We start from the raw sequence: 72,089 nt of genomic DNA on the forward strand, positions 1-72,089 counted from the left end.
GTGTCAGTGCACATTCCAAATTACATTCCCCAATTATTTTTAATATCAAAGTATTTGGGTTCCATTGTTCTCATCCAGTTTTTATCCAAGTAAGGTCTATTGATCAACTGTAACATAATCATAAAAATCATTTGGGGAACTTGCTAAAAATACAAATATTCTTTCCTCTTGTCTTCCTTTCCCTTAACATATGATTCCGCTAAAATGATTACGTGGAACAGAGCCAGATAGGTATCTGCATCAGTGGCTGAGAGTACAAGGAGGGCAAGCCTAGGTAGCATAGTAGCCCAGAGCAGGTGACAGGGCCCAAGCAAGGAAAGGAGGATGTCCACACACTCCACACAGAAATGCTGCCATGACATGGGGTCAGGGCTTCAGCAGCATAAGCAAGATGTCCATGCAAGGGTTCGACCTACAATAAGCTGACAGGTGAAGAGGTGCTCCTTCAGAGAAGCAGCATGACATGGGGTTTTAAAGCCCAAGCAGAGTGAGGTTGGCCTCTATGTTGGGGGAATGTGGCCCAGAATGTGGATTCAGAGCTCAAGCAAGGTGAGAAAGTATCCCCGTAGAAGGTTGTCCTGGTGTCCTGGAACAGGGTATCAGAGTCCAAGGGTGGTAGAAGAGGGCATCTGTATCAGAAAGCGGGTGGTGGTATAGAAAAATCATATGATCATCTCAACAAATGCAGAAGAAGCACTTGGCGATAATCTAGTACCTATTACTAATAAAAACTCCTAGAAAACTAAGCATAGGAAGGAATTTCCTCAAAATGATGAAGGGCGTCTATTAAAAAACCTATATCTGGGCACCTGGGTGGTGTAGTCAGTTAAGCAACAAACTGTTGGTCTGATCTCAGGGTCATGAGATAGAGCCCCACATTGGGCTCTGCACACAGCAGGGAGTCTGCTTGAGTTTCTTTCTCTCTCTCCCTCTGCCCCTACCCCCAGCTCTCTCTCAAATAAATAAATTAAAAAAAAAAAAAACACAAATCCTATACCTGACATCATACTTAATGGTAAAGACTAAATGCTTTCTCCCTATGATCAGGAACAAAATAAGTATTGTATTGTACTTAGCATTGCTTTGAGGTCCTAGAGCAGGCAATCAGACAAGAAAAATAAATTAAAGTCATTCAATGTAAAAAAGAAGTAAAACTACCTTTATACGTAGCTGACATAATCATTTATGTAGAAAACCCAATGGAATCCACAAAAGGTTAGGAGGAGGAGGAGGAGTCAAGATGGCAGAGAAGTAGCAGGCTGAGACTACTTCAGCTAGCAGGTGATCAGCTAGATAGCTTATCTAGATTGCAAATCCATCGGCAGATCTAAGAGAAGAACAGCAATTCTGGAAACAGAAAAACAAACACTTTCTGAAAGGTAGGACTGGGAGAGACGTGAATCCAAAGCGACGGGAAGATAGACCCCCGGGGGGAGGGGCCAGCTCCTGGCAAGCGGCGGAGCAACAGCGCACAAAATCAGGACTTTTAAAACTCTGTTCCACTGAGAGACATCGCTCCAGAGGCTAAACTGGGGTGAAGCCCACGCGGGGTCAGCGTGGCCTCAGGTCCCGCAGGGTCACAGAAGGATCAGGGGTGTCTGAGTGTCGCAGAGCATGCGGGTATTGGAACGGGAAAGCCAGCTACAGAGACAGAGCCAACAGTAAGCTCACAGTTCGGGGTTACCTTGAACCGGTCGCAGGCTCGGTGAGCTCGGAGCGCGGCCGGAGGTCAGGCAGACGGGAGTAACTGGGCGCTGTTCTCTGAGGGCGCACTGAGGAGTGGGGCCCCCGGCTCTCGGCTCCTAGAGGCCAGAGACCAGGAGGCCGCCATTTGTATTCCCGTCCTCCAGAATTCTACGGAAAGCACTCAGGGAACAAAAGCTCCTGAAAGCAAACCTGAGTGGATTACTCAGCCCCGCCCCTGGTAAGGGCGGTGCAATTCCGCCTGGGGTAAAGACACTTAAGAATCACTACACCAGGCCCCTCCCCCAGAGGATCAACAAGAAATCCAGCCAAGACCAAGTTCACCTACCAAGGAGTGCGGTTTCAATACCAAGGAGAGCAGCAGAATTCCAGAGGAGGAGAAAGCAAAGCACGGAACTCATGGCTTTCTCCCTGTGATGTTTTTTAGTTTTGCAATTAATTTTTTTTTCATTTTTTTTCTCTTCTTCTGCTAAATTTTTTTTAACTTTTACCCATTTCTTTTTTAACGTTTTTTAACTAGTTTATCTAATATATATATATTTTCCTTTTTATATTTTTCTTTATTTGTTTTCTTTTTAAAATTCTTTCCTTTTATTATTTTTTCTTTCTTTCTTTTTGAACCTCTTTTTATCCACTTTCTCCCCCTTCACGATTTGGGATTTCTTCTGATTTGGTTAAAGCATATTTTCCTGGGGTTGTTGCCACCCTTTTAGTATTTTACTTGCTCCTTCATATACTCTTATCTGAACAAAATGACAAGGCGGAAAAATTCACCACAAAATAAAGAACAAGAGGCAGTACCGAAGGCTAGGGACCTAATCAATACAGATATTGGTAATATGTCAGATCTAGAGTTCAGAATGACAATTCTCAAGGTTCTAGCCGGGCTCAAAAAAAGCATGGAAGATACTAGAGAAACCCTCTCGGGAGATATAAAAGTCCTTTCTGGAGAAATAAAAGAACTAAAATCTAACCAAGTTGAAATAAAAAAAGCTATTAATGAGGTGCAATCAAAAATGGAGGCTCTCACTGCTAGGATAAATGAGGCAGAAGAAAGAATTAGTGATATAGAAGACCAAATGACAGAGAATAAAGAAGCTGAGCAAAAGAGGGACAAACAGCTACTGGACCACGAGGGGAGAATTCAAGAGATAAGTGACACCATAAGACGAAACAACATTAGAATAATTGGGATTCCAGAAGAAGAAGAAAGAGAGAGGGGAGCAGAAGGTATACTGGAGAGAATTATTGGGGAGAATTTTCCCAATATGGCAAAGGGAACGAGCATCAAAATTCAGGAGGTTCAGAGAACGCCCCTCAAAATCAATAAGAATAGGCCCACACCCCGTCACCTAAGAGTAAAATTTACAAGTCTTAGTGACAAAGAGAAAATCCTGAAAGCAGCCCGGGAAAAGAAATCTGTAACATACAATGGTAAAAATATTAGATTGGCAGCTGACTTATGCACAGAGACCTGGCAGGCCAGAAAGAGCTGGCATGATATTTTCAGAGCACTAAACGAGAAAAACATGCGGCCAAAAATACTATATCCAGCTAGGCTATCATTGAAAATAGGAGAGATTAAAAGCTTCCAGGACAAACAAAAACTGAAAGAATTTGCAAACACCAAACCAGCTCTACAGGAAATATTGAAAGGGGTCCTCTAAGCAAAGAGAGAGCCTACAAGTGGTAGATCAGTAAGGAACAGAGACAATATACAGTAACAGTCACCTTACAGGCAATACAATGGCACTAAATTCATATCTCTCAATAGTTACCCTGAATGTTAATGGGCTAAATGCCCCAATCAAAAGACACAGGGTATCAGAATGGATAAAAAACAAAACCCATCTATATGTTGCCTCCAAGAAACTCATTTTAAGCCCGAAGACACCTCCAGATTTAAAGTGAGGGGGTGGAAAAGAATTTACCATGCTAATGGACATCAGAAGAAAGCAGGAGTGGCAATCCTTATATCAGATCAATTAGATTTTAAGCCAAAGACTATAATAAGAGATGAGGAAGGACACTATATCATACTCAAAGGGTCTGTCCAACAAGAAGATCTAACAATTTTAAATATCTATGCCCCCAACGTGGGAGCAGCCAACTATATAAACCAATTAATAACAAAATCAAAGAAACACATCAACAATAATACAATAATAGTAGGGGACTTTAACACTCCCCTCACTGAAATGGACAGATCATTCAAGCAAAAGATCAGCAAGGAAATAAAGGCCTTAAATGACACACTGGACAAGATGGACATCACAGATATATTCAAAACATTTCATCCCAAAGCAACAGAATACACATTCTTCTCTAGTGCACATGGAACATTCTCCAGAATAGATCACATCCTCGGTCCTAAATCAGGACTCAACCGGTATCAAAAGATTGGGATCATTCCCTTCATATTTTCAGACCACAATGCTCTGAAGCTAGAACTCAACCACAAGAGGAAGTTTGGAAAGAACCCAAATACATAGAGACTAAACAGCATCCTTCTAAAGAATGAATGGGTCAACCAGGAAATTAAAGAAGAATTGAAAAAAATCATGAAAACAAATGATAATGAAAATACAACGGTTCAAAATCTGTGGGACACAACAAAGGCAGTCCTGAGAGGAAAATATATAGCAGTAGGTCTCAGGTACACAACCTAACCCTACACCTAAAGGAGCTGGAGAAAGAACAAGAAAGAAACCCTAAGCCCAGCAGGAGAAGAGAAATCATAAAGATCAGAGCAGAAATCAATGAAATAGAAACCAAAAACACAATAGAGCAAATCAACAAAACTAGGAGCTGGTTCTTTGAAAGAATTAATAAAATTGATAAACCCCTGGCCAGACTTATCAAAAAGAAAAGAGAAAGGACCCAAATAAATAAAATCATGAGTGAAAGAGGAGAGATCACAACTAACACCAAAGAAATACAAACTATTATAAGAACATACTATGAGCAACTCTACGCCAACAAATTTGACAATCTGGAAGAAATGGATGCATTCCTAGAAAAATATAAACTACCACAACTGAGCCAGGAAGAAATAGAAAGCCTGAACAGACCCATAACCAGTAAGGAGATTGAAATAGTCATCAAAAATCTCCAAACAAACAAAAGCCCAGGGCCAGACGGCTTCCTGGGGGAATTCTACCAAACATTTAAAGAAGAACTAATTCCTATTCTCCTGAAACTGTTCCAAAAAGTAGAAATGGAAGGAAAACTTCCAAACTCATTTTATGAGGCCAGCATCACCTTGATCCCAAAACCAGACAAGGATCCCATCAAAAAAGAGAGCTATAGACCAATATCCTTGATGAACACAGATGCGAAAATTATCACCAAAATACTAGCCAATAGGATTCAACAGTACATTAAAAGGATTATTATGACCAAGTGGGATTTATTCCAGGGCTGCAAGGTTGGTTCAACATCCGCAAATCAGTCAATGTGATACAACACATCAATAAAAGAAAGAACAAGAACCATATGATACTCTCAATAGATGCTGAAAAAGCATTTGACAAAGTACAGCATCCCTTCCTGATCAAAACTCTTCAAAGTGTAGGGATAGAGGGCACATACCTCAATATCATCAAAGCCATCTATGAAAAACCCACCGCAAATATCATTCTCAATGGAGAAAAACTGAAAGCTTTTCTGCTAAGGCCAGGAACATGGCAGGGATGTCCATTATCACCACTGCTATTCAACATAGTACTAGAGATCCTAGCCTCAGCAATCAGACAACAAAAGGAAATTAAAGGCATCCAAATTGGCAAAGAAGAAGTCTAATTATCACTCTTCGCAGATGATATGATACTATATGTGGAAAACCCAAAAGACTCCACTCCAAAACTGCTAGAACTTGTACAGGAATTCAGTAAAGTGTCAGGATATAAAATCAATGCACAGAAATCAGTTGCATTTCTCTACACCAACAGCAAGACAGAAGAAAGAGAAATTAAGGAGTCAATCCCATTTACAATTGCACCCAAAACCATAAGATACCTAGGAATAAACCTAACCAAAGAGGCACAGAATCTATACTCAGAAAACTATAAAGTACTCATGAAAGAAATTGAGGAAGACACAAAGAAATGGAAAAATGTTCCATGCTCCTGGATTGGAAGAATAAATATTGTGAAAATGTCTATGCTACATAAAGCAATCTACACATTTAATGCAATTCCTATCAAAGTATCATCCATCTTTTTCAAAGAAATGGAACAAATAATGCTAAAATTTATATGGAACCAGAAAAGACCTCGAATAGCCAAAGGGATATTGAAAAAGAAAGCCAAAGTTGGTGGCATCACAATTCCGGACTTCAAGCTCCATTACAAAGCTGTCATCATCAAGACAGCATGGTACTGGCACAAAAACAGACACATAGATCAATGGAACAGAATAGAGAGCTCAGAAATAGACCCTCAACTCTATGGTCAACTAATCTTTGACAAAGCAGGAAAGAATGTCCAATGGAAAAAAAGACGGCCTCTTCAATAAATGGTGTTGGGAAAAGTGGACAGCCACATGCAGAAAAGTGAAATTGGACCATTTCCTTACACCACACACGAAAATAGACTCAAAATGGATGAAGGACCTCAATGTGCGAAAGGAATCCATCAAAATCCTTGAGGAGAACACAGGCAGCAACCTCTTCGACCTCAGCCGCAGCAACATCTTCCTAGGAACAACGCCAAAGGCAAGGGAAGCAAGGGCAAAAATGAACTATTGGGATTTCATCAAGATCAAAACTTTTGCACAGCAAAGGAAACAGTTAACAAAATCAAAAGACAACTGACAGAATGGGAGAAGATATTTGCAAACGACATATCAGATATCCAAAATCTATAAAGAACTTAGCAAACTCAACACCCAAAGAACAAATAATCCAATCAAGAAATGGGCAGAGGACATGAACAGACATTTCTGCAAAGAAGACATCCAGATGGCCAACAGACACATGAAAAAGTGTTCCATATCACTCGGCATCAGGGAAATACAAATCAAAACCACAATGAGATATCACCTCACACCAGTCAGAATGGCTAAAATCAACAAGTCAGGAAATGACAGATGCTGGCAAGGATGCAGAGAAAGGGGAACCCTCCTACACTGTTGGTGGGAATGCAAGCTGGTGCAACCACTCTGGAAAACAGCATGGAGGTTCCTCAAAATGTTGAAAATAGAACTGCCCTATGACCCAGCAATTGCACTATTGGGTATTTACCCAAAAGATACAAACGTAGTGATCCAAAGGGGCACGTGCACCCGAATGTTTATAGCAGCAATGTCCACAATAGCCAAACTATGGAAAGAACCTAGATGTCCATCAACAGATGAATGGATAAAGAAGATGTGGTATATAGACACAATGGAATACTATGCAGCCATCAAAAGAAATGAAATCTTGCCATTTGCGACAACATGGATGGAACTAGAGCATATCATGCTTAGTGAAATAAGTGAAGCAGAGAAAGACAACTATCATATGATCTCCCTGATATGAGGAAGTGGTGATGCAACATGGGGGCTTAAGTGGGTAGGAGAAGAATCAATGAAACAAGATGGGATTGGGAGGGAGACAAACCATAAGTGACTCTTAATCTCACAAAACAAACTGAGGGTTGCTGGGGGGAGGGGGTTTGGGAGAAGGGGTGTGGGGTTATGGACATTGGGGAGGGTATGTGCTTTGATGAGTGCTGTGAAGTGTGTAAACCTGGCGATTCACAGTCCTGTACCCCTGGGGATAAAAAGATATGTTTATAAAAAATAAAAAATTTTTAAAAAAGGTTAGGAGAAAAATTTATTTTAGCTAAGGTTGTAGGATAAAAGATCAACATAAATATCAAGTGTCTTTCAGTAAGCAAATAATCAGTAAACAATCAGAATTTCAATTTTAAAAACAGCATTTAAAATAGCATCAAAAATATGAAATAGGGCTAAATCTGACAAAACATGTGAAAAATCTGTACACTATAAACTATAAGATATTGCTGAGAAAAATTAAAGACCTAAATAATAGGAGAGAGAGATCTCATTTATAAAGACTCAATATTGTTAAGATGTTAATTATCTCCAAATTATTTATAGATTCAAGGCAATCTCAATCAAAATCTCAGCAGAAATTTTTCTAGAAATCAACAATCTTATTCTAAGATTAATATGTAAATTCAAAGAACCTACCCTAGACAAAACAATTTGGGAAAAGAACTAAGAGGGTTAACACTACCTCATTTTAAGACCTACTACAAAGCTGTGGTATTGACATCAAGTATTGACAAAGAAGATCAACCAAAAAGAACAGACAGTCCAGAAAGAGTCCTACATTAGGGACATTAATTTTTTTTTTCTCAAGGTGCAAATACAATTAATGGAGAAGGGATGGTGTTTTCAACAAATGGTGCTAGAATAACTAGATACTTATACATAATAACAACAATAACAACAACAATAAAAAAATACTTCATGCCATTTAAAGAAATGAAGTGAAAATGGGTCATGAACCTAAATGTAAAATCTGAAACTATAAAAATTCTAGGAGAAAACAAGAGAAAATCTTTATGGATTTAGGTTAGGCAATTCTTCTAAGATATAACACCAAACACATGATTCATAAAAGGACAAATTAATAAGTTGGATTTCATTGAAATTTAGAACTTCTGCTCTTTAGATGACACTATTAAGAAAATGAGAAAACAAGCTAGAGACTAGGAGAAGAGATTTGCATAGAATGTATCTGATAAGAGACTTGCATCCTGAATAAAGAACTCCCAAAATTCAAGGACAAAAAAAGGAAAAAATCCATAAAAAAATGGGCAAAACATTTAAACAGAACTTCCACAAAGAAAATATATAAATGGCAATAAACACATGAAAAGATGTTCAAAATCAGTCATTAGGGAAATGCAAATTAAAATCACTACACACGTATTTATAAAGCTAAATTAAAAAGACTAACCACGGGGAGCCTGGGTGGCTCAGTGGATTAAGCCGCTGCCTTCGGCTCAGGTCATGATCTCAGTGTCCTGGATCGAGCCCCGCATCGGGCTCTTTGCTCAGCGGGAGCCTGCTTCCTCCTCTCTCTCTGCCTGACTCTCCGCCTACTTGTGATCTTTCTCTCTGTCAAATAAATTAATAAAATCTTTAAAAAAAAAAAAAAAAGACTAACCATACCAAGTGTCAGCAAGAATGTTGTGGAATTGAAACTCTCCTACTAGCTGGTGGGAATGCAAATGAAAAATAGTTTAGCAGTTACTTAAAGAGTCAAACATACATCTACCATACGATTCAGAACTATCCCAAAGAACATGTATTTGTTTATAAAAGCCTCAAACTTGAAACAACCCAAATGTCCAGGTAAGCAGATAAAGGAATATATTCACACAATGAAACACTACTCAACAATAAAAGGGAACATACAAAAATATGGATGAATGCCATTGCAATTATGTGGAATGAAAGAAGCCAGGGAAAAAAAGAGTACATACTGTATTATTCCATTAATATGAACCTCTAGAAAATGTAAACTAGTCCATATGACAGGGAACAGATCAACAGTTCCCTGGGGAGATAGTGGAGAGGAAAGGATATGAGGGAGGGATTACTTAGGCACAAAAGGAAATTTGGGGGGTGATGGATATGTTCACTATGTTGATTATGAGAATGGTTTCATAGGTAAATGCATACATCAAACTTTACCAAACTGTACACTAAATATGTATTTATTTTATGTCAATTATCCCTCAAAATACTATTAAAAAAAGAAATAAGTTCAAATTAATTCAATAATGGTCTGATAGGGCACCTGGGTGGCTCAGTAGGTTAAGCCTCTGCCTTCGGCTCAGGACATGATCCCAGGATGCTGGGATCGAGGCCCACATCGGACTCTCTGCTCAGCAGGGAGCCTGCTTCCTCCTCTCTCTCTCTCTGCCTGCCTCTCTGCCTACATGTGATCTCTGTCTATCAAATAAATAAATAAATCTTAAAAAAAAATAATCGTCTGATAGAAGGAAACGTCTGTTAAGATTTTGCCTGTAGTTGGAAAATAAAGTCAAATGGGCAAAATTTGCTTATTCAACCCAATTAAATGTCAATGGGGACCAATTAAAATGTTTGCTAATTTGTGCAATGGTTTTGTACAGTATAAATCTACAAATTAGAATAATACGTGGATATTTCACTTTTTTTAAAGATTGTATTTATTTGAGAATGAGAGAAGCAGAGAGAGAAGGACAAACAGACTTGAGACAAGATGTGAGGCTTGATCTCATGATCCTGAGATCATGACCTGAGCTGAAGACAAGAGTCAGATGCTTAACTGACTGAGCCACCCAAGCACCTCGACTATACAGCTATTTAAAAAATTATTGTGAAAATGTTTACTGTTTAATGCTAAGTAAGAAGACTGAGAAATTGTGCCTCACCCTTTGATTATGCATGCATTTTGGTCAAGAACTGGAAAAATACTTTGGAAAACAAAAAGTTTATGTGATAGGGTGACAGGACACTGGGTGATGACTTCCTTGTTATGTTAAAACTTATGTAAATACTCCTGAAGCTGTTTCAAAAAACAGAAACAGAAGGAAAACTTCCAGACTCATTCTATGAGGCCTGCATTATCCTGATCCCAAAACCAGACAAAGATTCCATTAAAAAGGAGATTTTTAGACCAATATCCTGATGGATATGGACACCAAAATGCTCAACAAGATCCTAACTAATAGGATCCCACAGCACATTAAAAGAATTATCCATCACAGCCACATGGGATTTATCCCTCAGATGCAAGGGTGGTTCAACTTTCACAAATCAATGTGATAGAGCACATTAATAAGAGGAGAGAGAAGAAACACATGGTCCTCTCAATTGATGCAGACAGTGCATTTGACAAAATACAGCATCCTTTCCTGATTAAAACTCTTCAGGTATAGGGAAAGAAGGAACATTTCTCAGTTTCATAAAATCCATCTATAAAAAATCCACAGCAAATACCATTCTCAATGGGGAAAAGCTAAGACCCTTTCTCCTAAGATCAGGAACACAGTGATGCCCAATCTTGCCACTATTGTTCAACATAGTAGTAGAAGTCATAGCAACGGCAATCAGACAATAAAAAGAAAAAAAAGGTATTCAAATTGGCAAAGAAGAAGTCAAACTCTCTCTTTTCGCAGATGACATGATTCTTTATGTGGGAAACCCAAAAGGCTCCACCCCTAAATTACTAGAACTCATACAGCCAATTCAGTAATGTGACAGAATATAAAATCAATGCACAGAAATCAGTTGCTTTCTTCTGCACTAACTGTAGAAAGAGAAATTAGAGAATTGATTCCATTTACAATAGCACCAAAAACCATAAGCTACCTTGGAACAAACCTAACCAAAGAATTAAAGGATTTATACTCTAGGGAACCACAGAACACTTATGAAAGAAATTGAAGACGACACAAAAAGGTGGAAAAACATCCCATGCTCATGGATTGGAAGAATAAATATTGTTAAAATGTCTGTGCTGCCCAGAACAATCTATACTTTCAAAGCCATCCCAATCAAAATACCAAAGGTATTTTTCAAAGCGCTGGAACAATCCTAAAATTTGTATGGAACCAGAAAAGACCCTGAATCGCCAAGGAAATGCTGAAAAAGAAAAACAAAGCTAGGGCATCATGTTACCTGATTTCAAGTTATATTACAAAACTGTGATCAGCAAGACAGCATGGTACTGCCACAAAAACAGACACATAGATCAATGGAACAGACTAGAGAGCCCAGATATGGACCCTCAACTCTCAAATACTCTTCAACAAAGCAGGAAAAATATCCAGTGGAAAAAAAGACAATGTCTTCAATAAATGGTGCTGGAAAAATTGGACAGTTACATACAGAAGAATGAAACTCAACCATTCTCTTACACCATACAAAAAGATAAACTCAAGGGGTGCCTGGGTGGCTCAGTGGGTTAAAGCCTCTGTCTTTGGCTCAGGTCATGATCCTGGGGTTCTGGGATCGAGCCCAGCCTCGAGCTCTCTGCTCTGTGGGGAGCCCACTCCCCTCTCTCTCTCTGCCTGCCTCTCTGCCTGCTTGTGATCTCTCTCTCTGTCAAATAAATAGATAAAATTAAAAAAAAAAAAAGATAAACTCAAAATGGATGAAAGACCTCAATGTGAGACACGATCCACGAAAGTCCTAGAGAATAACATAGGCAGTAACCTCTTCAACATTGGCCACAGCAACTTCTATGAAGAGACGTCTCCAAAGGTAAGGGAAACAAAAGCAAAAATGAACTTTTGGGACTTCATCAAGATAAAAAGCTTCTGCACAGCAAAGGAAACAGTTAACAAAACAAATAGACAATCCACAGAGTAGAAGATATTTACAAATGACACACAGATAAAGGGCTGACATCAAAGATCTATAAAGAACTTCTCAAACTCAACACCCAAAAAACAAATAATCAAGTCAAAAAGTGGGCAGAAGACATGAACAGACACTTCTCAAAAGAGAACATACAAATGGTTAACAAACACATGAAAAAATGTTCATCATCATTAGCCATCAGGGGAATTCAAATCCAAACCACATTGAGATACCACTTCACACCAGTTAGAATGGCAACAATCAACAAGGCAAAAACAAGTGTTGGAGAGGTTAGACAGAAAGGGGAACCCTCTTACACTGTTGGTGGGAATGCAAATTGGTGCATCCACTTAAGGAAACAGCGTGGAGGTCCCTCAAACAATTAAAAATAGAGCTGCCCGATGACGCAGCAATTGCACTACTGGGTATTTGCCCCAAAGATACAGATGTAGTGAAAAGAAGAGCCATATGCACCCCAAAGTTCATAGCAGCAATATCCACAATAGCCAAACTGTGGAAAGAGCCAAGATGCCTTTCAATAGACAAATGGATAAAGAAGATGTCATCCATATACACAATGGAATATGACTCAGCCATCAGAAAGGATGAATACCCAATATTTGCATCAACCTGGATGGAACTGGAGGAGATTATGCTGAGTAAAATAAGTCAAGCAGAGAAAGTCAATTATCATATGGTTTCACTTATTCATGGAACATAAGGAATAGCATGGAGGACATTAGGAGAAGGAAGGGAAAAATGAAGGGTGGAAATCAGAGAAGGAGATGAACCATGAGAGACTACGGACTCTGGGAAACAAACTGAGGGTTTTAGAGGGGAGGGGTTGGGTTAGCCCAGTGATGGGTACTGACAAGGACATGTATTGAATGGAGCACAGAGTGTTATACACAAATAATGAATCATGGAACATTACATCAAAAACTAATGATGTACTGTATGGTGAATAACATAACATAATTTTTTTCTAAATTATTCAAACAATAAGTAATGTAAGTAGTAAAAAACAGGAATCAAATATTTTTAAAGCTACTAATTTTAAACAAATAGCCTAACATCATTCACTCCTAATTATCTTTACACAATGATTAAAAACCAAACAGATGATTCAGGAAGCAAAACCCAGTACTTTTTGAGGGGTTCGGATAATCAGGCAATTGACTGTCAGCAAATGAACCCTGAGCTATTGATTGTAAAGGAAAGCTTTCCTGGGAATGACATAACTCAATAGTAATGACAACTGTCATTAAAACCCAAAGACTAGATTGAAATATTATCAGAGTAAAGGCTGACACCACCATTGATTCTTTATTAAGCCTCTTCCACTGAAAAGCCCAATTTTTGTAGAGTGCTAAGGTAGGACTTGGGACCAAGCATCACAAATCTGTAAATTTACCATTTGAGCTTTTTAAAACTTTTGTACAAGGATTCCTGGTCTCCTGAGTACCATGGCAACACCAATCAGGAGAGAGATAAAACTCCCCTCAGCTCAAACCTTTGTTCATGTCATTCCTGGGACCCCCTAAGTGTCTATTGAAGATCATAAAAACTACAGTTCACAAAGGCAATTTGCATTCATTCCACAAGCCCTACTGAACACCTATTTGTGCCAAGCTTTGCATGCTGGGCCTATAACAACGAATAAAACACAGTTCCTGCCCTAGAAGAATTTACAAAGAAATAGGGCAACTACAGGTGGTGTGAAACTGCAAAGTGCATATAAATGTTAGCTTAATGTTACCTTTTTCACATCACTTTGTATTTTATTTCTTCTGTTCTTGTCCTCTTATTGTAGGAAATTCAAACAATCCAGAAAAGAAGAAAGAAGAAAATGTTAAGCTCTCTGAAATCCTACCATCAAGCAGTAAACATCACTGACATTGGCGAACATCCTCCCATCAATGGATTCATGTATTAAATACATGGGAATCATACTCTAGTGTTATTTTTCAATCTGCCTTTTCCAAGCAGCAGTCTGTAGTAGATCTTCTGACATGTTCATATACATCTTTTTAAAAATATGATATAGCTATAATCCTTCTCACTACAGGAAGCCAAAATGTTTTGGCCTGTCATAAAAGTCCACAGAAAAAAATTCAGGCCACCTCTCTTCATTCATCTCCACCTTATCTTGTAGGTAATATCTGTCTTTTGTCCCAGGGCGGGAAGAACTCTGGCCTCAGAGCTGAAAGGCCTTGGTTGTGGTGCTGACATTGTTTTGACCCTGGGCCGTCCCTGAAACATTTGTAAGTTCTAACTTTTCTCTTCTGTAAAACAGGAGTAGTATTTACTCTGCCTGTGTTTTTCATTCAGTAAAAAGGCCTCAGTACCTTTGTTCTAGCTATTCCTTCTGCCAAAACTGTGCTAGGAACAGAGGAAAACAACAAAGCACCCCTTGACTTTCGGAATTCTATAGGCCAATGAGAGACAGGGGGAAAAAAGGAAATTACAAACCACTGTGTCAAGGGCTCCTGGTACTCCACATCTGTTCTCAGCCCAGCATCCAGAGTGGCCTTTTAAATGTGTCAGTCATATCGGGTCACTGCCATGCTCAAAAATACTTCAATGGCTCTGACCTGCAGGGGCTTATGTGATCTGGCTACCTGTCACCAATCTGTCCTCATCTCCTGTTCTTTCCCTCCCTCATTCCACCTGCCATACTCACCTTCTTGCTGTTCCTCAAAATCACCAGGCATGCTTTTCCGTCAGGGTCTTTATTTGTATTGGCTGGCCCCTAGATCTAGAACACTGTTACCCAAATTATCAACATGGCTTCCTCTTTGACGCCTTTCAAGTCTTTGCTCAATTGCAGCTTTCTGTGTTAATGATCATCCTCCTTAGAACGGAAACCCCAGCTCTGCTGTAGCATTCTGGATCCTCCTATCAATCAGCTCTATTACCACTCTCTAGTGTACTAGATACTTCACTCTCTACTCTTCATGTCTCTGCTAGAATGTAAGTTCTAGAAGGGCAGAAATCTTTGTCTGTTTTGCTGGTATTTCTGTAGCATACAGAACAATGTCTGGCACAAGAGATGTGAAAGAAATGTTTGTTGAATCAATTCGACAAAGCTGCCCAGAGATAAGAATAGAGATGAGGGCTGCCTCATTACACAGCTCTGGGGGAGAGCCTCCATCATGCTGTGTCAATGGCATCTTCTGAAACTCTGCAATGTGCACACTTCACAGCTCTATGTGATGATTCTAAAAACAGCCATGAAATTACTTTGACAAAGAACGGAAGTTATTAAATGAAAATATTTTTCTAATAACAATATGCAAAAATTTAAAGAAAAAATCATCCCAAACCCTTCAACCTAGAGATAATACCTCCATTAATTTTTGCTGAATGTCCTTCTAGACACTTCTCTACTTATGCATATATATACATATACACCTTCATTTTACATAAGTACCATCACTTACGCCAAAATGTTTTTTTTTTTTTTTACCCAATAGTATATGATGATAAACTCTCCATGTCAATAAATGCAAATCTCTATCATTTCTTTAAATCGTGGGTCTATAAACTAAGGTCTATAAACAAATTCCATTTTTTAATAAAGTTTTACTGGAACACAGCCATGCCCACTCCTTCACACATTGTCTATGACTGCTTTCATGCTACAATGGCAGAGTTGAGTAGTGTAACAGAAACCATATGGCCCACAAAACCTTCAATATTTACTATCTGTTCTTTGATAGAAGCTTTTGCCAACCCTTGCTTTGTGACTGAGTATTAAAACAGTGTAAAAATGTCCTAATTGAATTACTCTTCTACTGTTACACATTTAGCTTGTTGCCAATTTTTGTTGATGAAAGAAGTCATATATACATCTTGGGACACATGTCCAATAAAAGGACAAATTCCTAAATCAATTTCTTGAGCCACATCCATTTTTTCATATATTTGATGACAGGTTAACGTCCAAAATACATAAGGAATCCAAATAAACCAATAGCAATAATACTAATAACCACCGTCCAAAGACCCTAAATAGACATTTCTCAAAAAGAAGACCAAAAAAACAAAGCACAAGAAAAGATGCTCAATATCACTAATAATCAGGAAATTGCATATCAAAACCACAAATGTGTATCTCCTCACACCTATTAGAATGGCCAGCATAAAAAAGATAAGAGATCACAACTGTTGGTGAGGGTGTGGAGAAAAGGGAACCCTTATACAGTGTTAGTGAAAATATAAATTAGTGCCGTCATATGGACAATAATATGAACATCCCTCAAAAAATTAAAAGGAAGGGGCCACCTGGGTGGCTCAGTTGGTTAAGCATCTGCCTTCAGCTCAGGATACAGGGTGTTTGGATCAAGTCCCACATTGGGTTTCTTGCTCAGCAGGGAGCCTGCTTCTTCCTCAGCCTACTGCTCCCCCTACTGTGCTCTCTCTCTCTCTGACAAATAAATAAAATCTTTTAAAAAAAATTAAAAAGTAACTACCATTTGGTCCAGCAATCCCACTTTTGGGTATATAATCAAAGAAAATGAAATATATCTCAAAAAAAAATGAAGTCAGTATCTCTATATATGTATGTATATATGGATAAACATATATGTTTTTATATATTTATATATAATTTTTATATATTATATATAATAATATAAATATAAATTATATGTAATAATGTGTGATTTACATTAGTAGGTAATATATTATATATTACATATTATACATATATGTAATAATACACATATTTATATAATTATATATTAACATATAATATATACTATTATATATAATATAATTATTATTTTAAGATTTTATTTATTTGACAGAGAGAGACACAGCAAGAGAAGGAACACAGCAGGGGCAGTGGGAGAGGGAGAAGCAGGTCTCTAGTCGAGCAGGAAGCCTGATGTGGGGCTCAATCTCAGGACTCCAGGGTCATGAGCCGAAGGCAGTTGCTTAATGACTGAGCCCATATATAATATTATAAAATAATATAATATAATAATATGTTTAAATTATGTATTATGTCTTAGCATATATATATAAAGAGAATAGATCTTAAGTGTTCTGACCATACACAAAATAGTATGTGAGATAATGAATATATTAATTAATTGGATTGTGGTAATTGTTTTACAGTATATATATTAATTAAATCATCAGTTGTACACCTTAAAAATCACATTGTACAACCTAAAGAGATATAATTTTTGTCAATCATATCTTCAATAAAGCTGGAAAAAACTGATCAATTAATCCAATTTGTGTTAAAAAACAAAAATAGAAAAGTAACTGCAGTAAAAATATTCAAAGAAATAAAAACAAATATAGTAAATATTGAGAATGGTTTCACTGCATTGTAAAGAATATCAATCAAGCAATTAAGTTGGCTTGAGATTGCTCTAGAAAATATTTTCTTGAAGAAAATTCTTCCATTTTGCTGATGAGATTTCTCTAGAAGAGATCTTCACTAATAGCTTTCTACTCCTTGTCAGACTTTTTTCTTTTTTTTTTTAGATTTATTTATTTATTTATTTGACAGAGAGAGATCACAAGCAGGCAGAGAGAGAGAGGAGGAAGCAGGCGCCCAGACTTTTTTCATTAGCCACTTTCCTACAAGATTTCTGTGGTCTCTGGAGTCACTAGGGCCCCAGTTGTTCTGTTCAGAATTTGTTTTCCAACGAAGTGGCAGTCAATTTTAATAACCTTCACACTGACCTCTACCTTAGGTTTTATATCTTTTTCTAAGAGTTCCAAAGAGGTGGGCATTGTTGTACCATTCCAAAGTCTTTTTATAGTGTAAATTTAACAGCAAATGAGAAAATATTTTACTATTTAATGACACAATTTTACACGTGAGTTTTGTTTGGCTTATAGGCCAAATTATTTTCATCCTTCTACTATATTTCTTTATGAGGCTTCTGGTGAGGATTTATGTTTTGCCAGTTTGTCTTATTTTTATTAGAATATCCTGTTTATTGAAGAATGTCTACATCAAAAAACAAACAAGAGAGAGATAAAATACAAAGATCAAAACCCGGCCATGGGCTCTACGATGCTCAGGCACCAGAGTGCAAATACCAGGGGTAAAATATGTCTATTTTATCTTTATTTTTACAGCTCCCTACCTAACTCATTTAAAGACATTGTGCCCAAAGTTGAATTATACTGAAGGAAGTATGAGACATAGGAATCAGGGAAGGGAAAGTACAAAACTAAAAAAGCAACATCTCAAACACCGTGAAGGATCCCATTACCTTTTCTCTCCCTCATCAGGACTCAACTTAGGCCAGGGCTTCAAAATTCCAAGATAGATCAGTAGAAAAAAAAATAAACAAACTAACGAACAAAAAAAACTGTCCAAAATACTGGTTATGCATGTGAAATTTGGTGTTCTTAAGAGAAAGGAAAAAAAAAACCATTACAATGAGATTCTTGAGGGTAAAGGTACCATAGTATCTCTATATTCCCAACACTTAGTAAAGAGTCAGTGCAGCTCTTTTTGAGTAAATGAGTAGGTGAGTGAAAACAAATAAACCATGAACACAGAAGCGCAAATACCTGTCATTACTTAAGTATTTGGAACTCATTTGTCTGGAAAATTCAACAGTTCTCAACCATGGCTGCATATTACAATCATGCAGGAAGTTTTTTTTTTCCCCCTCAACTTTTAATTGGTGTACTATATACAGAAAGGCACAGATAATCTTGGGGAGCTTATAAAAACTGCTCCCCCACAGAGTGGTTAAATTTAAAAAGACTAACAACACCTAGCATGTTATGGTAAAAATGTAGAGCAACTGAACACTCCTACATTGCTAAAGAAAATGCAAAATAACACAATTTCTTTGGGAACCAGTTTGGAAGTTTCTTGTAAAGTGAAGCAGACACTTAGCATATGACCCAGAAATTCTACTCTAGGTATTTACCCAAGAGAAGTAAAAACATATTTTCCACACAAAAACTTTTACATGAATGTTCACAGAAACATTACTCATAACAGTTCATAACTCGAAATAGCCCAGATGGCCATCAATAGGTGAAGGGAGAAACAAAATGTGGTACCTCCATCAAATGGAATACTAATTGGCAGTAAAAAAAAAAAAAAAAAAAAAAAGAATAAACTACTAAAACATGTAACAGTATGAAGAGACTCATAAAACATTATACTGAGTGAAAAAATCTAGGCTGCCTGATTCCATTTATGGAAATTTATGAAATTCTAGGGCTTATAGTGACATAACAAGAATATGCAGGGATAAATCTTCATGACTTGGAAACTAGCAATGGATTCTTAGATATAACAGAAGCACAAAAAGCAGTAACAAATTATTGATAAATTAGATTTAATCAAAATTAAAACACTTGGGGGCGCCTGGGTGGCTCAGTGGGTTAAGCCTCTGCCTTCAACTCAGGTCCTGATCTCAGGGTCCTGGGATAGAGCCCCTCATTGGGCTCTCTGCTCGGTGGAGAGCCTCCTCCCCCTCTCCCTGCCTCTCTGCCTACTTGTGATCTCTGTCTGTCAAATAAATAAATAAAATCTTTTAAAAAAATTAAAACTTTTATGTATCAAAGGACATTACCAAGAAAGTGAAAATCCAACCTACAGAACAGGAAAAAAATATTTGTAAATTATCTCTGATAAGAGTCTAGTATCCAGGAAAATATACATGGGTATTTGTGTGAATACATCTGTAGATGGATGGATTGATCTATCTATCTTAATATATTAAGAGAGAGAGGGACGAAGAAAGAGAGATTTCTAATGACTCAAAAGTAAAATGACAAACAACCAAATTAAAAAAGGGGCAAAGGGGACTCCTGGGTGGATCAGTTGGTTGGGCATCTGCCTTTGGCCCAGGTCATGATTTCAGGGTCCTGGGATGGAGTCTCTCAATGGGCTCTTTGCTCGGTGGGGAACCTGCTTTTCCCTCTGACTGCAGTTTCCCTACTCGTGCTCTCTTTCTTTCTCTGACAAATATAAATAAATTCTTTAAAAAAACAAACAAAATGGGCAGAGGACCAAATAGACATTTCTACAAATAAGAAATAAAAATGGCCAACAAGCACATAAAAAGGTGCTCAAGATCATTACAAATCTGATAAACAACTGTTATCCAAAATATACAAAGAACTCTAAAAACTCAACAAGAAAAAAAGAACAATTAAAAATGGGCCAAAAACCTAATGGATACCCCTCTAAAGAAGATATACAGATGACAAACAAACATAGAAGAAAGATCCCATGTCATTTAGGGAAATGCAACCCAAATAAACAAGATATAACTACACACCTATTAGAATGGCCAAAATCTGGAATATTGACAACACAAAATTTTGGCAAGGATGAAGAACAGCAGGAACTTTCCTTCATTGCTGGTGGGAATGCAAAATAGTTACAGCCACTTTGAAAGACAGGCATATTTTTACAAAATGAAACATACTATATGGTCCAGCGACTGCACTCTGTGGCATCGATGCAAATGAATCAAAAACTTCTGTCCATCCAAAAACTTGCAGGTGGATGTTTCTAGCAGCTTTATTCATAATTACCAAAACTCAGAAGTAACCAAATGTCCTTCAGTAGATGAATGGACAAATTGTGGTACATTCAATACCATTTAGCGCTAAAAAGAAATGTGCCAGCCAGCCATAAAAAGACATAGAGGAGGGCGCCTGGGTGGCTCAGTGGGTTAAGCCGCTGCCTTCTGCTCAGGTCATGATCTCACGGTCCTGGGATCAAGTCCCACATGGGGCTCTCTGCTCAGCAGGGAGACTGCTTCCTCCTCTCTCTCTCTGCCTGCCTCTCTGCCTACTTGTGATCTCTCTCTGTCAAATAAATAATAAATAAAATCTTAAAAAAAAAGACAGAGGAAACTTAACTGTGTATTACTAGTGAAAGGCTTGAAAAGGCTACATACTGTATTTTTTTCAACTTTAAGAAATTGTGGGAAAGGTGAAACTATGGAGATACCAAAAAGATGAGTGGTTCCTAGGTTAAAGGTAATAGTGGGGTTTGAGGCATATATAGGTGGAGCATGGAGGATTTATAGAACAGTGAAAATACTCTGTATAGTACTATAATGCTGGAACACCATCATTATACATTTTGTCCAAGCCCGTTGAAAGTAGAACACCAAAAGTGAACCCTAAAGAAAACGATGTACTTTAGGTAACTATAATGTGCTAATGGGGGTGCATCAATTGTAACTGCTTTGTTGGTAGATGTTAATGGAGGAGGCTATGTGCGTAGGGAACCAGAAGGTGATGGGAAACCTTTGTATCTCCCTCTCAGCTCTGCTGTGAACCCAAAACTGCTCTTAAAAAAAGTCTTTAAATAGTCATTTTTAAAAAGTAAAGCCTTAAACACACACACATACACGAAAAGAAACAACAAATTATTTCGTGGTTTAAACCAAAATTCAATTTAGTGGTTACCTCTTGTTGAGGAGAAAGAAGGTGTGGTCGGAGAAGACATGGTCTAAATTAATGGAATGTTCTCTTCCTTAAGCCAATTTGGGTATTTATTTTTATTATTCCTTTTTCAACATAGTTATTTAAAAATTTGTTTTAAACAAAGGTATATTTATTTTATACTTTTATATGAATTACATGTAATTTTGAAAAAGATTTACTTATTTGAGAGAGAGTGAGAAAAGCATGAATGGGGGCGTGAGTGGAGAAGCAGATGGAGAGGGAGAGGCAACTCTCCATCAAGCAGGAAGCCTGCTGCAGGGCTTGATCCCAGAACTCTGGCATCATGACTTGAGCTGAAGGCTGATGTTTAACCCACTGAGCCACCCAGGAGTTCCAAATCAGGTGAATTTTTTTTAAGCACACACACATACATATGAATCTTAATATGCCCTAGATTGTCTCTGGAACTTGATTTTTTTTAAACATTTCATTAATATTTATTTGTGGCAGGAGGAAGATGGTGGAGGAGTAAGGGACCTTAGTTTTACCTGCTCCCTGGAATTCAGCTAGATAGCTATCAAATCATTCTGAATACCTGCGAACTCAACTGAGATGTTAAGAAAAGAATAGCCGTAACTCTACAAGAGAAAAGTGACCACTTTCTGCAAGGTAGGAGGTGCGGAGAAGTGAATCCTAGGCGATCCACAGGAAGATAGACCATAGTGGGAGGGAGTCTCCATCACTCAGCTCCCAGCAAGTGAGAGAGCAGTGGAGCATAAAATTGGAACTTTTAGAAGTTGGCTCCAGTGAAGGATGTCCTGGTCTAAAATGCACTCGGGTGGTGAAAAGGGGGCAGAACCCTCACTGGAGCAGTGTGGTTTCTGGATCCCTGGAGTCACAGAAAAACCGGGGGTGCCTGAGTGTGGCAGAGCTCCCAGGCATCAGAATAGGGAAGCCGGCAGCAATCAGTAAGCCCCAGAGTGGCCTCTCAGGTCAGGGTTGCTATAAACCATGAACCATGGCACTGTTGGGCAACCACTCTCTGAGCAGGGGGCCCAAAAAGCAGCAGAATCATGGCAAGACCTGCATTCCTACCCCTAGGAGGAGCGGCACAGGAGCACACTACAGGAGTCTGCAGGGTTTGGAGACTGAAAGCGGGGTCATGTGTCTGAGATAGAAATGTTGGGTCACAGCCCAGATGAGTAGAGTGCAGATGTAGACCAGGGAGAGAGGAGTGAATGACTGCTTTTCCCTAAGGGTATGATGAGTGGGGCGGGTGTGAACTATCAGCTTGGGAGCTGGAGAGGGAGAGGCTGCCATTTTCATTCTCATCCTCTACAGCTGCATGGAAAGCCTTGAGGGAGCAAACAGAGAGCAAACCAAAGCCGATTACTCAGCCTGGCTCCTGGCAAGGGCAGGTGCAGTTCCACCTTGGGCAGACTTGTGAGAATTAATTCAATGGTCCCCTCCCCTAGAAGATGAGCAAGAACATCCAGCCAAGACCAAGTTTACCAATCAATGAGAACTGCAAAATTCCAGTGCTAGGGGAAAATAGTATATAGAATTGTGTTTTTTTTTCTCATGATTCATTAGTCTTTCAATTTTAATTTATTTTCTTTTATTTTTCCTTTTCAACTAATTTCTTATTTTATCAACTCTTTTTTAAAAGTCTTTATTAATTTTGGGGGCACCTGGGTGGCTCAGTTGGTTGAGCGACTGCCTTTGGCTCAGGCCATGATCTTGGGAGTCCTGGGATGGAGTCCCGCATCAGGCTCCCTGTTCAGCGGGGAATCTGCTTCTCCCTCTGACCTCTCTCCTCTCATGCTCTCAAATAAATAAGTAAAATCTTAAAAAAAAAAGTCTTAATTTTAATTTTTACACCTATATTCTATCCTTTCATTGTATTTAATTTCATTTTTGTATATACAGAAGTTTTTCTTTCTTTACAATTTTGGGATCTTTTTTCTTCTAACAAACAGACCAAAATACACCCAGGATATAGTATATTGCTCAGTTCTGTTCATCTGTATGATTATATTCTCTCCCTTTTTTTTTCTTTGGTTTTGGTTTCTTATGATTTGTTTAGTACTTATTTCTCTGGGGTCACTATTGCTATTTTAGTATTTTGTTCTCTTGTTCATCTATTCTTCTCTGGACAGAATGACAAAATGGAAAAACTCAATTAAAAAAGGGAACAAGTGGCACTATTGACTGCTAGGGACCCACTCAGTATGAATATAAGTTAGATGTTGGAACTAGAATTCAGAGTAACAATTATAAAGATACCAACTGGGCTTGAAAAAAAGCATAGGACATACTAGAAAATCCCTTTCTGGAGAAATAAAAGAACTAAAATCTAATCGGGTCAAAATTAAAAAGGCTATTAATAAGATGCAATAAAAAATGAAGGCTCTAACTGCTAAGAAAATGAGGCAGAAGAAAGAATTAATGATATAGAAGACCAAATGATGGAGAATAGGAAGCTGAGAAAAAGAGAAATAATCACTGGATCAAAAGGGGAGAATTCAGGAGATAAGTGATAACATAAAGTGAAGCAATATTAGAATAATTGGGGTCCCAGAAGAGGGGAGGAGAGAGAGAGAAGGCATATTTGAGCAAATTATAGCTGAGAACTTTCCTCATCTGGAGAAGGGAATGGACATTCTATCTAGTCCAGGAGGCATAGAGAACCCCCTCAAAATCAATAAAAATAAGTCAACACCTCAATATATAAAAATAAAGCTTGCAAATTTCAGAGAAAATCCTGAAAGCAGCTTGGGATAAGAAGTACTTAACCTATCAGGGTAGAAACATTAAACTGTCAAGAGACCTATGCATAGAAACCTGGCAGGCCAGAAAGGACTGGCATGATATATTCAGGATGCCAAATGAGAGAAAAATACGTAGCCAAGAATATTTTATCCAGCTAGGTTGTCATTTAGAATAGGAGAGATAAAGAGCTTGCAAGACAAACAAAAACTAAAAGAATTTGTGATCACCAAACCAGTCCAGCAAGAAATATTAAAGGGGATCCTTTAAGTGAAGAGAGAGCCCAAAAGTAACACAGACCAGAAAGGAACAGAGACAATATACAGGACTGGTGATTTTACGGATAATACAATTGTACTAAATTTATATCTTTCAATAGTGAATTCTGAATGTAAATGGACTAAATGCCCCCATCAAAAGACACAGGTTATCGGATTGAATAAAAAAACAAGACCCAGGGGCATCTGGGTGGATCAGTGGGTTAAGCCTCTGCCTTCAGCTCAGGTCATGATTTCAGGGTCCTGGGATCAAGCCCCACATGGGGGTTGGGAGGTCTCTGCTCAGCAGAGAGCCTGTTTCCCCCTCTCTCTCTGCCTGCCTCTCTGCCTACTTATGAACTCTGTCAAATAAATAAATAAAATCTTTAAAAAAAAAAAAAGCAAGACCCATTGATATGCAGTCTACAAGAGACTCATTTTAGATCCAAAGACACCTCCAGATTGAAAGTGATAGGGAGGGAGTGAAGAACCATTTATCATGCTAATGGATATCAAAAAAAAGCTGAGGTGGGGCAAACCTTTTATCAGACAAATTAAATTTTAAAGAAAAAGCTGTAATAAGAGATGAGGAAGGACACAATATCATAATTAAAGGGTCTATCCAACAAGATCTAACAATTGTAAATATTTATGCCCCTAACATGGGAGCAGCCAATTATATAAACCAATTAATAACAAAATTAAAGAAACACATTGATAATAACACAGTAAGAGTAGGGGACTTTAACATCCTACTAGCAATGTCCTAGCAATGGACAGATCATCTAGGCAGAAGATCAACAAAGAAAACAGTGCTTTGAATGACACACTGGACCAGATGAACTTCATGGACACATTCAGAGAAGTCCATTCTAAAGCAACAGAAAATACATTCTTCTCGAGTGCACATAGAACATTCTCCAGAATAGATCACACATTGGGTCACAAATCAGGTTTCAACCTGTACCAGAAGATTGGGATCATTCCCTGCATATTTTCAGACCACAACACTTTGAAACTTGAATTCAGTCACAAGAGGAAATTTGGAAAGAACTCAAATACATGGAGGTTGCTACTAAAGAATGAATGGGTCAACCTGGAAATTAAAGAAGAATTAAAAAAAAAATCATGGAAACAAACAAACATGACAACACAACTGTTCAAAACCTTTGGGATGCAGCATAAGCAGTATATAGCAATATAAGCCTTTCTCAAGAAACAAGAAAGGTCTCAAATACACAACCTAACCTTACACTTAAGGGACCTGGAGAAAGAATAGCAAATATAGCCTAAACCCAGAAGAACAGAAATAATAAAGATTAGAGCAGAAATCAATGAAGTAGAAATCAAATGAACAGTAGAACAGATCAATGAAACTAGGAGCTGGCTCTTTGAAAGAATTAGTAAGACTGACAGACCCTTGGCCAGACTTATCAAAAATAAAAGAGAAAGGACCCAAATAAAATCATGAATGAAAAAGGAGTGATCACAACCAATACCGAAGAAATACAAACTATCACAAGAACTTATTATGAGGAACTGTATGCCAACAAATTAGGCAATCTGGAAGAAATAGATGCATTTCTAGAAATTTATAAACTATCAAAGTAGAACCAGGAAGAAACTGAAAGCCCAAACAGACCCAAAACCAGCAAGGAAATTAACGTAGTAGTCAAAAATCTCCCAACAAACAAGAGCCCAGGGCCAGATGGCTTCCCAGGGGAATTCTACCAAACATTGAAAAAAGAATTAATACTAGTCTTCTGAAACTTTTCCAAAAAATAGAAATGGGATGAAAACTTCCAAACTCATTTTATAAGGCCAGCATTACCTTAATCCTAAAACCAGACAAAGACCCCACCAAAAAGGAGAATTACAGACCAATATCCCCGAAGAACATGGATGTGAAAATTCTCACCAAGATTTTAGCCAATTGTATCCAAAAGTACATTAAAAGGATTATTCACCGCAACCAAGTGAGATTTATTCCTGGGCTGCCAGGGTGGTTCAACATCTATAAATCAATCAATGTGGTACACTACATTAATAAAAGAAAGGACGAGAACTGATTCTCTCAACAGATGCAGAAAAATCATTGTACTTAAGAAGGTACAGCATCCTTTCTTGATTAAAGCTCTTTACAGTGTAGAGATAGAGGGAACATACCTCAATATCATAAAAGTCACATATGAAAAGCCCACAGTAAATATCATTCTTAATGAGGAAAAACTGAAAAGTTTTTCCCCTAAGGTCAGGCATACAACAGGTATGTCCACTCTTCACACTATTGTTAAACATAGTACTACTAGCCTCAGCAATAAGACAACAAAAAGAAATGAAAAGGCATCAGAATCGGCAAAGAAGTCAAACTCTCACTCTTTGCAGGGGACATGATACTCTATGTGGAAAACCCAAAAGACTCCACCCCCAAATTGTTAAAGCTCATTCAGGAATTCAGCAATGTGGCAGGAAATAAAATCAATGCACAGAAACCAGTTGCATTTCTGCTAACAAGGAGAAGAAAGCGAAATTAAGGAGTTGATTCCATTTACAATTGCACCCTAAACCATAAGATACACCTAGGGATAAACCCAACTAAGGGGGCAAAGGATCCATACTCAGAAAACTATAGAACACTCATGAAAGAAATTGTGGAAGACACAAAGAAAAAGAAAAATGTTCCATGCTCATGGATTGGAATAACAAATATTGTTAAAATGTCTATGCTACCTAGAACAATCTATACATTCAATGCCATCCCTATCAAAATGCCATCAACATTTTTCACAGAGCTGGAACAAAAAAATCCTAAAATTTGTATGGAACCAGAAAAGCCAAAGGAATGTTGAAAAAGAAAACCCAACCTGGGGCATCACAATTCCGGACTTCAAGCTCTATTACAAAGCTGTAATCATCAAAACAGTATGGTACTGGCACAACAACAGACACACAGATCAATGGAACAGAATAGAGCCCAGAAATGGACCCTCAACTCTGTGGTCAACTAATCTTCAACAAAGCAGGAAAGAATGTCCAGTGGAAAAAAGACAGTCTCTTGAACAAATGGGGTTGGGAAAATTGGGATGGCCACATACAGAAGAATGAAACTGGACCATTTCCTTATACTATACACAAAAATAAACTCAAAATGGATGAAAGACCTAAATGTGATACAGGAATCCATCAAAGTCCTAGAAGAGAACACAGGCAGCAACCTCTTCGATCTCGGCTTCAGAAACTTCTTGCTAGACATTGTCTCAAAGGCAAGGGAAACAAAGGTAAAAATGAACCATTGGGACATTAAGATGAAAACCTTTTGCACAGCAAAGGAAAGAGTTGACAAAACCAAAAGGCAACTGAGAGAATGGGAGAAGATATTTGCACATGATGTACCAGATAAAGGGCAGTATCCAAAATCTATGAAGAACTTACAAACTCAACACCCAAGGAACAAACAACCCAATCAAGAAATAGGCAGAAGATATGAACAGACATTTCTCCAAAGACATCTAAATGGTCAATGGCCACATGAAAAAATGCTCTACATCACTCAGCATCAGGGAAATACAAATCAAAACCACAATGAGATGCCACCTCACAACAGTGAGGTTAATAGCTAAAATTAACAAGTCAGGAAATGACAGATGTTGGTGAGGATGTGGAGAAAGGGGAAACCTCTTACACTGTTGATGGGAATCCAAGCTGGTGCAATCACTTTGAAAAACAGTACAAAGTTTCCTCAGAAGATTGAAAATAGAGCTACTCTACAACCCAGCAATGGCACTACTGGGTATTTTCCCCAAAGATACAAATGTAGTGATCCGAAGGGGCATGTGCACTCCAATGTTTATAGCAGCAGTGTCCACAATAGCCAATGATGGAAAGAGCCCGGATGACCATTTGACAGATGAATGGATAAAGATGATAATGGATAAAGAAGATGAAATATAACTTGGCCATCAAAAAATGAAATCTTGCCATTTCCAATGATATTTATGGAACTAGTGGATATTATACCAAGCAAAATAAGACAATCAGAGAAAGACAATTACATGATTTCACTCACATGTGGAACATAAGAAACAAAATAGAGGAGCATAGGGGAAGGGAGGGAAAAATAAATCAAGACAAACCATAAGAGACTCTTAATCATAGGAAACAAACAGGGTTACTGGAGGAGAGGTGGTTGTGGGGATGGGGTAACTGGGTGATGGACATTAAGAAGCGCATGTGATGCAATGAGCACTGGCTATACCAGAAAAGATGAATTATAAAAGACTGATGAATCACTGAATTCTACCTCTGAAACTAATAATACACTATGTTAATTGAATTTTAATGTTTTTAAAAATGGGAATAAAAAATAATTGAGGAAAAAAGTATGAATGCTTCTAGCATCTAAAAAACAAAACAGAAAACAATATTTGATATTAATATTCTTGTTAAGGCTGAGAGATACTAATTCAAAGGTCGGAAAATAAGCAAGGCCACGCTCCTCTAAAATCCATGGGTAGTATAATGAAATTTTCCAAGTGGGCCAAAGGTAGATTTCCTCTCTCCAGGAGGCAAGTATATTATCCCTGCCTCCTTAATGTGCACTCTGCCCCTTCCCAGCTGAGTCTAGTTCCATACCCATGGCATACCAGCACTTGGCTTCAGAATCCAGCTTTTCTTCTGCAGTCACTCCCTCTTCTGTCTTAACTTATTTTTGGCTACATATCTTGACTTTCAGACCTCATTCAATCCACTTTTCAGCCTTTTTGTGAGTCTCCCTTGTGTGTGGACAATAGACACTCCTGAACCTGTTGGCTTGGCAGGAAAAGATGAATTATGCCAACAAAATAATTTGTGAGCGAGTCAAAATGGATCTAACAGAGTTGATCTCCAAATCTATCTATTTCAAAGTTAGAGGTAGCCTGAGATGACATGCTGAGAGATCTTCATCTGGGGCAGTTATTCCTCAAAGTGAGTATTGTAGAGATCAGAATCCCCAAGGGACATGGTAAAAATACAGATTTCTGAGCCCAAGCCTGCAGAATAAAAGCATCTGAGATTAAGACCCAGGAATCTAATCTCTGAAAAGCATCCCAGATGATGGTTCTGATGTTCTTTGACTTTCCTGATGGGTATCATTGAGGAAACTTACCCCATCAAACATAAAGTTGATCTAATTATAGATATAATTTTGAAAAGTGAGTGTATAGGTTTTTATTTTGTCAAAGATTGACATACCACCAAAACCAAAACGATGAACAGTAACCAAACTACGTTCAGAAGAAAAAAATGCAGTTAAAACTTTTCTCATTTAGTATGTGTATTACTTAAGCAGTGTTCAGATTTTACTCACACTGTGAAGCAAATAAACACTAGATAGGAGATAAGCTTAGGAAAAAACAAAGAGAAAATGGCCTCTGTATTTTAAATGATTTCTCTCCATTCCTACTAGTCTAGCCATTTATTCTGGGGTGGTAGTGGTGGTGGTAGATTGATAATACTAAACATTTTTAACAAGTGTGCAAGGGCAGAGGGGACCAGCCCAACTGCAAACAGTTGATCTGGCTATACCAGTAAAGATCAGTTGACTTGACCTGCCTTTCTTCTACAATCAATAGTTTCAACCAAGATTGAGCCAGAACAGAGTATGTTTCTATTCATTTTATTCTGGGGAAAGACAATAGATGAGATTAGAACCTTCATGTACTTTTGCTAGATCTGTTTTCTGTAAAAAAGTATTAAGGATTATAAAACTTCCAACTTTCTGAACTGTGTGAAATGTTACTATTGCTTCAAATTTGTAAGGAGCTTTCATGACCCCAATAACCCAGTTATGCAAGCATTTGTTCTATCGTTAAAGACCTACTGAACTGGGAATTTTATGTGGGAAAAGGCATATTCCTGGCATGCAGCCTTAATGGAGGTACACATAAGATACAAAGCTTCCATGTGCCTTGGGGAAATGAACTAGAGACTAAGTGGGAAAGTTTCAGTTTCAGACCAGTTTAAAACATAAAATATAGCTACCGTAGAGCTTAATTGTACAGTGCTAGTTTCAACTTCTGTATCAAGAGACAATTTTTTGTATTTCCTTGGGATTGGCCCACAGCTACAGCCATATTAGACAGATGTTTTTAACTCTAAATGCAAAGCAGAATTACCTATCATTTCTTTGCTACAGACTGAATATTTTGCATGAGCATTCAAAAGCGCATGTTTATAGTTTGAACTTCTTATGTTTATTGTTTTCTACTACCAAATGTACTGTTTACAGATGGAAAACTCAAGAGTTTTTGATGATGGGTGGTGAGGAATTGCTTAAGAAGATTCAGTTACACACAGAGAGACATATTACATGTAATGTCGGGAAGAGCTAGATTATACAGTTATCAATGTATGTACAGGAGCAATCCTCATCTGGAAGTGTTTCAGGGATTCCAAATGATCCTACTCAACAGCTGGGCCTATTTGCAAGACTTGGTCAATGGAAAATACTGCCGCTTTTCTCCCCCTTATGGTCCCCCACCCTCTCTATTGCCATCTTTGCAATAAGCAGAGTGGCACGTTGCCTTATCACTGCTGCTCCTTATTACCCTCAAACAACAGTCATGAAAGCAGGCAAGACGATTAAGCAATGTGGCGGCCCGTTTTTATGAGTTTACCTTTAAAGACAACCAAGAGAATTTTAGAAAAGTGGATAGAGAGCTTCATGAATACAAGGAACTCCTGTGGAGTATTTATTTTTGAAAGTCAACAAATATCTTGCAGTTAAAGTAGAGCAATCAGTATTAGTTATTTTAAACCATACAAAGGTTACATATTCTTAGGAAGGAAAAAGCACACAATATATTTCTTACAGGGCTGACCAACCTTTTTGACATCACTTGATTTTTATCATAATTTGCAACATTTTACCAAAAAAAGATGCTATATGAAATTTCTTTTTCAATTCCAAAGACTTGGTTTTCTGTTGAGAATTTTGAGGTATTCCTCAACGTGCAAATACATTTAATATATCAAGCAGGTTTCAGGGCACCTGGGTGGCTCAGTGGGTTAAGCCTCTGCCTTCAGCTCAGGTCATGATCTCAGGGTCCTGGTATGCAGCCCTGCATCAGGCTATCTGCTCAGCAGAGAGCCTGCTTCACCCTCAGTCTCTCTCTGCCTGCCTCTCTGCCTTCTGTCAAATAAGTAAACAAAATTGTAAAAAAAAAAAAAATATATATATATATATATATAATAATAATATATATATATAAAAATTAACCTGCTTGATATATATATAATATATATATAATATATATCAAGCAGGTTAATTTTTTTTTTAAGATTTTATTTATTTGACACAGAGAGAGATCACAAGTAGGCAGAGGGGCATGCAGAGAGAGAGAGAGAGAGGAGCAAGGAGGCTCCCTGCTGAGCTGAGAACCCAATGCAATGCTTGATCCCAGGACCCTGAGATCATGCCCTGAGCCGAAGGCAGAGGCTTAACCCACTGAGCCACCCAGGTGCCCCGAAAATACATTTGAGGACATTTTAAAAAATATTTTACTTATTTATTTGACAGACAGATCACAAGCAGCAGAGAGAGAGGTGGAAGCAGGTGCCCTACTGAGCAGAGATCCTGATGCAGGGCTCAATCCCAGGACCCTGAGATCATGACCTGAGCTGAAGGCAGAGGCTTTAACCCACTGAGCCACCCAGGTGCCCCTTCAGGCAGGTTTAAAACAACTGTTTAAGATATACGTAGTCTAGCTTTACGGTCTCAAAATGTTATACATTTTTATTTAGCTTAGTCAGGGCTAATCAGATATTTTGAAAAACGGCCAGTATATATGTATGTGTGTATACATACATACACATGTACATTTCAGGATTACTAATCTTCAACAAATTATACTTGAAATATTAAAACTTAATCTTTGGTGATTCAGAAGGTACTTTTCTTCTTAGAAAAACTTAGTATCTATTTTTCTAGTAATGAGTCAGTTATGAAAGGTAGCATAAGAGTGTCCAAAGGGGAGAATTTCCTCTTTTCTGGCTTTAGTTTATAGAACTCTGAGTACTGGAGCTTGAGTAATGATCTTTTGGATACATCCTCATATGAAGTACATATAATATGAAAAATTTAAGCCCTATCATAGACAACTGCAATACTTCCAAATAAGGGTCACAGAGGTGAGGTCCAAAGTATGCAGTACACAAAATATTTATATAGAGAGTCCAAAATGAGAGGGACCTTGGTCATGAAACTATAGTTACATGTGACTTACCAGCATTCTCACTAGGCACCACTCTGTTAATTCATGGCACTGGAACCCATTAACCATTTCCAACTTCACCTACAAGGGATTATTTTCTCAGAAAAACCTATCTCTTAATTTCATAAGAGAGCAATAAAATGCAGTGTATCAAAATTTGTTTTCATAAAGTAACTCCATCAGATTAATAAATTGAACAATATTTACAACTTTTGAATTTTAAGAATCTAAACCTTTTCACATCACTACCCACCCAACTCCCCACTATCTCTTTAGCTGATATGACATGAATAAACAGGTTGAAATGATTTTGGGAAAAAAAAGTTTCTTTATTTCTGTTTATTCATTTATGCAAAAACAATTTCAACAATAGGAAATAGGAACATACTTATAAGTTTAAAATTAATTTTCCATTTTGAAAGGTTCAGGACTTTTTGTCTCTTATTTCTACCTTACTTTTTTAAATACTTCAGTCCAACAAAAAAAGCAGAAAAATAAAGTTTATTCTCTTACTTTTCTTAAGGTCACATTGGGATAATTAGAATTGGCTCTTTCAAACTTAGGTATCATTTAGAGTAACCTGGAAATTTAATCACAGAATGATATATGTAAGAATGTTATAGCACACCCCAAAAAAAGTACAGAGAATTTTTTAAAGGACAAATTTCAGGGCACTTTCAAATTCTGAGGCATAAGAAAGCCCTCTCAGGGATCCTTATGTTAAAAGACTCTTCCCTTCAGATTCAGAGTAAAAATTATTAGGGATTATAAGACAACAATGAAGACTGATATGGCCCACAGTAGTTGCCTTATGTTAGGGCTAAATAGAGTCTCCATGTTTTTAGTGAAGGGACCAATGAAAGAAAGGCCAGGAAGCCACTTTAAACTCATTTTCATGGCAGGTGAAATGATGCTGATCCAGTGTTTCCCTTAGAAAGGTTTTGTCCTGTTGCTACCTTTTCAAGGCTTAGCCCTCAAACTGTTCAAGTTGCTACTTCTCTTCTTTATATCATCTGTTCAAGGAGCAAACCTCCTGGAAGAATGGTGCTACAGACTGGAAAATCAAGACTGTAAGGGCAGCAAAGGGGCTCTAGTGCTCTAGCTGTCACAATTTACAACATCTAACAAAGAGACTAGCTAATCTAGAAATGATTGTTAGCTCTGTCCTAGTATATTCTAGAGATACACTTAAAACTTCAGTGGTTCTGAAACACAACCACTTTGACTCTTTTAAACATATTTTACTTTAAAAAGGGAACTATAATAGGTTAACAGGCAAAATAAAATATATTTGCTCTTTAACAAATAACTAATATTTCAATGTTTTTATAAAAACAATTCCTTTCAGATACTCTGATTAACCTTTTAAGTGACATAAAAAAAGTTTCAGCATTCTTTAATAGCAGTATTTTGCACAATTTAAGATACAGCCATTGAGTTTAGCATTTCAAGGGAAAAAGAAATTAAAGAAAAAAGGAGAATGGTAACTCACTGAGAAGCAGCTTATGTACCTGGTAAAGTTTTGTTTGTTTTGGATTTTTAAAAAAATTATGCCCAGAATTTTAGTTATCCTAATTAGCATCCCAATCAAATAAGATATCTATTTGTGGATTCTAGATAAAAAACAAGTACTTTGAACTAATAAACTTAAGACCCACTGATTGGACTGTTTGTTTAGACTCTCTTTTACTGGGTTTAGACAAGGAAGACTTCAATAAAGCTAACTATATATTGAGTTCCACTGATTAAAAATACAGTTTTAAAAACTCTGCTTTTGTGGTAAATTTCGAGACAAATCATAAATGTAAAGAACAATACTGTAAATATTGTACTGTTCACAAGTACTTGTTGGAGAAGTGAAATGCTTGAATTCAAACTATCAAAATTCTGACCTTTCAAAATAGGTTTTCTAATTTTTGGAAAATCAGCAATTGCTTTTAAACTCTTAAAATGTCAGTTTCAATTAAAAAAAAATCCTTACAGATAAAGTTATTCCTTTCAGTCTCAATTATTTTTTACTTTCAACTATATATTGAACACAGAACCAGTTTCTAAATAAATATCTAATGAACAGTTTCAATGTAAAATAAAACTAGGCAATCTACCACAACTTATGTAAGAAAGTCTGAGTGTGAGTTATAAAATTTCAGAATTAAACTTCTCTAATAGTGAAAACTTTCAGTCTCTTCTTAATAATCAAAACCAGCAACTTTCCACGAGACTAGAAAGTTAGCAGAGAGGATCAAACAGATTTAAGCACTGCTCGACTTCTTCTAAAGTGATGTACTCTTTTATCCTAGAAAAGACAGAAACAGTCCTTTTTTACTTCATTGGAAATTTTGTATTATCACTATGACCTAAGATAGTTGCAAAATACTTAAAGCATTTATTCTGGATTTTAAAAAAAACTATCAATAATAAGAGAAAAATGATCCTTTCTGGGAAGCTTTCTTGAACTTTAAGATAACAAGTATACCAATGACCTAGTTTTATTCAACAATTTAAAAAGAAATCTCAGTAAACTCAAACAGAGGACTTGGGAGTCAATGTCATTTTATTAATATTCTTAATTAATGACTTGGCAGTGATGTCACCAAAGACAGCTGGTGGAAAACATACGCAATTTTTTAAAAGTACTGTTTTTACTAACAGAGTGTATCTGGTAGAAATCACAGCTTGAGTATAGCACTCCACTTCGAACTGAAATACTATGCTTTTTGGTTAAAAAAACAAAAATTTTGCTATATTTAAAGACATACCTTAACTTGTGATCAAGATATATCATTCTTCAGGAAATGAAGAGATAAATAAAAAATATACATAAAATTTCCTTTCACTTTATGTTGCCTGTGGATGTGCAAATATTAGGAAGTAAGGTCTTATAAAAAGGAATGGAGCTGAATGAACTAGTACTAACACAATGGTATTTTCTTTTCTCTAAGAGCTTAACTGTGCCCTTTTCCTAAGATTAAAGTCAGTTGTCATATAAAGAAGAGTGGCTTCTGGAAATTTTGCAATCTGTCAACAGGATAATATCCTATTTAGGTTAAAGCCCAAAAAAGTGGTCACAAACTCAAGTTATCTTCAGAGGTCAGGTAGGATGTGAAGATTTCCAGGTAGATGGTAAAGTATATACCTTGCCTTGATACATTCAAATTCAATTAAAACAACAATAACATTTAGCCAATCAAAAGAGGTCTAGATACCAGACAACTTTAGACTACCAACTTTTGACTCCTAGATCAGAAGAACAGAAAACTGAAGATTCAAAGTAAGGTTTTTGCCTAATACCAGGTGAAAACTCAAGTTTAAAGAGTACTTTTTGCTTTGCAAACATATTTAAGTACTACCTATTTAACCTTCAGAACTTGGGCAAGGTAGGCTGCCATACAACCCTAGTTCTTTCCTTTTAAATTATACTGTCTGTGTATAATGAAATAATAAGAGAACAAACATCAAAATTTTAAATCAATGTGTTTTACTTCCTATTGTGAAGATGACAATAACTTAATCCAGCTATGGCTCTGCTCTTCTTCTATATTAAGAAGGAAGTCCTTAGTATATCCTTTAAAAAGGCTTAAAGTTTCACCCTATGCCCATTCATAGGAAGAAAAAAAGCTATTCTCCTTTCCTTGTTTTAAGACAGAAAACAATAGTTAAAAACTTCCCTTTGAATATAAAATGGTATAAGTCATTTTGGAGAAATTCTAGCAATTTCTCAAAAGGTTAAACATAGTTACTATTAGTCAGCAGTTTCATTCCCAGGTATATACCTAAGAGAAATAAAAGCATAGGTCCACAGAATAACTTGTCCATGAATGTTCACAGCATTTTTCATCAGAGAAAGTGGAAACAACCCAAGTTGTCTCTTAAGTAATAAATACACAAGGATGGTATATCCATAAATAAAAAGAGATGAAGTACACACTGTAACACTGATGAACCTTAAAAGCATTATGCTAAGTGAAGGAAGCCAGTCACAAAATGTCACATATTGCATTATTCTATTTATATGAAATGTCCAGAATAGGAAACTCTTTATTTAAAAAAAAAAGCAGGCTAGTGACTCCCTAGGGGTAGAGGACCTGGGGGGAAATAAAGAGTGACTGCTAATGGCTTAAGAGGGGATTAAGATATTCTAAAACTGATTGTGGTCATGATTGCACAATTTTGTGAATACATTAAAAAATGGAGTTGTTTTAAATGGGTTTACTGTATCTCAATAAACCTGTTATAAAAAAAAAAACCTTTCTTTTGCACAATATTCCTCCCCCATTAGAGTGAACTGAAAGTCTACTGGCACCATTTTCCCCACAGCATTTGTTCCCTTTGTGTCTCTGTGTTACATTTTAGTAATTCTCTTAATATTTCACGCATTATTATTATTATTTGTTATGGTGATCTAGGGTCAGTGATTCTGACTCACTGAAAGCTCAGATGACAGCATTTTTTAAGCAATAAAGTATATTTTAATTAAGATATATATACTTTTTTCTAGATATACTGCTATTGCACACTTCATAGACTACAGTACAGTGTGAACATAACTTTTATATGTACTGAGAAACAAAAAAATTCATTTAACTTACTTTATTGCATATTTAACCTATTGCACCAGTATGAAACTGAACCTGAGGTATCTCCGAGGTATGTTCTGCTTTATGCACCTAAAATTTCCTCTTTTTCCATTTGGTCAAGCCAATATTCTCTTTCAAACTCTCTTCTTTCACAACCTTTTCAATTATAAACTTCTGCTAAAGGTTTCTTCCCTAAGGACAAACTACACTAGATCAAGGTTTGAGCAGCATAAAATAGCCAGGTAAAACTCACTCACAGAGGGTTTCTGAGTTACAGTCAAATCCAAGAGTTCAATTAAATGCTCTTTGTAATCTCAAAACATATATCCCACAGAAAAAAAGATGCTTCATAGCTGACAGATAGGCTTTTTATCCTGTATATTATTCTGTCATACCTTGAAGTAGTCGTCCTGAGTAACAAGAGAGTTTCTCAGTCTGTTCTCTGGGTTAAATAGACAAGATACCACAGTCTGTATGCTTCTGTCCACAGATTTCTGAAAAGAGAAGTATTTTCAATATTTTACTCGCTTTAACAAGCTTTTTAAAGAAAGTGGAACGAATACATGTGCTTCTTTCTGAAGAATTCTTATGTAATCTATAAAATACTATGTAATTCACAATATATTACATTTTCACGTAATTCATTACATGTCAATAAGTAACTTTTTATCAAATAAAATTTTTTAGAATCTTAAGAGTACTAGTTGTAAAGCTCAATTTAGTAAAACCCTCAGATATTTGCTCAAGGCTCTTTAATTTTTCCTGATAAATAAGAAACAGTGAACTTCAACATTCCAAGAAAAAACATCCAGGATAAAACCGGATAATTTTAACTATTCATCACTCAAATCAAGGCATTTTTTCTTTACTCTGTAGTTGAGTAGTTCTCAACAACTTCTTCCATTGAGAAACACAAGGATAAATTTCACAAAATCCAATGGGAAACCTTCAATATTATTATATACATTCCTATCACATCAACTACTTCCACATTCCCACCCACTCAAGAAAAACATAGGAGCACTGAAGAGCGCACTGCTAGTAGTTTGTTCTAATGATTAAAAAAGAAGAAACTCCACCTATTTCAGTATTTCAGTTATAACTAGTGACTCCACCACTCCTGAGAGCTGCTACCATATATAATATTATGGAGAGGATACAATAAATAATTATATATTACTATTCAGCTAAATAAATGTTTAAATGGGAAAAAAGGTAGGTATAATTCATACTAATCTCTCTTTTGAAGTGAGGATTCTTGAGGAAACCTACCTGTCTTCTGCATTCTACCAATTACATTAATAGTTATTTAAGTATGATTTTAAAAACAATGAAAATATAAGAGAGAAAAGGTCTACTCTTTCAGAAACTATATGTAAACATTGAAAGCTTGGGGGTACCCAAAATTTCATCAACTTTTATAAAAACTGTCAAATTATTAGTCAATAACTTAAGCTCTGTAATTTTTGGCTTCCCTACTTAAATTTGAAAAAAGATGCTTACATCTCAAAGGGCCATTATTAAAACTTCAAAAAATAATTGTGAAAATATAAATATCGATAAACAAAATTATATGTTTGCCTTTTGTGGGCCATTTCCTGAGGATGGAGTAGCTTCATGAACAGAACATTCACTTTGCAAAACTTCAGCTCCTGGATCAACTTCATTACAGTGGTAGTTAACAGCAGTATAAGCCTAAATTATAATAAAAGTATAATTAAAGAGATGTACATTAGATACATTTCTAAACAATTTATTCTTCAAATTAGGTAAGCTTATATTTAGCATTTAAATGTGGGTTGTGTTGTAATTTTTGTATTATTTCAGAAACTTTAAATTGAATAGCTGAAAAGCACTAAAATAGTCTTATATTTGAAAAGTCTTCCAAGCTTCAACAAAATTAGAGTAGAAGGGCTCTAAGAAAGACACTCCAACATGTAGTAATAGAATAAGAATTTACCAGTGCCTGAGAATTTTAACTCATGTTATATTATTCAAAGGTCCAATCCTGATAAAAGGTAAATCCGGGAAAAAAAGGAAAAAAAAAAGGTAAAGGCTCAACGTTTCAGAGCTAACAGCCTCTTTTATTTCTCATATAACAGTATTAACAGTGAAATATGCTTTTCTTCAACAGATGTTTTTACGGGTAGAAAACTAGAGACAGTTTCAATACTAATTCTAAATTCTTTGAATTACAATTAGCATAGGTATTAATACTATCTTTCTTGGATTATATACAATTTAGCACCTGTTGTATGCAGAGCAGCCATTGTCTTAACCTAAGAACAATCTGAGAAACGAAAAGCACAGTTTCTTGCATGAAAGAGTAAACTTGGCGTTGACAAGAAATCAATAAAAAACACATGTGATATGGAATTTAAAAATTATTATGCCCAGGCATATGTGAGATGGCAAAAGGCAAAGAAACATTTAACAGTTAAAATAAGAAAAGATTTTAAAATAAAGAAAAGAAAGGGGTGGCTGTGTGCCTCAGTCCATTAAGTGTCTGATTCTTGATTTTGGCTCAGGTCATGATCCCGGGGTTGTGAGACTGAGGCCCACATCTGGCTCTGTACTGGGTGTAGAGCCTGCTTAAATTTCTCTCTCCCTCTACTTCTTCCCCTCCACTCTCTCTCCCTCTCCAAAAATAAATAAGTAAATAAATAATAAAAAATTAAAGAAAGTATATGTTTGGCTAATTCACCTTACCGGTGGTATAACATAGCTCCTTTGTTCTCCAGCAGGCCACTGTGGTGGCATCTTAAAAAAAGAGAGAGAGAGAGAGAGAGAGGCAGTAACAGTTAGTTAACCATTCCTATAAATTTTCATGAATGTGAAAGACAATGTTGAAATATTTATCAAGCTGGATTCTTGAACTTGTAGTAACAGAAACATAATTGAAGAAAAAAGTACTTTATGTTTCTAATACCTGAGGGTTTGTTACTTTCATATATAAACTCTAAGTTTTTCTCAATTTTCTGTGTTGGCTTTCAGAAAAAAATAAAAAATAATAGCTTTGAATTTATGACCATAGATAATGGTCATGGGTCACAGATATGGCCATATCTATGATAGAAATTCAGAGACCTACTCCCTTGTAGTAGTCAGCTAAAATAAACACTACCAAATATAATTGGAATCCAATGCTCTTAGAATTGAGTAATCATTTTATTTTGACCAATCCCACTAGAAGAAATTGTAAAAGTCAGGACATTTCAGCTATTTGACAACAAGGATGAAGAATGTATGCTGAAATACAGAAGAGGACAGCAAATATTCTAAGACAATACAAGACAAAACTTTGTGCTAATAAGTATATTCCTGTTAAAATACATTCCATGTTTTCTAAATAACTAGAGGTCTTAATCCTAGACTTATTCTAACTTTTTACCTTATGTTAAGCATACTCAATTAAACAAACTATTACAAAAATTTATATGAATAAAGGCCTCAATAGTATTCCCAAGTAAATCATGTTGTTCCCTCTTAAATTACCTGATAATTATATACAGGCAGCTGATATCCAGTGATGACCTGAACAGGTGAACTTGGATAAGGAGGATAGGCCTGAGAATAAAGTTTATAGAAAAACTGCATTAACAAACAAAATTCTTAAAAATTAAAAAGAAGTATTATTCCCAATACAACCCAAGTATGAAAACAAATCTATACACAAATGCAGAATTCTATTGGAGTGATTGGCTGCATGAAGAAAAATTCTTTGTCAAATGTGAAGTCTTTTGGTTCGGGAGGAGGAAGAGATAACTGAGGGAAGTGACTTACTTTACCCATTTATCTTTATCTTACTTGTATATTTGCCTCCACTAAGAAGTGTCTTCCATACACTGATGATAAAGTTCTATTAGAATAGACTTCCATGTTAAAGTTACATTAATACACCTGTTATTTCTTTGTTAAAACATTTTCAAGAAATTTTGTATTCCTTTTGGGTAATGTGTAGCCAATGTGTAGTCCTCCTACATACTCAGTGGCTCTGTATTTCATTTCTAAAAGGTAAAGGCCATATTTAACCTAAAACTGAAGGGGAAAAAAAACCCTAATAGAATGTCTTACACCCTTCAATATTTACTGATTGAAATGGTCTACGTAATACATACATGAATAGACCCAAATAAATAATACTTCACAGTAAGTGTTAGGAACAAGTAGGGGTTTTCTTCTAACCATGTTTAGAGCCAGAAAAATAACGAATATATAACCTAACCTACATTTCAGATAGGTGGAAAATGTAAACTAATGAGAGACACTACAGAACTACTTCACTACCATTTCTCTTTTCCTGGAAATAAAAGTTTTTTTAAACTGAAGAAATAAAGAAAAAAATCATTGTTACTCACCATCAATAGGAGATAATAAGTATTCCAAAGCCCATTACAAATATTAAAGAGACCAGGACCAAACAAATTATATACCAGAAACACACAGAATCTACAAATATAGTTGTCTTTAGAAACTTTTCCCCATTCTAGATCCAGTACATATCCAGAAGCCAGGAATCTGTATGAGAAGGCATCTGAAAATCACTGCAAATAAAGTATAACTAGAACTGCCAAACATGTAAGAAAAGCTGCCTTCAAATATTTTAGGAGTTACCGCAGGGCAGGGAAAAACAGATGAGTATGTCTTTGTAGCTACAGAGTTCAGTTCTAAGATAAAGGTTTACAAACTATATAGCAGAAGATTTTCGCTTGGTATAAGAAACAAAATTAAGAACAAAAGATTTCTAACAAAAGTAACAGATTTCCTTCCCATCACTCAAAGTATTCAGAGAGTAATATCACTTATTAAGGAAATTCCACCATTTCTCATTTCAGAGAGTAAAATGTGAGACTGGCTTATTTTTAAGGTGGCCCCATCAATTAAAATCTCCAAAACCATTAAAAAATAAAGGAAGAAGAATAATTCTTACCTGAACATACTGAGTAATAGGATTCATCATGGTTGGAGGCTGCATATAAGTTTCAGTGTTTGGATTACTCCATACACTCTGAAACTGTGGTGGAGGAGGAGGATTAAAAACCAAAGGACGAGGCTGCACATGATAAGCACCTTTTTAAAGAATAAAATGAAAATAAAGTCCACTTTTAGTTTTCTGAAAAGTTATACATGTCAAAAAGAATGACTCTCCTCTTTACTTACATAAATTTTGTTTCCTGATTGCAGGTCCCAGTTTCAGCTTTTTACCATGGAAATTTATCTGTGACTGAAAATAAACAACGAAACTAAAATCAATTTTCAAAGTCTACTTTCGAGACTTTGGTAAACACCCCAGGTCTTCTAAAATCTATATCCTCAGAGAAGATCAATAGTAACAACATACTCAATCAAAATTTATCAGCATGAAGCTATCTTAACATCTCACCACTCAAGTGTTGAAAAGAGTCTTGGAATTTGATCAAAAAATTTTACACTCTGTCTGAAACCTTTCCTGTCTCTAGTTCATGAAGCCAGATGTCCAATTACAAATAAACAGGGCTGACAAGTTACATAAGATTACTCGAGGTTTGGATTTCAAACAGGAAGTTATTTCTATATTTTATACAAGGCTATATATATTCAGGACTCAAACAACACTAAGCATTGCATCCTTAAGCTACTTAAGAGATTTTGCCATAAGATTACTTACTTCTACTATCTTCTGCACATCCACATCATTATAAAATGAAACAAATCCATAGCTAAAAACACAGATAAATAATGTGTAAAAATCACCAGCATAATAGTATAAAACTTCTAATATTCCATGAAATGATTGAAAGAAATGATAATGGTAAAAAATGAAGAATGTACTGAAATAAATATTTGTTAGATGTACATGATCAATCCTCTATTAATATTACTGTTAACAGAAAATTCCTATCTACGAACCTGAATTTATTATCTAAGGCAAGATGGTTAAAATTTAAAATACTGTTTAATACATGAAGAAAATAACTCTTTGTGGGGCACCTGGGTGGCTCAGTGGGTTAAAGCCTCTGCCTTTGGCTGAGGTCATGATCCCAGGGTCCTGGAATCGAGCCCTGCATTGGACTCTTTGCTCAGCAGGGAGCCTGCTTCCTCCTCCCTCTTCTGCCTGCCTCTCTGCCTACTTGTGATCTCTGTCAAATAAATAAATAAAAATCTTAAAAAAAGGAGAGAGAAAAGAAAATAACTCTTGGATAAAGCTGATTGATCCACTTAAATAAATGATGGAAAATATTTACATATAAACACTGCAAAAATGACAAATAGAAGAGCTGACAACAAACTTACCCTTTATATGAAAGAAAGGAACAAAGCAACAGATTTATACAAGTGTAAGAAAACAAATTTTGAATTTTTCTAGGTTAGTTATTTTTTATTTTCACAGTGAACATGTTGTACTTACCCTTTGGACACACCAGTTCGATCCGTGATTATCTTTACTTCTTTTACTGAACCATATCTAGCAAAGAAACTTCTAATTTCGGTTTCATCCATCTATAGAGAAGAATTTGACTTCAAGAGTAAAAACTCAACATTCAAAGTTTTTAAGTATACTATAAAGAAGATTTGAAGATGTGGAAATATCTCCCCCAAGTATCCCCAAACCACCTGCAGATCTTTGTCAATGATAGTTTTAGTCTCTATACGTTAAACATAAACCTAATTCCAAACCTGAATGAAATTCCAAAAAACCTTATGTTTATAACAGAACCCCAACCTCCTTATTCACTAAATATTTTTTTAAATAAATGAAATATACAATACCCTAACATCAATTCCACCAACAAAAACGGTGTTGGGCATGATTTTGCCTTCTGGTAAAACATAGCCTTGGCTGGTTGTAGCTGATGAGGACTGAGTGCTGGCCTCTCTGGAGATGGTTGAGTTTGGAGTCTCAGGATTTGCAGCAGACTGTAATTTGGAAAGTAGATATCATCACTAGACATTCAGGCAAAAACCATATATATGAAATAAAATCTTTGTATTTAAAATACAAAATATTTTCATAAAAATTACTTTCACAGTAAATTGGCCAGCAATACAGCTCAGTTTAGGTTTAGGATTAAAAATAATCTGGGAGGCCTGGGTGGCTCAGTTGGTTAAGCGGCTGCCTTCGGCTCGGGTCATGATCCCAGCGTCCTGGGATCGAGTCCCACATTGGGCTCCTTGCTCCGCAGGGAGCCTGCTTCTCCCTCTGACTCTTCCTTCCACTCTGTCTGCCTGTGCTCGCTCTCATTCACTCTCTCTCTGACAAATAAATAAATAAAATCTTTAAGAAAAAAAAAAAAATCAGACTAGGGGCACCTGTGTTGTTTAATCAGTTAAGATTATGATTCACAGTCATGAGATCCAACCCCATGTCGGCTCCTTGCTGGGTGTGAAGTCTGCTTAAGATTCTCTCTCCCTCTCCTTCTCTGGAACCTCACCCCTCTCTAAAACTAAACTGAAGTAAACTAAACTAAATTAGCATAAAACTTTTAACAAAAGAATAAAACCAGTGTTACTCATCATCTCTTACATAGCGTAGAAAACTGACTTTATACTGAGTTTGTGAACTGGAAAGTTCAGATTTGTAAAAATAGCTCTTAAAGTCATCCTGTTGTATGCCAGTAAACAAACTTTCCCTTTATTAAGTGCCTTATTAAAAAACATGGGAAATCTTTGAAAAATATAAATGAACCTTTCAAAAATACACATCAAAGATTTAAACTGATTTGTTTTCCCTCCTCTTTCTAGTCACCAAAATTAACATGGATTTTATAATTAACTATTCGATGTGTTAGCATGCATTTACTTTAGAAATGAAAACATTATTTACTCACATATCGTAACTCCTGCTGAAAAAGTCTTACAATCTTTTCCTCTAGTACTAGGGTTTTCAAAGCATCTTTTGAAATAATATTTTTCTTCTTCGATAACACCAAGTAAGTCCCACTGATAATTCTAATTTTCACAGTGGGCTAATAGAAAATACTATCTTTGATAGTATCTTTGATACTATCTTTATTTTCAGTTAAAGAGACCCACACATGAAACTCATTATTTTTCTGGATTCTAATTCAGACCTCTATCTTTAGTCCTTCCATACTAATATTAACATAAATTTTTCGGAAGCAAAACTTACTGGTAATATATATGTTGGAAAAGTAATATAGCATAATAAAAGAAAAATGGATTTAGTCAGGGGAATCAAGGTTCATTTGCCTTACTTAGTTAGAAGCCACTTATTTGGCAGCTGTTTATAACTGGGAAAACTGCTTTGAGACTGAAGATAACATCTGCAAATCTGTTTTGTAAAGTATAATGTGGCATGCCAATATAAATTAGTGTCCTGTTATTTGAATTTATTTTCAAAAGGATAAAAAGTTTCTTTCCTAGTTTTACTATTTACTTATTTTGTGATGTTTTATTAATTAACAACTAATTTCAACTGGAACTTAAGGAACTAGTTTATGGTATATCCACTTATTTGGAGTTCATTTATGAAGTGCCTATTGATTTTAAAAGGGAAATACAAAAGACTACAAAAGAGAGAAACCTATTATATTTCCTCTTATGGAGAAAAATAAGGTTAAAAAAAGCAATGGATACATATTTTTTAAAAGGAGAGCACAGTGATTTTAGAGAAATTAGTAACAATACTAAGGGTATTTTTTTGAATTAGAATTCTTGAAGTTACTGATAAATTTAAGATTCTACAAATTGTTGTACTATTTAGAGATGAAATCTGAGCTGTCCCATCACCAAATATGTTTGCATTTTTCTCTATTAATCTGTGCACATACAATTACCCTTGAAAACATGGATTTGAACTGTCCAGGTCATTTATTCACAGATTAAAAAACAAAACAATACAGTACAGTACTGTAAATCCATTTTTCTCTTCCTTATAATTTTCTAAATACTTTTTCTCTAGCTTATTTTATTGTAAAATTATAGTATATAATCCATATAACTTGCAAATTGTGTTTATCAATGGTTTGTGTTATCAGTAAGGCTTCCAATCAACAGTAGGCTACTAGTAATTACGTTTTGGAGTCAAAATTTACATGCCAACTTTTGAGTTTGTGTGGAGGGAAGGTGAGTCAGCATTCCTAAACCCTATATTATTCAAGAGTCAACTATAGGGGTGCCTGGGTGGCTCAGTGGGTTAAAGCCTCTACCTTTGGCTCAGGTCATGATCCCAGGGTCCTGGGATCAAGCCCTACATCAAGCTCTCTGCTCAGCAGGGAGCCTGCTTCCTCCTCTCTCTCTGCCTGCCTCTTTGCCTACTTGTGATCTCTATCAGATAAATAAAAATCTAAAAAAAAAAAAAAAAAGTCAACTGTACTTACTTTTATGTGTTTCTATTTGGGTACTTCCTAATTCTTTCCTGTAACTCTACTATAGTAATAGTTCATGACAATGTAGTAGTATAAAAACCTGTTGCTAAAGTTTTTTCATTTTTTGTTTTTAGTTTTTTCTATGTGGGACTGTATTACATAAGCCACATATCTTGAACTATTGAAATTTAACTAGATTTCCCTTCACTATAAACAAATTACCAATCCTTTTCAGTTAGCTCCTTTGGAAGTCAAAACAAATAAAACAGTGGTCTGAAATTCTTATAGACTTTATTTTCTCCTCAATTTCCCCTTCATCTGTGGATGAACTTTGGATAGCTTTCTATTTGACAAACTGTTTAGTATTATCTATCCATGAACGACAATGGATTAATGTATTTTAATTTGGAGGTATATAGTATCAGGCCAGAAATTTGTGCCAGATTATGAACAGTTATGATACTGTATTATTTCTCAACTAGGGGAGATTTTGTGGTCCAGGGACATTTTTGATTGTTACAGCTAAGGGGTACTCCTTATATCTGGTGGTAGAGGCCAAGAATACAGTATAATCATCCTATAATGCAAAAGCAGCTTCCCACAGCAAGGTATTACCTGTCCCAAAATGTGAATAGAATCATGGTTGAGAAACTCTGTGATAGTGTGTACAGAATTGAAAAGCAAAGTTCTGATTCTCATATTCTATTTATAGAAGTAAAATGGATATTTGACACACTAAACAATAATTTTGGGGGGAAGTCCATTGCATATTATAGGAAGTTTGGTTTGGGATTGCTTTATTCAAATTCAGTTTGGTTAATTGAGAAATTAAATGTAATATTCATCAAATCATTTTATTAGTGTCTTAACATCTTAAGGCACTAGCCTGTCTTAGTCCTCAGCCAGCAGGGGGCACTCAAAGCTAACAAAGTAAGCAAAGTATTCCGTTTTTACCAAGACTGATTTTTAAACTTTTAGTGTGTGTTTATTTACACATAATTATAATTTATACATATGATGAATATAAATTTTATATATACAACATTCACAACCAATAACCAACTTTTAATACTTTTAAGCTATTGCTAAAAACACTCCACAAATAAATGCTTAGGCTAAAGCAAAAAGTTTGGTGTTAAAAGTATTCACCTTAACCATCAATAGTATACAGAAAATAAATTTAAAGCAAATTTAACATAATAAGTAATTGTTTTTCTTAATTATACGTTCAAGTGAGTTGGTGGGTTTTGAGATGAGTAAGGCTAGGAAATTAAATAGGGCGGAACTTGGAGGCCATCATATACACAATACTCATCACTGCTATTTATAGTAATATATTCACTGTTCTACCTGGATAACAAAATGACAAAATTAACTAAAAGCCAGAAAAAAGCTGTATCATTACTAAAGCTCCTGGGCTGTCAGCTAACATTATTTCATTCAACTATTATATCTACATGCAAGCAAACTGAAATCTAAAACTGACTACAAAAAAGGTCCAATTTGTAGTCATCAAAATTCTATCCATAAAAGTAGCAGCTAATAAAGAGAAAAGCTAAAAGGAAATAGGAAATGAAAATCAGAATTAGACCTCCTAAGTAAATCCAAGAGTGGACTCTTGGGGGCGGGGCAGGGGGGGGAGAATCCAAACAATAAATCAAACTAGCAAGAAAATGGGCAAGAAAGCATAAATATAAATTTTTCTTGAAAAAGGTACTATGACCACAGATTGTAAGATAATGCTATGTAAAAACTCTCTGGAAGTAAATTTGGAAATCTTGATGAAATAGTCAACTTGCTAGAAAAATGTGAATTTTAAAAAACAATCTAAAGAAAGGAAAGAATACTTGATTCTTAGGCTCAGTTTCACTGGGAGTTTATTCAAACTGTAAAGAAACCGATATTTTGTGCATGTGCAGGGCACAAGACAGAAACAATGGTAGACAGAAGACAGAGGGTAGGAGAAAGAAAATTCAAGGGTACCTAGTTGGTAGAGTATCTGACCCTTGATCTCAAGGTTGTGAGTTTCAGCTCCTTGGGTACAGAGATCACTTAAATAAACAAACTTTAAAAAATATCAGTCACTTTAACTGAAAAAAAAAAAAAAAAAAAAAAAAAAAAATTCCAGAGAAAAGACAGGAAAAGAGAATTACTCAAACCATTTTACAAAACTAACACCTCAATAACAAAACCTTATCAAAATGGTCCACCTCAATCTCTAATATTGAAAATTCAAGGATGGTTCATTCTTAGGAAAGCTACTACTGTAACTCACCAATGAAAAAGCATTTTAAAAACTACAGCATTCAGGGGTGCCTGGGTGGCTCAGTGGGTTAAGCCGCTCAGGTCATGATCTCAGGGTCCTAGGATCGAGTCCCATATCAGGCCAGAGAGCCTGCTTCCCTCTCTCTATCTGCCTGCCTCTCCATCTACTTGTGATCTCTCTCTGTTAAATAAATAAACAAAATCTTTAAAAAAAAATACAGTATTCATTTTTAAATTTTTTTTTCATTTTTTAATTTTTAAAACCTAAATAAAAGGGAAGAATCTTCTGTTGATGTAATTTTAAGCTAACATGGGGCTTAAAATGAATCCGCCACTTCCAGTATAAGTAGGAAATAAAGGCAACTCTGTACCACCACTGTAAATTACAAAGAATTTGTAAGAGTTCTTAAAAATCCTTTAAAAAAGATAAACATCCAAATAGAAAGGTGCGTTAAGAATTTATGAGAAAGAAATTTTGAAAACTAATGACTTCAACTTAATGATCAAAAAGAAAAAAAACTCATTAAAACATATTTTTCAGCTATTGGTTTGGCAATTCAAAAACTATAACAACTCTCATTGGAAAGAGTGTGGAGAAGAGATCACTCTACATACTCTCTACACACTGGGACCTGGTTCCATTAAGAGTAACTTGGAAGGATATACCATAATTTAAAATTGTTTTAAAATGGGCATCAACCTTTCACCCAGTTGTTTCCACTCCTGGCAATTAATTTCAAGGAACTAATGCAATAGGCATGCCAAAACATTTGCACAAATATACTTACGATAGTATTGTTTTTTAAACAGAAAAAGTATTCATTATAAGGGAATTTGATAAAAATAAATGATATAATCTTACAGTCTTAACATTACATATTTAAAATCATTTTATCTTTGAAATAAGGTCCATTATATTAGGTGAAGGAGAGAGGATATAAAATAACAGTATTATGTGACATGGTCCAAATTCTATAAATTAAAGTTCACCTATCTAAATGCAATACATGCATAAAAACAATCTGGAAGGGTATTCATACAGCAAAAACTTGACTAGTGGTTAGAGGTGTTGGGACAATATTTTCTTACACTAATTACTTTCAAATGAGTTAATATGCTACTGTTATAATCAGGGGGAAAAAAACCCAGCTATTAGCATCTCCCCCTTTTCCTCTAAAAATATAGTGAAAAAAAAAATACTGGAATTTTTTTTTTATAGTAACTCAGTGGTTATTAAGTAATTAGTAACATGGATAATGACGTAACACAAATAATCACTACAGAATAATACGTATAATTATACATTTTCATTTTAGTACTTCTATATAGGAATATAAACTACATAAATTTCCTCCCTTTAGCTCGAAAATTGGAAACTAACGATCATACTATAAATCCACACAGTATATAATACATCTGTGAGGTAAGGTTGGTTAAAAGTGTAGCATCTTGTGGTGAATCAACTCTACATTTACCCAAACTCAACATAAACGTACACCCCAAAGAGGTAGTACTACCGTAGGTACGTTATGTCGAAATTCTTGGTTTATCTGGAGAGAAAAAGGGTCCCCCCTAAGCACAAAACTTGTCAACTGCTCAGGGCCGCGGTCCGGGAGGAGCACAGGCGGGCCCGACCTCGTGCGCAGATGATGGCGTCGGCGAGTTTGCCGTCCCTAGTGGCCGCACGAGGGAGCCCCCAGCGCCAAGCCAGGAATGAGGGGTCGCCACGGAGGCTCTCCAGTCCCACCCGCCGCCGGATTCCCGCAGGAGCGCACCGCTCCCAACATGCCCACCCATCCCACCCCCACCCTACCCACCCGCCAGAAAGGAACCCTTAGTCGAGGAAACTCCGGCCCTCCGAGTCAAAAGGCGACTCCCTCAGAGAGGTGGCAGCGGGCGTTCGGTAGGCGGCAGCCTGACGCCATCTCGCGGACGACGCGCTGCCTCCCCCCCACAGGGTAAGCGCGGGAAGGGAGGCCAGCAGGGTGGGGGTGGGGCGGGCGCGCGGTGCCCCCCTCCCCCCACTGAGTCCCAGAGGCCCACTCCAAGGGCCCTCCTCACAACCCAGCCCGCCACGGCTGGAGGCAGGCAGGGCGGCGTGAAGGCCGCCACCCGGCACGTGGTCGGCAGGCAGCGGGTGGGACAGCGAGCCCTCAGGGCCTCCACCCACTGCGACATCCGCTGGCATGCCGCCCCTCCTCCACCCCTCTGCGCTGCCTCGACCTCCTCTCTCAGGCCTTGTCTGTGGTGCACCCAGGAAGGGAAGGGGGTGACCCCGCTTTCAGCCCCGCTCTGGCACAGCGCTAGAAAGGCTGAGTTTCCACCACCCGGGAGGACCCAACCCGGCGTGGGCCCTTTAGGCCTTCTCCTCAGCTCACCATGATGGCGGCAGCTAGCAGTTCCCTCTGGTGAGGCTCGAGGAGGAGCGGAGAAGCGCTTCTGGCACCACTCGTGGGGCTGCTGTGGGGTCTTCTCGTGGCACTGCCCGACTTTGACTGGGCAAAGGGATAAAAGTCAGAGGACTGAGGAAAATCAAAGGCGAGCGGTGAGGCCGAGGAGCCCTAAGAGCTGAGTGGCGAGGCTGAGGGGCGCTGGCGAACTGAGGCGTGGCCTGCGAGGCTCCGGGAGGTGGCTCCTGCGCCTGGTACGGGGCTCGTGGTAGACGCCTCAGCCAATGGGTGGCAGCCCCCCGCCCCCTGTGGGGGGGTTTAGGGGGGATGCCGGCTCCCTGATCGGGGGTGTGCAGGGGGTGCGCGCGGGCCGGCTCTCCGCAGCCAGGAAGTACCGACGTGAGACAGACCGACAGACCTTCCCTTGCCGCCCCCCCCGACACAGGTGTCACCCTGAAAATGCCTTTGAGGCGCACTTGAAATGAATATACATCTTTAAATATATGTTAAAATTAAAAATTTTTTGATGCGTCTAGACTCTAATTTCAAAATGGCGCCCTGAATGCGTAGGATTAGCCGGATCACGATTACCCTATCATCACCCCCCAAAATCAGTTAAATGCCTACAGAAAAAGAAAATAGAACCAAGCTTATAAAAACATGGAAGGAGACCCCCAAAGTCCACAAACTTGGGCGCTTTTCTGCCAAGTTTGAAGTAGATGGAGTTGGATTGAAAAACAGGGCAGGCCTATTTGGTTGGTGTTCAGGGCGTTCACCAGTTCCAAGAAATGTTCTGATTGTATTGAGCGACTACAGCCAGGTACCACAGATGCAGAATTCCAGAAAACAGGCGAACATTTCTAACCTCAGGGAGTTTTAAATTGTAAAGGCGAAAGTTTATTTTCTAGGCCTTACAGGAAGAAACTAGGCCTGCTTAAAGAATTCTAGAACATTCTCAGGGTTTGAGAAACAAGGCCTAGAGCAAGGGTGAGCTGTAGGGCAGTTGGTGGAACAAATAACACATATTTGGGAACCACGCCAGCATTCTTTACTCACAGGATAGCCAGCTATGACTTTAATCTTCAAACTTTACTTTTGTACTGATGAAAAGCATAAAAATGTCACTTGGTGAGCTGGAATAGTGGTGGACTTCTGTAATCTGAAAACTTTCTCACTACCAACACCTAGCATTACTGGATAAAATAATAACAGCCTTATTTTAAATAGTTAGCCAAACCCATAAGAAATGAAGGGAAATATGAATATGCCAGAAATTGAAACTGAATACGATAGTAGTTACTTCTTATACTGATTATTCTCTAGCCCTAGGTATGGGGACTGGGGTGTAAAATGCCAACAAAACTTCTTGGTTTTTGCCCTGGAAAAAACCCCAAACCCAGAGAACCAGGTCCCAGGCAAACCATTTAGGATTACCATTTAGTTGGCCATCCTCAATGTGGGCAGGATGTTGTTAGTCTCTAGAGGTCCAGAAGTATAGGGGCAGAAGATAAGGGTTTGAAGTAGCTCAAGGTGGGAGCAGGAAGGGAGTACACTACAGAAAGCTATTGTCCCTGAAAGACATAATCCTCAGGAAAAGGATAGATTAGGGAAAATATAAAACACCCAGTAGATAACCAGATGGGGAAGCTTGTCCCATTTCTAATGAAAAGAAAAAAATTATTTAACTCTGATGAAATTTTGAAACCCATTGCCTGCATTTTGTAAGAATTTGGAGTTTAATTTTTAGCACTTACATGTTGTTAGAATCTCAAAACTTAGTAATTGATTCCCCAACCCTTTCCTCTTCCCAGAAAAGATCTCGGACAAGGGGTCTGGAATTCCTTCCAGAGAAAAACATAAAAAGCCAACCTGGAAGGATAGTTCCACAAAAGGCTCAACATGATACTCATAAGAAAGGACCATTTGAGATACCCTCAAAATGAAAAATATTAACACACTATTCACTTGGAGCAATACACTATGCATATTTTAAGGTGATTCTACTATTTTAGCATGTAAACTTAAAGTCTAAAACTAGTGTCTTTACTCCAAATAATTCAAAGTTCTTAAGATGTTTTAACTCTGTACTACCCCTCTAAATTTATAAACTATTATTATTAATTTTCCTTCTATAAATTAGACATCATATTTTTTAGACCTACCAATATTTGTAAAACTATTTTACCATTTCCTTGTATATCTCAGATCTTTCTGGATTCTTTTCCTTGTGCCTAAAGTAAATTCTATAGAATTTCCTTTAATGAGAATGTGATGTGCTCAGATTTTTCCCCACCTAAACTACTTTTATTTTGCTCTTGATCATCGAAGATAATTCGACTAGATATATAATTCTAGGTTTACAGTTATCTTTTTTTCTCAGAATATTGAATCTGTTATTTTATCATCTTCTAGTTTTTTTGCTACTGCAAAATCTATTAATATACTGGTTAAGATCTGTTTTGTTTTGGTGTTCTAAAAAGTTCTCAATGATGTCACTGGGGCAGTTTGAAAATTTTCTTCTGCCTAGGAGTTTTTTGGCTTTGTGGGTTTGTGGATGAACTTTCAACAATTCTAAAAAATTTCACTTGGGTGCAGCTGGGTGGCTCAGTCAGTTAAGCATCTGCCTTTGATTCAGGTCACGATCCCAGGGTCCTGGGGTGGAGCCCCACATCATGCCCCTGCTTGGTGGGGAATCTGCTTCGGCCTCTCCCTCTCCCCAGCCCCTGATGTGCTTGCTCTCTTTCACATACACTTTCTTTCTCTCAAATAAAAAATAATAAAATAAATAATAAAATTTATAATTTTTTTCACCTTTCTTGTCAAAGATTAACTGGTTAAAGAATTTAACCTATTTTTAATCCTCACAGTTTTCAATTCTTATAGTTATTTTTGACTAGATTATGACTTTTTCAAATGTTGGTGGTATTACTTTGAAACTTTATGAAATCTTCACTTAATAGAAAAAAAATTGGTGTTTAGGATTAGTAGCCGTTATTGAGATCAGTAGCCATTTTTAATGTATTAGGATTGGTAGCATAAGTCATATAAATTCAGAAATAAATCTCTATATTGCTTCCTTATCTTGCAAGGACTAGAAGGGAAGGAAGAGGGAAAAAGGTTGATATTAATTTCTCTGCCAGTTTTTTTATATTCCTAAAGCCTGGGATTTTTAACAGAAGCCTTATAATTCATATAAGCACCCTCAAACTTCATTCATTTACACACCATTTTCAAGATTTTTGTTGTATCTGCTCTGAATCTCTATATCATTATTTACCTAATTTTTTAAAAGATGACTTATTATCCTAAGCAGTAGTATTTATGAAATCACATTTATTGTGTTAGTTACTTTTTTTAAAACAATTCACACCAAAATAAATAACTATTAAAATTTAAAAACACCACCCAAGGATCACTTCAGATCACACTCTTCCAGAGTAACAGGTTACATACTTTTGGAAAGGGCTAGACTAGGAGAATTCTTTTAATCTTTGGATGTGTAAAGTTAGGTTCAAGGAACTAAGGGGTGGAGTGTCAAGTTGTTCTGCATAATAAGTGAGAGTAATTGAATTTGAAAGGGAAATCCAGCAAGGCTGGAAAAATGGACATTTTGCAATTTGATAAAAAAAAGAGCTCACCTTGAAAAGTGACAAGAAGTTGAAGCCTAAAGTGAAAGATGCAATCTGAGTACATTGTAATCATCTGAAGCTTTTAGGGGTTTATATTCCCAGGCCTTACCTCAGACCAGTTAAATCAGCTGGGGGTCAGACCCAGACATCAGTATTTTTTTTAAAGTGTTTCTCAAGTTATTTCAATATGCAACTAACATTTGAAAATCTTCACTATAGAGCTTTGCTACTCAAATTGTTGTCCTCAGACCAGCAGCTTTGCAACACCTGGGGGCCGTGGAATCTCAGACCCTATCTTAGATTTACTGAATCAGACGCTGCATTTCAACACGATCTCCAGATGGTTCACAAACACCTGAAAGTTCAGGAAGCACTGGCATAGAGAACATTGCAATAAACAACTTGCATGGATGGATTTGGGGAGAGTCTGCTTTCCCAGCCTCTCTTGCAGCTAGACTTGGGCACGTGAGCTACACCACAGCAATGAAATGCACCTGCCTTAAATTTTGGATGGGGACTAATGATGTGACAAAGCAGGGACTTTAGAGGATACATTCTGGAGAAGGGTGGCAACAGCAGCAGCAGCCATGGCATTAGTTAGAGCTGCACTGTCTACTCTTGTCAGTTGTGCAAGCTGCCATGCAATTCACTGCCCAGCAGGGACAGTGAAGCTTCTTCACTGGACCAATTCCGCAGCATGATTTTGCATGCCATTCTGGAGACACAGACTTCCAACCTGGTTCTTCAGTCCTCTGTGGGATTCCTTTCCTGCTTAAATCAGCCAAAATTTCTGTGGCTATTGTTTGTAACAAAGAACCTTAACTGAAATTGGTGGTAAATGAAGTCAGTCAAAGCACTTTTAGGAAAAGGGTTAAGAGGTAGATGATTTGTGAATCTTTGCCTTGGTCTGTGACTCAGTGACATAATGTCACTCTATTGTTCCTAACCTTTAGTAAGATTCTACTATGTACACAAAAGCTTTGTACCAGTGGTGTTTTCTGAGGGGTATCAAGGAAGGGATCTCTTTTCCCTCTCTATAGCAACATGGTACAGCCAGGGAAGGCATACTGGACAGTAGGGAAATCCACAGATGAAGTAATTCATCAGGAACAGAAGCTTAGCACCAGAAGTGACCTGGGAAAGCATAAATCATAATCTCAGAATTCCCAGAGGGATAGGAAGAGACATTGTGCTAGTCCCACTGTATGTAGGCCAGGTTTGAGCCAATTCCATTTAAATCTCAAGGTATGGTGCCTCAGCTTCTATTGGGCCTGTATTCACATGGCTCAGCATAGCAGCATATATCTCTAATTCACTTGTGCATTCTTGCAGAAATGTCTGTCCACTAAGCAATGTTGCTTAAGCTTGGCTTGCTCCCCTTTAACCCTAATGTCTGCACAATAGTTCATGCATTCAACACTTAATCTCTTAGGTAGGTTGACTGAATTTTGGGGTTGGTCTGAATGAAGCTGACTTAATAAGTAACAACAATGACAGTAATTATTGATACTGATAGGGTGTTTTCTAAGTACCAGGTACTATTCCAAACGCTTTACTTCTATTCATCTATCTCTTTTTTTAAAGATTTTATTTATTTATTTGTCAGAGAAAGAGAAAGAGAACGCGTGCAAACAGGGAGAGCTACAGGCAGAGGGAGAAGCTCCCCACTGAGTAAGGATGCTGATGAGGGACTCCATCCCAGACCCCAGAATCATGACCTGAGCAGAAGGTAGATGCTTAACCTACTGGGCCAGGCATGCCAGTTCATCTAATCTTTATGACAGTAATAGATACTATTATTATTCTAATTTTATAGAGAAGGAAGCAGAGGCACAAAGAGGTCAGATAACTTGCCCCAGATCACATAGGTGGTTAATATCAGAGTGACGCTTTAAAACTAGTTAGGCTTCTGAATGTGAGTTCTTATTTATTTATTTATTTATTTGAGAGAGACCACAAGTGGATGGAGGGGGACAGAGGAAGAGAGAGAGGGGGAAGCAGACTCCTTGTCCAATGGGGAGCCCAACTCAGGGCTCAATCATAGGACCTGGAGATCATGAGGCAGGACCTGAGCCAAAGGCAGATGCTTAACTGACAGAGCTACTCAGGTGTCCCCTGAATGTGAGTTCCTAACCATTATGCTATATTAGCAAACTACGTGGTGGAAGAAAATTAATATAGTGGGACAAGGTTGTATATTAAATCCCTGGTTTCCATGAGAGTAGCCAAATAAAGAGGGAAGCTGTGTGAGTCTTTTCCCATTACAAAAATTTTTTTAGTCATTTCTGATATATCTACATTGGTATATCTACATTAATAAGGATCAGAATCAGAACTTCAGACATTCTGTCAAAATGAAGCAAAACCCCCAAATCAACACCTAAACCAGCCTACACCAGCCTACACCAGCGAATTGCTCCAACACAGTCAGCCCTTGAGAAGGCTACCCACTTAACAAAAAAGAAATTTCCTTCTGAATTTTGCCTGTTAGGGAATGTCTTAGTCCTTTTCTCAAGTGTTGGAATTAAATCTAATGTCTGACAACCTTATCTCCAGTCCTGGGCTATGTCATTGGTTTCCTACTCACACATATATTCCTCCTAATCACTTCGAAACTGATTTTCTGAGTCAAGAGGCATCACTGAGCAGACTTTTGTAAATCAGAGAAGCAGAAGTTGTTGAACACTTGTGGAGGTGCAGGGAGAAAAAGCTGGTAGAACTTACCCATCTTCCTTTATTAACCCCTAGTCACTCTTAGCTCCATTTCCATAGTTTTATTCTTTCTCTGTTTAAATTTTTTCCTTTCCTTACCCACTTTTGAGAATACATGTATATATTTCCCTTTCTTAAAAAACACTAAAGCATGGAAAGTAAGACTTAAGTCCCCTTTTGACCACCAGATGTTTCTCAGATCTCTTCCAGAGGTAACTACTGCTGGTAGTTTGATATGAATCCTTTCAGACCTTTTTCTAGGCATTCCCTTTTGTGTTCTTATGTAAAATATTTGGTGTTTGTACTTACAGAAAGTACTTGTACTAATAGAGAATATGTAGTTCTTTTAGTATACTTGTAGAAAATGCATACTTATGCTATATATAAAGTACATATATATTTAGAATATATAGTATTTTGTTATATGTTTTTAACACATATAGTATCATGCTTTATGCATCTTATAACTTGATTTTTTCCTTTAACAACAGACTTCTAATATCTGTATAGATCTACCTAATTCCTTATAACTCTGGCGTAATTTAAGATACTGTAGATATATCATAGTTATTTAGCCATTCCCTGGTCAATGGACATTTAGGTTATTTTCATTGTTACAAATTACATGAAACAAACCTATTTAATTGGAGCCATGTGAGTCTTGCTGCAGTGAACACCAAGAAGTATTACTGCTGGATTATGGGATATGCACATTTCAAATTTTAATGGATCGCATGAAACTACCCTTTAAAATGCTGTGCCAGTATATATCAATTTACAGTTGTGACTAAGAGTCTCATTTGTCTATTCACCTGCCAATATTGATATTATCATACTTTAATTGCCACCCTGATGGGCAAGAAATGGCATCTGTTTTCATTTTACTTTGCATTTCCCTGATTGCTTGTGTAGTTGAGCCTCTTTCCACTGTTTGTTGAATGTTCAGGTTCTTCTGTGAATGGTTTGGTCATAGCCTTTAGCCATTTTTCTTCTGGATTTTTTTTTTTCTTATTGTTTTGTGGGAGTCTGACTCCTTTTTTTCTTTTCCTCCTTGGCCTCTCAGGCAATGGGTGAAACAGTATTGGTACTTCCTTGAAGTTCTAGTCCAATGTGATGAAATAGAGTTACATTCATTTCCAAGAATTTCTTTCCCCAGACTGAAGCCACAAACAAGAAAGAAAAGGAAATGTCTAGTGTAAACATCAACTGTTGACCCTTGCGATGCCTTTGCACTTTACCTCTTTCCTGAACATCCTCCTAAACAAACAAGATTAGAGGTCTTATTTAAATCAGTCCGTCCCTTATTTTCAAAGAACATTTTTTAGGATTTCAAGGAATTGCCAAAGAGAGGAAGAGCTGTTAGGGGTGTGATTTCTGCTGAGCCTTTCTATATATTGCATTTTCCTTAGGCAATGTGACAGTCTTAAAGAAATCTGCTGAGGCCAACAATGTGCTGAGGTCCAACAACTTCTGATGTTCTGTTCTTGCCCCTGGTTTAGAGTGAGAATATCTGTAGAGAAAAGAAATGAGACATTAGGTGAATAAATACAACATTCACAGAGCTAGGATGTAGAGCTTAGTAGGTAAGTCTCTGAAAATAATTTCATTAACAAGTATAAATTAATCTTTGATCACCCTAAGAAGGAGAAGCTAAGATGTTTCCTTTTCCCCAGCAAGAATTTTTTCTTCAGTTCCTATGTGGCACTGACTGAAAAAAAATATCTGTCTATGATTTCAGAACCACCATGGCTTCCCTTTTGGAAAATGTTTTATTTTGTGTAGCTGCAGCTAGCATTTCAGCTAGCCTGGACAAGAAAAATGAAGTGAGAGGACAGCAGAATAGAACATAACTTGAAAGAAAATCACAGAGGAAAGAAAGAAAAGACACATGAAAAGAAGATAATTCACATATACTTAAAAAAGAAAAGAAAAGGAAAAATAAAAATAGTTAAAGGAAACATTCTTTTATCATTTCCCATATTTGGTCAGTCATCAAGTTCTTTGTTTTCCTTTAATTTATCACTTTCTTTTAGACCATAGCAGGTAACCTGCTTAAGAAAAACAATCAGATCATGTTCTCTTTGTTTTGTGCTTGGAGAATTCCAATAGCTATATGACTAGGATCCATGCCAATTAAGTCTCCATCAACTACTGTCAATATTTTGCTTTTTGCTCTGCTCACAAACCTTCTGGTGTTCCCTAGTTCCAACTTTATCATATTAAATTTAACCTTTTCAGCCTCTTAGAACCCTTTAATATATGATCTCACCCTACATAGACCTAATCGGACTGTCTCATCAACATTCCCTTCTCATTCTGTCTTCTGTATTCCTTCCATTTAGAATGCCCGTCGAGCCGTACTTTTCCTCTCTGAATTCTACCTATTCTTGAAGGTAGAGTCAAGCTTTTCCTTTTCTGTGAAATTTTCTGTCTACTCCACCTCCGTCTTCTTCTCTCATGGCTATTTCAATGTCCAAAGTATGTAATGTGCCATTTTGGATGGTGACACCTGTGAAATTGGAGGAGTATAACAAGTCCTTGGATTTGAATTTGTTTTGCATTGTCTCCAGCACTTAATGACACTAGACAGGCTACTTACCCTCTCTGAAGATCCATTTTCTTGTCCATGAAAGAGAGAGAATACTGTTTTACTTTAGAGGATCAGGGAAAGGATAGACTAGGTGAAAGATAGCTATATGGGTACTTAACACCATGGCTGGCCCATAAAAGACTATACCGGCTATACCAGTAATTTCCTTCCTGTCCTCATACCACTTTCTGAGAGAACCTACTTCTGTCACAGCCCCAGAAGAGATACCTAGCTTTTTAGATATAGGCAACAGAATGCCTGATTAAAAATGATTAAATAGTACAGATTTTAAAAATATGAACTCTAGATGTTAGCAGTTCCAGCATTAGTTCTGAGGCTCAGTGATATCAGGACTCTGAATTAGTGCCTCTGGAATTCTTTGGTTTGTTCCATAAAGCATGACTTATCTTCAGAGTCAAGAGTATGGAAGGAATGGGACGCCTGGGTGGCTCAGTTGGTTGGACAACTGCCTTTGGCTCTGGTCATGATCCCAGAGTCCTGGGATTGAGTTCTGCATCGGGCTCCCAGCTCTATGGAGAGTCTGCTTCTCCCTCTGACCTTCTCCTCGCTCATGCTCTCTCTCACTGTCTCTCTCTCAAATAAATAAATAAAATCTTAAAAAAAAAAAAGTACAGAAGGAAGGAAGGGATTCTCTTCTATCTCTTTTATTTGAGAGGAGAATCTTTTCTAATAGGCTTCTTTTTGTATCTCATTGGACAGAACTGTGTGATATATCCACTTTTAGCTCAAAAGGAGTCTAGATAAATGCATATCTGGCAAAAAGGAAATATAATTATATATATAATTACTATATATACTATATTAATAATATATATTTAAGATTTTATTTATTTACTTGAGAGAGAGAGCATACACAAGCAGAGGCAGAGGGAGTGGAAGAGGGAGAAGTAGACTCCACTGCTGAGCAGGGAGCTTGACACATGCTTTGATCCCAGGACCCTAGGATCATGACCTGAGCTGAAGGCAGACGCTTAACTGACTGAGCCACACAGGTGTCCCAAGGAAATGCATTTATAGTAACTAATCTGTACGAGTCATGATTCATCCTCTGGACTTGGGCAGATTCCTGCCCCAAAGTAGAAGTAGATTCTATTATCAAAGAAGAGGGGATGGTTATAATGTTGGTGTCAATTGTATCTGGCCCTTGGGCAACTCAAGATGCCACATCACCTCTTTTTTCTGGCTACAACTGATTGGGAATGAACAGTGAGCTAAACTGAATTGATCAGATTCTCTCCCATTATAATTTGAATTAAGAGCTCAAGAATCAGGAATTACTTCCTGATTTTAGTGTCTTGGTATTTAACATTCTATGGTATACCTTGTATCTTGCCAATAAAGTCTCCTTTTAGTGGATTTCTGTTCCCTGAAATCAGATGAATCCTGATTAAGCCACAAACTCATTTAAATGGTCTCAATTAATAATCACTAAAATAATAACTATTATAATATTTACCACCCTATTTTGTTTTTTAATGGCTTCATGCATATTAGTCTCATCTTGCATATTACCTATAAATTCCTTAAGGCAGAAATCAACTGTGTACTTTATTTCCCATAGTTCTTAAACTACTATTAAGTACAAAGTATGATCAGTTCCCTTAACACCTGTTGAATGCTTGTTTGGTTGGTTGCTAACTTTTATTAGTTACTACTCTTTTTAGTTAATATTTTAAAAATATTTTTTTTTAAATTTAATATTTTAATATCTTCTGTTATTCCAGAAGTAGATAAAAAAGGAAATATCAGGATACCTGGGTGGCTCAGTCTTTAAGAATCTGCCTTCGGCTCAGGTCATCTTCCCAGGATCCTGGGATCAAGCTCATATTGAGCCCCACATCGCGTTTTTCTCCCACTCCCCCTTCTTGTGTTCCCTCTCTTGCTGTGTCTCTCTCTCTCTGCCAAATAAATAAACAAAATCTTAAAAAGAGAGAAAGAGAGCAAAGTATGATGATATATATATTTTTTTAATTTTTTATTTTTTATAAACATATATTTTTATCCCCAGGGGTACAGGTCTGTGAATCATCAGGTTTACACACTTCACAGCACTCACCAAAGCACATACCCTCCCCAATGTCCATAATCCCACCCCCTTCTCCCAAACCCCCTCCCCCCAGCAACCCTCAGTTTGTTTTGTGAGATTAAGAGTCACTTATGGTTTGTCTCCCTCCCATTCCCATCTATGATGATATATTATTCCTCAAATTAGTTAGATGCAGCTCCAAATTGCTGGTTTGATAAATTTAAGATCTTTTAAAATATAGCAAATTGACAGAAGAATAAAGAGATGTACTTCAATATAAAAACAATAGTTGTGTTACCTATGAAAAGTAATACTATAAATCCATCTTCATCATACTAATCCCTTTCAAATTTTCTATGCAGGACATGAATTACTTTCAGAATCTAAAAAGAAATGTTAATTTCAAGTGAAGCAATCAGGAAAAATATTTGGCCATTTAGTACATGATTTTCTACTTTCCTTCTTTTGTCTAACAGTATGATAGAACTAAACTTTATTATTAGGTATAAACTTTGGCCTTCATTTTGTAGTATAAGTTTTGGATTTTAATTTCCTTTTAACTTAGGATAATATTAACCTTATAGCAAAATTTAACACAGTTTAAAACTCACGTGATACCAAATTATAAATTTTCCCTTAAAGAACTTAAAATAAAATTCTTACTTTTTTTTTCTTCTTTTCCTATTTAATTTAAAACATGATTTTAAAATGAACAAAAGACTGCTTAGCTATGTTTTTAGTCTAAAATCATTTGGCTTTTCTTACATCTCTGCTCATTGTTTAAAAGGAATGCTACTTTGTTAGCAGATCATTCAAAAGTTTAATGGGCATTTGTACAAAGTCTGACAAGTAAAACCAAAATTCTTCCAGAATCCAGTATCACAAAAGCTTTTGTTTCAAGCCACAAATTAGACAAATCTGTTTTTTTCCTAACATCTGAACAGTTTATATCAAACAGCTCCAGTGTAAGTAAATATTCATCTCTTTAAAAAACAAAATTAATATTAGAATTCTTTTTCTTTATAAAAAGAGCTAAATTCAACACATTCCAGATGTTGCAACTGGACCGCAGATGTATCCAAAATAACAATAAAGGAAATACATTTTTTGTTTTGATTCCAAGCAGAAACAATTGCCACTTAAGAATTCACGTTGAGGCCACAAAAAACTGTACTCTTGTACCTAGTAAATAAACAGTATTGTTTTAGTAAAGTGCTTCAGGACGTGATGTTATGTAAGTACCACACCTTCCTATCACAGGATTGGCAGCCTATACACAGAGTTCTCATCTTTAAAGATCCACTGCTGTTGATATCAGGGTTACTGGTGTCCAATGTTCACCCATGCAAAATTCTGATGTGCAAAGGAAAAGGTAGCTTCCTTAAGTTTAACTTTCTTCAACAGGTCCCCATGGGGGTCACAGGCTGTGGCGGGTAGAGGAAGGTGTGAGTGAAGGGGAGAAACTCTAATCTGGCCTGCCAATATGCAAATTTCTTCTGGTGCTAATGCATCCCTTTGGGGTGAATTCATTGGATTTATGTGTTAGGATTAGACTAAATCTTCTCTCCAGTTTCAATACAAAATGACAGCTGGTAGATGGAGATTTTATAAGACCTCCTGTTGGAAGAGAAGGGCCTCTGACTGATGCTGGACCTTCCTGAGTGACACTTGCAGTGTGGTTAGCCAGTTCTCTACTCTGGGGTTTTCCAGAGGCCCCCTCTCTCTGGGTCCTCAGGCAGGGTTGACTCCCTGGTTACCTAGCTCCATGTGAGTCCTCACTGGCCTGAGATCGAGGGGTCTGCAATTCATGCAGTGGCTGGCCTGGGCAGCAATCCCACAACACAGCTGTATGAGTCCCACCACAGTCCATACTACAAAGCACAGCAAGGGAAGAGGAGACAAGCTGGCTCAGGGAGGGCTCAGGGCTGACTGGTTCCTTCTCCCTGCCCAGCCTGGTTCTGTCACCACTATGCCACAGGCCCACCAGTCAACATGTGAGGCTCCTCCTATCAGAACCCCTCCGTTTTTGTTTTTGCCTCCCTTCATCTGACACATCCTGGCCCTTTGGGGCTTTGACCTGAGTTGGAATGTGAGGACATACTGCTCTCCTAGCTTGTGCTCCCCTTTGCAGAAAGGGCTGCCTTTTTTTCCCTTTGTCTTGCCAACTTCCTCCTCCTTCCAGAAGCTCTACCTCCCTTTCCTGGGGTTGTGATGGTAATGGGAAAAAGTCAGATCACCCAAAATGGGAATATAAAGATCTGGGAAATATATGTTTATAAAAAATAAAAAATTAAAAAAGAGTGAAGAATGAAAGATAAAAAAAAAAATCTGGGAGAATTGCTTAAGTATTTCAACTGTGTATCAGGGTTAGGGTTATCTGGAGTACTGCCTCAAAGTAATAGTGGAATAAATAAGATTGAAGATGATTTGTTCTCAAATAAAGTCTGGAGGTGGGCGGTCCAGGGCAGATATGGCCTCAGGACGCACTCCATGACTGAGGGCTGCTTGGCTCTGCTTAGTGTACCATGTGTGACATTTAGTCTCAAGAGCATCTTATGGCCCAAGACAGGATATGCATTCTCTCAGAAAAAAAAAAAAAAAAGGAAAATAAAAGCAATACGTAAATGTCAGCTGGCTTTTAAGGAAGCTTCCAGAAGGGGTGCTTGGGTGGTGTAGTCAGTTAAGCATCCAACTCTTGCCTCAGATTGTGCTCTCAGAGTCGTGAAAACAAGCCCCAAGTCAGACTGTGCTCAGTGCAGAGTCTGATTGAGATTCTCTTTCCCTCCATCCCTGATGCTCCTCTAAAATAAATAAATAAATCTTAAAAAAGAAATAAAAGGAAGCTTCAAGAAGGTGCTACAGGACACTTGTCTCACATCTAGCTGGAAGGAATGCTGTGAACGAAGTTTGCATAGTGGGCAAATATGTGCCCACCCAAAGTGAGGAATCCTTCCCTATGGAAGGAGGGGAACATGGTTATTTAGAGGTAGCCAGAAGTCTCTGACTTGAAAAGTTTTCATTATTCCATCCTGAAACAAGCTGCAGGAAAACATTCTCAAGTTTCCAAATTTATGGTGATGTGGAAAGAGCATTTGACTAAAAGTGAAAACAAGCGAAAAAACCCTTACTTTCTAATTCTAGCTTTTCTCCAGCTTATTGCATAGCTTTGAGGAAGTCAATGCTTCTTTGATTTTCATTTCCTTTTCTATAAAATAAGGTGTACTAGATGCTTCAGAATGTTCTTGAAGCCCAGATTGTACCTGTGTCTACAAATCCAACCTTAATTTTAAAGACCTATGTTTTATAATTCCTACTTTCACTTCATAGAAATACCAGAACTTATCATGGCAGGCAACAATGGGTTGAAGAATCAAGATTCTTCAGTTGTATGCACATTACAAAACTGTGTTAATATAATGCAGTTGCCCAATATCCCCCATACTTTTTATCCTAAACACTTGACTATAATTGTCTTTGATCTGATGTTTAAATTTAAGTCTTACTGATCTGTTGGCAGATAATAGAACATATTAACCTAAATGGTCATAGCAAGATAGATATATGTATTGGTAACTATAGAACACATTATCTGTTGGTATTGGTTCAAAAATATATTATGAATAATATTCATATGATGTGACTATATTACAAGTAACAGTTATAATATATATATAATATATAATGTAAATTTTATATGTATATTCTATGGCATATGAATATAATTCATTATGATATGAATGTCTTATTGATGTTAAGTTTATAATAAATAACATTATTAAAAAAAAGATGTTGGGGAGCGCCTGGGTGGCTCAGTGGGTTGGGCCTCTGCCTTCGGCTCAGGTCATGGTCTCAGGGTTCTGGGATCAAGCCCCGCATCGGGCTCTCTGCTTGGCGGTGAGCCTGCTTCCCCCTATCTCTGCCTGCCTCTCTGTCTATTTGTGATCTCTCTGTCAAATAAATAAATAAAATCTTAAAAAAAAATATGTCGGTATTAGTTACATATTCTTGGTCTCTGAGATGGAGGTCATGTAGTTTAACTAGATTCCCCTAGAATTCTAAAGACTGCATATCATCAGGGAGAAAATAATTGTCTAGTTAAACCATTTTTTTGATCCTGAATATCATTTTTAAATGTGCTTATGAATTAGACCTACAAGTAAAGTCCAGACATAGCTTGGAAATTTTAAAAGACTTAATGTGTCCTTTGGCAAGGGCAAAGTTACTCTCACTGCCTAAGTGCTCCCCTCATCTTAAGTGTATATGTAGTTTCATATGGATTCCATATCTGTTTTATCTTCAAGTTCTCTATGGGGAATATTTCCTACCTTAGGTGATTTTCTGAGAATATAAATCCAAAAGTCAGTTTTCTTCTTTTTACTGTGTATTTTTGGTGAGGACAGAGAAGTGATAGAGAAGATGACAGGAATGAAACTTCAGTTTGTGTTTGCAACCTCTCTGGAAATCATGCTTATCTACCAATGTTTAGAATCTTCTGAAATTTCTCAACTCAAAATTAAATGACTACTTTTGTCTGTCTCTATTTCTGGGATTTTTCTCCCTTGAGCAATAGATAGAGGATCTAAGGACAGCAGCCACCAAGCCATATCCTCCTTTGAAGACCAGCAGATGACAGAGAGATAGACATCTTGAAAAGCTCTCTCTTTGCTGTCTTCAACACAACCATCAATGTGTCTGTTGGAAGCCGCCCAGAATTTGGAAGGGGAATGATGGTGCTATAAGAATCAGTAGGGACATATTGCAGCTAACTCTGTTACATTGAATAGATGGAACTTTCAAATTTAAATATGTGTGTATATTTTTCTTTGAGACTGAGATACAAATTCCTTTTATCTTTTTCCATGATTTCCTGCATCTTACTAAATTCAAAGAATATTGGTCATAGGTACCTTGACAGTAATTATATTTGTTTTTGCCTTTTCCTTTTAACCTTTGTTTACTGTTGGCTTCAGCAGAGACTATTTGAACAAATGGGTTTTTATTTGTCCACCCCCTTTTGAAAGTGTGCTACTCTTTTTACAACTAATTGTTATACTATTTGTAACTGAAATACTCTACTAATTAAGACACAGCAAATTACATTTGTAATGCTTTTTTTTTTTTTTTTAATTCAGGGAAGAATCACTTAAAATGGTCTTTCTTACTATCTAACTAGACATACCCACTTCTCTGAGGGAAGAGTACAATAGAAGTTTTCTATGCCTTGTTAATATCAGGTCTTCACATGGGCTATATTGGTACATGTTAGGAAGTCAAGTAGGGAGGATAAAACAGAATATTTAAATGTGATGAGGTTAAATTAGTGTTTTAGAAATTTATCTCTGTATGAGGAAAACTAGGCTTAAATCAAGAATAGAATTAAAAATACAAGGATGGTGCAAAATCAGGTCAGATTAGTACCAACTGGTGTCTTTGAGATAGAAAAGAAAACAAACATGTAGTTATTTCAATAATTTCGATCACCCAAGAATAATATGACTTGTACACACTAGGTGAAAACCGACTGCTTTAGGGTAGGAAGCAGAGGTATCAAACAAGGAAGCTTGGAACACCAACCACTCCCAAGAGTATAATCATGTAGTGCATATAAATGCTTAATTTGGGCACAGAAGTAGGTGGCATTGGGGGAATCATACAAACCAGACTGAGATAGTGGGCAAAGCTTCACAAAAGATGGATTGTGGCAGATGTTGTAGGCTGCCTGACCTGAACTCGACCTCCAGTCTTCTTTTCCCTTATCTGTCTCAACTACAGAGGCTGGAAAAACTGAAATTTTCTTTTTCAGTCTCTGTTATAGTTAGGGACCAAATGACACACTTCAGGTTAATGAGATACAGGCAGAAGTCCATAAGGGGGAGCCCTTAGCGTGTCACTTCCTGGATAAAAAGGCCAAGCCTCCTGAAGAGAAAGCCCCTTGCCCATTGTCCCTTGCTCTTTTCTTTTGAACATGGTCATGAAGCTTGGAGGGGCAGCAACCATTGGAGAACAATGAACTGACAAACATGGATGTGGAAGTCATTGCATTAAGATGGGGGAGTAGAAAAGGAGAAAGAGCCTGGATCTTTTGATAACATCACTGGGCTTTGGTACTAGCTTTGCTTAGCTTAGAACATCAGGCTATATAAAAAGAACATTCTCCCTTAAACACCTAGTTATTTAAGTCATTTTGGGGGTTTTCTGTTATTTGCAGGCAAATACAATCTTAATTGATATAGTGACCAAAGAAGGGAAGGGTTTTAGATTTAGAATAAATATATAAATACAAGCATGTATGTTTGAGAGAATTACTTGAATGCTGTCAATTTATTACTTCTCCTGTTAACATGAGTTAATTGATCATATATATGGTTTTATATCCAAGATATGGCATTTATCTTAGAACTGGTCAAAGTCATATAAAGGAAATCATGAACAGGGGAAAACCGTGGCTCAAACTTTGGAATTCTCCATGACCCAGCCTGGGATCAGAGCTAGCTATGTAGCCAATTGTTGAGATGGCTTTCCTGCCCTTGACATTGCTTCTGAGTACGGAGTAGAATAGCCAGTCAACAGAATGCTGTGCCTACTGCTAAAGAGGAGGGAAGCCAATTTGCATAAGGACCAAGGGCCTTCTCAGAGGGAAGAGTCTGAGAACTTAATCCCTACTTTCTGAGATGCAAAGTTAGGGGAAGATGGTATAGAATGAGATAGAAGGAGATGTGGTCCCAGTATAAAAGGACCCATATGATCTCAAAGAAGAACTCACTGAGGGAAAGAGAAAGCATGGCTTGATGACAGGTCCCACACAAAGTTCCAAAGATTTGTGGGTCTTGCTGATTCTGGTACTGTAGCTGACTTATTTACTATTCACTCAAATTCAAGGCTCCTCACTATCATGCCCCTCCCTATGAGAGGATTACACATCCCCACCTTATGACCTTTTGCATAGCCGAGTGATTTGCTTTGGTCAGTAAAATGTAGGAGGAAGTAATGTGTGTCACTTTTAGGCAAGGCATAGAGGCAGTGTGTGGTTTACACTGCTCTTTTAGCTCCAGCTTGCAATGTTCCCTGTGATGGCTGCTATGTCCTGGGGATTCTGGAGTGAAAATGACATGGAACAGAGCGACGGCAGACCTCCATGAGCACATAGCTATGTAAGAAATAAACCCTTGTTATTATAAACCATTTCAAGTTTGGAGTCCTTTGTTTCTTGAAACAGCTATTCTGACCTCAGCTGGGACTAATTGAGGGCATTTAATGATACAAAGCTCAAAAAAGACATTTTGTGGCTACATGTTTTGGGATGCCTCATTCCCAAAACTGGGTCCCACAAAGGGTTAAGTTTGCACAGGGCATCTTTAGGATTTGGTGGGAGGAAACCGACACTGATGAATTTCTTTCTTTTTAAATAGCTAAGAAAAATATCAAACCTATAGTCTCATGGGATAATTTATCATTAGGAAATGGTACAGTGTTACTGAGAACACTGCTTTTGAGGGATAATATTGAGAATAGTCAACTGATACTCTTCTCACATTCTTTTTTCCATGCTAAAATTGTGTTTTAAAAATCAAATTCCTGGGACGCCTGGGTGGCTCAGTTGGTTAAGCAGCTGCCTTCGGCTCAGGTCATGATCCCAGCGTCCTGGGATCGAGTCCCATATCGGGCTCCTTGCTCCACAGGGAGCCTGCTTCTCCGTCTGACTCTGCCTTCCACTCTGTCTGCCTGTGCTCGCTCTCACTCGCTCTCTCTGACAAATAAATAAAAAAAATCTTTAAAAAAAAAAAATCAAATTCCTTTACTTGCATCTTTCGCCTCTTCTCCTAACCCAGGCAGTGAGACATGAATTACCTTCTCTTCTGGGTGGACAGAGACACTGAAGACAAGAAAATAAAGGCGGTATGTTTGAGTCTTGAATTCAAAATATGCTCGTGAAAAGTAGACAATTGTAGAGGTAGTGAAAGGCAGACTAGATAAATGGGATGGGGAGAAATATATTGAAAAGGATTGGGAGGAACCATTTGAAAGGGGTGCAGCTTACAAGTGAGCCCATAAGGCCCCACCAGAATCAACACATGCTTTCTATTTCCAAGAGGTCCTCCAGAAGTCAAGCACAGGCTTATCTGTACTCACCGTTGTGGTCCAGAAGGACTGCTGATAGACAGTCGCCAGCACAGTGCTTCCCAGTCATCTAGCAGGAGTGATGGCCATCTGTGCACTGAGATTTTGTTCAGGGTCCCCCTATGACTCATTGCAAGTAGATAACAGCCCCGATGCTCGGGAACCCCTTGGATTAGACAGTGGGGTAGGGTGATGATGGGGGCTTAAAGTGAAATTTCCTGCCTCAACGAGGATGGGACCAGAAAGGGCAGTTGGAAATCTCCCAGAATACCCCTATTCCCCAGAAATACTTGGTGTTCATGTGCAAATGAGAATATTTAATCTGCACTTCGCTGCAACAGCAGAATTTACCCAAGTCTGTGTTATGTATTTTGCCTTAAAAATTACTCTTTTGTCTCAAAATCTTAATTTGACCTGAGAATTGAAAGCATATTTTTACATAAAAGCTGGTACCTGAATGTTCATAGCAGTGTTATTCATAATTGCCAAAAATGGAAACAACACAAATGTCCATCACTTTATGAATGGATAAACACATTTTGGCATATTCTTCATACAATGGAATATGACTGAACCATAAGAAGGAATGAAGTACTGATTCATACTATAGCATGGTTGAACCTTGAAAACATGGTAAGTGAACAAACTAGACATAAAAGACCATATCTTATTTAAATTCCTTTTTTTGTTTTTTTGTTTTTGTTTAAAGATTCTATTTACTTGACAGAGAGAGATCACAAGTAGGCATAGAGGCAGGCAGAGAGAGAGGAGGAAGCAGGATGCGGGGCTCGATCCCAGGACCCTGAGACCATGACCCGAGCCGAAGGCAGCGGCTTAACCCACTGAGCCACCCAGGTGCCCCTAAATTCCATTTATAAGAAATGTCCAGAAAAGGCAAACCCATAGAGACAAAGTAGATTAGTGATTGCCAGGAGGAGAGAAGTTGAGGGAAGTGGCTAATTGTGCATAATGGGGATAGTGTTTCTTTGTGGGTTGATGAAAATGTCCTGAAATTAGTGATGATGACTGTATGATTTGTGAATATACTAAAAACCACTTTAAGAGGCTGTGACATATCTTGATAAAAATTAATTTGTAATACTTAGTCTTGGTTGTGTATAAAAATATTTGTACCAAATGTGTTCTTTGTAGATCTGAAATTGAAAAAAGACAGTTTAAAATATAAAGCAATCTTGATAGCTTGGAAACCGTGTTAGTCTAAAATAAGCAAAAAGTAATATGCTTCAAAGTGAAAATGAAAAATCCCAGACTTTGTTTTCTACAAAAAGAAGGAAGTGAGCTATTCGGGATGAAATAATTGAAATTTGGAGAGCCCTGCTTCAGTAGTCCCCAAAGATAGCAAAACACACTGATCATATTGTTTTTAATTTTCTAGAAAATGTGAATTTTTTTCAGATTATAGTGTATTAAGGACAAAATTTAGGAATAGACTACATACTGCCCTTGATCAGCAACATTGTTTCTGATGGTGCTGACAACTTTTAAAAAGTCACATAAGAAAATCTGGATGAAACAAAACTTTGAAAAGCAAAAGAAATGATCTAGATTTGTTTATTTTTAACATAAAAATGACTTATTTTTGGTTTTATTCTAAGAATAATAAGACATGGAAATCAGATTTCGATCATTGGCTTAATTAATTGATCTGTGTGACCTGTTTTTTCTGTCTTTACTAAT

General features: G+C 37.1%; 1 protein-coding gene across 1 annotated transcript; it reads right to left on the reverse strand.

Annotated features, from left to right (window-relative positions):
* Positions 1 to 32,918: 32,918 nt before the first annotated feature.
* Positions 32,919 to 51,540, reverse strand: DAZL (deleted in azoospermia like). Its single transcript, XM_082720049.1, has 11 exons — positions 51,284 to 51,540; positions 44,083 to 44,229; positions 43,721 to 43,812; positions 42,980 to 43,031; positions 42,493 to 42,556; positions 42,263 to 42,402; positions 40,828 to 40,899; positions 40,042 to 40,092; positions 38,914 to 39,027; positions 37,728 to 37,826; positions 32,919 to 35,051 (listed from the first exon to the last, which is right to left on the reverse strand). Exons 1-11 carry the CDS (start codon positions 51,284 to 51,286, stop codon positions 34,998 to 35,000), a joined length of 888 nt encoding a protein of 295 aa, XP_082576175.1. The 5' UTR covers positions 51,287 to 51,540; the 3' UTR covers positions 32,919 to 34,997.
* Between the last annotated feature and the right edge of the window lie 20,549 nt (positions 51,541 to 72,089).

Source organism: Mustela nivalis (genome assembly GCF_964662115.1).
Source record: "Mustela nivalis genome assembly, chromosome: 1".
Lineage (NCBI taxonomy): Eukaryota > Metazoa > Chordata > Mammalia > Carnivora > Mustelidae > Mustela > Mustela nivalis.

Coding starts and splice junctions, on each gene's coding strand:
- DAZL (XM_082720049.1), bottom strand. Junction 42,557..42,979: donor ATGTGCAGAAGATAGTAGAA/GTAAGTAATCTT, acceptor GTTTATTTTCAG/TCACAGATAAATTTCCATGG. Junction 35,052..37,727: donor CTCAGGACGACTACTTCAAG/GTATGACAGAAT, acceptor TGTCTTTTCTAG/GATAAAAGAGTACATCACTT.